We start from the raw sequence: 72089 nt of genomic DNA, 5'->3' as shown, positions 1-72089 counted from the left end.
TGCTGGCTCTCAGCCAGCAGCACTTGGGCTCAGTCCCCATATGGGATGAACTCAAACTCTTTTCTGTAACTACAAACTAAAGCCTGCCTTCAGGGAACCTTCTATGAACTGAATGTAAGTAAACTTCTTATCCTTACTTTTAAAGAATACTGTTGTGTCTATATTCTTTTTAAGAGGGAACAAAAGGGATTTACCAGGAACAAACCCAATCTCAACAAGCTAGATTGGATTGCTTAAGTAAAGAGATCCAAACGAATCTACCACCTAGCTTCCTGCTATATATTGAGAAATGTACTCTGCTACTGACTCACTAGCGTGAGTGAGGAAGGAAAATATTTAATCAATATATCTTCTCCTACGATCTACAACATTCCCACAATTGGTTCCACCAGGGCACCTGCATGCCCCTCACCTAATCACCATCACCCTGAACCATCCCATTCAGGCAAGCAGCTCCACAACTCTGACCCACCACTTGGGCACCTGCTGTGCAGAAGTAGACCTGGGTTCAGTGCCAGATTTATGTATAGGCTAAGTAGGCTGAAGCCTAGGGCCTCTAAATTTAGGGGCCTCACCAGCCTGCCCATTCCCCAGTACTGCAGTCTCCCCTCTCCCAAAATTGCAAACCCAAGACTTCATGCTACGGCAGGGCAACTCAGGCCCAGCAACTAATAGACTCAGGGCTAGCCAGTGGGGCCCAATTTGAAGCAGTGGGGCGCAACTTGAATATTTTTTTGTAGGGCCCCAGTTCACAGCCAAAGTCAGCAAAATTTTAGAGATATAAATAAAATCCATCTAGATTGCCCTGGTGCAGGGGCCCCCTTAGGAGCGGCAAGTGGGGGCCAATTTGGCAAAATTGCTCCAATTGCCTTAAGGTCAGCCCTGATGAGACTGTGCAGGGGTTGGACTGACAAGCCCTGCACCTTCTAGGTCCCTGGTGTCACTATTCAGAGTACAGACTCAAGGACTTGTTATGGAAACAAAGGGGGGGCACCTATTGGAAATCAGTTTTGTCACCTCCCCCCCCAAACCCTGATACAATGAGCCCAGCCACCTTTTATTCATAGTTGCATAAGCACTACACTACAGCATGGCCATAAACCTGCACGTTCAACCACTGAAATATGCACCCAATATGTAGCAACGGAGATTTATGTTACTGATTTATGAATGAACACTGTGTTTTATGAATGGACTCTGTATTTTGTGAATTACCTAAGAGCCACCAATAGGGAGCTCTAGAATCTCACAGCTAACCAATTGGATACTACCAAACAGCGACCCCTATTGCTGAAAGCAGGTAACCAGCAGGGAACGCTTTAGCTCAGCCTTTGCACTGCTGACTGAACACACCCTGCTGTGCAGATAATGGAGAAAGCTCATAAATTGTGTCCCTTCTGGCATCCTGGCCAACTCTATTACATTGGTGTAAACCCTGGTGCACCAGAAGCCCAGAATAGCAGCAAATAAAATCCGCTCATACGTCAGCGACTCATATGACTTGTCAACCAGTTCGTCTAAAGTTTTCCTAAATGATAAAGCTCCAAAATACAGGCCAAAAGAGAGCAGGTCTGGGAAGAGCGAGGCATACTCTTTGGGGAAATCCCAGCAGGTATACAAGAGGATGACCGCCTTCACCCTGGCCAGGCCTTTGCCTGACTATTCAGACTCATCCTCCTTTCCATCCTTTTGTCGGTAAATACCAGTAATTCCTTTTACTACTAAATGATGGACATGAGGAGAATATTTGGTCCCTGGAGAATAGCTCTTGATCATTCTTGGGCAGAAAATATTTCCATTGGATTGAAGGAGCTAAGGATTCCCTGTGATTGCTATGAAAGAGAACTGAAATGCTGGTTAAATCAATAGAGCAGCATTAAACTACCGGTAGATACTCCAACAAACCAAGTCCTGCTGATTTTATGGACAACTGATAAAGATTCTATTGATGACATTTCAGATCAGATTATCCCCTGTATAATCAACTGATGATTGCACTCCATAGGAGAAGGCCTTTGGAAGATCATCAGGACCAGCATATCAGGAGGTCTATTCCATGGGATGTAAGAATCTGGCCTTTCATGTGGTGGAACCTACCTTTTGGAAAGCCCTTCATATTAGACAGGAGCTATCACTATTATTTTTTTCAGCACCTATTGAAGACCTTCCTTTTTTCAATGTCTTTTATATGGATAACTATATCCCAGTCTGGGTCTATCTTGGACCGAAATTATTTTTATGTATGTTTTTACTTTTGATGCTTTCAAATTGCTTTGGCATGTTTAATTCACAAATTAAATGAATAACCCAGGTTTAATACATTATTAACAACTTTGATAGTTGCCTCGTTGACTCAGAACCACCTGGCACCCTTTCTTGGCCTGAGACATTACCTCTAAAACACAGATAATCTCTTGTAGGTTGCATACAGTAGACCCATTTCCACAGTATTCACTGTTCTGTAGCACTCAATAACTAGCATTATTAAAACAACTCTGGCTTACCAAAGTGGGAAGAGAATAGTGCTTAGCCATCAAAGCTAGAGGAAGCATTGTTATTTTTTAAAAAGTATGAAAGGAAATGGTTGAAAGAATTCTGGCTGGGCAACCAAAGTCCTTTAATGAAACAGAAGTCACAGCATAAACCGCCATGTACTCCCTGGTATTTTCAAGAAATCTGGTTGCTTAATTATTAATGTGAATAAGAGGCTAGCTATGAAAATGCATGATGAAATATTAAATACGTTAAAGTTCTGAGTGGAAGGGGAAAGAGTAAGAACTGGGAAAATATTGATGCATTGATGCCAAGCAGCTGCCAAGAGAGCCCTGGAACAGAATGTGCCCAGAAGGTGGGTAGGAGGAGCCTCCTAAAGGTATGGGACTTGTTGGCAGTGCTGCATTGGCATCTGTACAGCAAGGCTAGTGGTCTTCTGAACAGTGATTTCAATTAACAATTGGTGGCCATGTCTCCTCGCAGATAGGATTGCTTGGACCATCTGTCGGCAATCCATTAGCACCATCAGTGAAGGGACAGCAGCTCTTCAGAACCTTCCTGAATTTAGCCAAGTGAGCTGTGTCACATGCGGGCTGTGTATGCTTGGGAAAATTCCTATCTTGCCAATGGCAGTGGTTGAATCCTGCAACTGTCATAAAAAGGAAAGTATATTGCTTCGATCCACAGGTAATATTAAGTGGCCAGTGGAGATGTGTCTTCAGGCATATGCTGTGTTGGCAAGAAAATGGTGTTGATCAGTCAGCCACGTGATGTCATCTGCCATAAATACCAATCAGAGTTCAAATCATCAGTTCAGATGATCTCACCATGATGTGAATTACCTCGTTATATTATATATGTATATAATAGCATATTAAAATATATCATGAGATCAAGTAGGCCTGTCTGATTATCTAGAACATGAACTGGACATCAGTAAAAGCTTAAGCATCCTCATCTGCACTGCATGATGCCTGCCAGTGACTTCTGGTAGCCCAATCCTGGGTGCTGCGTTTTCTTATGATGCTACTCCATATGGGACCATTGAGGGCAGAGCTGGCATAGTTTTGCCATGGGAACCCTTAGAGCACCAAAATGAATCCTCACTGCAGGGTACACTTGGTGACTCCTTGGTTCCCAAAGGAGTCAGGAACCCCACTCATCATAGGGCTCCATTGTCTCTCTTCCTCTGATTCTGGCTTGTCACAGGGTGTTAGTACCCAGACCTTTCTGTATCTGGCAATCAACTCAATCAACTTCCTTTCCAAACAGACATGCACTCACCCACACACTCACTCTCGCTTACATGCTGTCATTTTTACTCTCTCCCAAGCTCTCTTTCTCTCCCAGTTTTGTTTTCCTCTATGTATTTCTCCTCTCCTGGGTCAACTTTTCATCAAAGGCTTGTTGCCAAGCTCTATTGTACCAAGTTGACAGGAGAGATGGTCTGTTCCTCTCCAGTTCCCGGCCCGGCAATTTCTATGCTTGATGTTTTATTGTGTTTTTTATATTTGTTGGAAGCCGCCCAGAGTGGCTACAGCCAGAAGGGTGGAGTATCATCATCATCATCATCATTAAACTTCATAACCAGCACTTGTCTTTGTTATAGTGCTCTTAGCCACCATAATAAGAACATAAGAAGATCCTGCTAGATCAGGCCAAAAGCCCATTTACTCCAGAATCCTGTCCTCACAGTGGCCAACCAGATGCCTGTGGGAAACCTGCAAGGAGGACATGAGCACAACATGATCCAAGATCTCTCACTCTAACCTCCTTCCCTTGCAGCGCTAGAGCCGCTACACCTGAAGGCTGCCTCTGGCACAGCTGTGGTGCATGCAGGGATGTTACCGATCTGCCATTCCTGCTGTGCTCCTCTTCCAGCTGGGTTTGCATCTGGTCAGGCTGAAAGGGAAATGCACAAGAGGCCAGCAACCACCTCCTTGATCTCCCCACAGATCTGTCTTACCTAATTGAAATCTGGTTTTATTTCACATTTTTAGGATGGCTGGGATTGTATATCCTGCAGGAAATGTGTCAGCTTTGTCATACTAACCACAAGGATGGAAATATATTTGCACTGGAAAATACCAGTTGGAGGTATATAATAAAAGGTTCTGGAAATTAGCTTTCATTGGTGAGCTCAGTGGGGGCGGGAGAGGAATCCTATATCCACTGGGCAAATGCATACCCAGCAACTCCATTGAGAAGTAGCATCCATTTGTAGCTTAGGCCAACCAACATTCAGCCTATCAACACGTTGTCAGCTAATGAGTTATTCTGGTTGCCTGTTCAATCCTTGTTTAATTACATGGTTGATCTGGTATAGTTCTATACCCCCCCCCCGCTTCCTGGGCCTTTATTTATTATATTGTTGTACTTGTTCGCTCACTTTTTGTTATTCTGTCATTCCCACTAGTGACCTGAGTGTCCAGGAAAGGCAGTTTTAATTCTGCCTCAACAGTTTTATATTTTCAGTCCCGAAAACCTCTCCCATAGTATTCATTTCGAGCTATATGACAGAAGGAGGTCCATGTTTGGACTGGGGGAAGGCAGTACATCTCTGTGTGCTGCCTATAGATGCTTTCTTCTTCCTCTCACACGGTGTATCTTTATCATGCTCAAAATCTTTTGTGGGCAGGGTAGGCCACTGTTGCCAAGGGATTGTTTCTGAGAACCGGCTGTATAAATGGAAGCAGAAATATTCAAGTTGAAATATTCAAGTATACTTACATTTGTCTTTCAGGAATTTATTGGAGACATATTTATGCCCACAGGGTCCATGCAGCTGTTTAAAGCATTCTTGATTAACCAGTAATTTTAATGATTATTTTGTACTTGTTTTTTAATGGTGTTGCCCTGGTGTTTTATGATATGGTGGAATATTATCATAGAAGGAAGTCACATTTTTATTTTTCCAATTCTTTAGTATCCATCTTTTTGCTGTGGTAAGGGCAGGGAGATTCCACTCAAATTGTCCTTTTGTAAGGTTCCATGTGCTGGGTGTAGACGGTAATTCAAAAGGGTGTTTTGCTCTGTAATTGTGAGATTGTTCTGCACAGTTCTGTTGATGGTTACAGTTACCTTCTGCCAAAAGTCTTTCAGTATAGGACAATGAAAAAAGATACATTTTAGAGAAGCATTATTCCTATTGCATCTCCAACAGTTAAAACAGAAAGAGGTCTGGCTTGCCATCATGCTAGACAGCTTCAGTATCAGCTGTGCTGATCCTCATACTGATCACTGTGAACGTACCAACAGAACTAACACAGTGGGAATACCAAGGCCATTAATAGTAACTTCACCATCTTAGTGATAGCCTTTATCCAACTACCGTATTTTTCGCTCTATAGGACTCACCCGACCATAGGACGCACCTAGTTTTAGAGCGGTAGAACATGGGGGGGAAAATTTCTCCCTCTCTGCGTATCACCCCTTCAGCAAAGCGGCAGGAGAAATGGAGCCCCTTCCATTTCTCCTCCCGCTTCGCTGAAGGGGTGCTGTGCAGAGAGGGAAAGCTGTGCAGTGCCTCTCCAGTGAAGCGAAGCCAGGAGAGCAAGAGGGATCGGTGTGCACCAATCCCTCTCACTCTCCTGGCTTCAGGTGGCTATCCCTGAAGCCAGGAGAGTCTTTGCGTTGCTTTCGCTGAAGCCATGGAGCCTGCATTCGCTCCATAAGACACACACACATTTCCCCTTAATTTTTGGAGGGGAAAAAGTGTGTCTTATAGAGTGAAAAATACAGTACTTCCTGGTCTGTGGCTGAGGGAAGAATCACTGGAACCATTCTTAAGAAGCAGCTCTAAGCTGAGACTATAGGGGTGGGAGGAATGAAAGCAGTGCCTGGTCAAGCAATATGTTTCTGTTGCTCCCTGCTGAGAGATTCTCAGCCATAATTAATCTTTAATCTTTAAACAAATCTTTAAAAATAAGGCAGGCAGGCAGGATGGGGAGCTAGACTAATAGAATTAGCAATGCTAATATACTGTATTCTGACTCTGGCTCTCTAATCTCCATTAATGGTTTCCAAGTGCTTTGTTCTTGCCTTGGAAAGGAATGAGCACCAGCAGTCTTAATTGGTCTGCTTGCATATTGTGTAGCAACTGCGAGAGATGCATTCCACATGGCAATCAGACTTGGACCTGCCTCTCCAAAGCCATGCAAATTGTGGGAAGATGATACATGTAATTGCGGAAACATCCCTGGCATTGGGATCATTTTCCTAATCCTGAGACTGGAAAGTAATGTGGTGTCTAGTGAAGCTTGACAATCAGTGGGGTAGCATTTGGTCTCTTTGTGCCTTTCTAAACCCTTGGATGCAGAGATCAGCATCATGGACCAATAAAGTTTCCCCACCTCCAGTCCCAAGTTGACAAGATGAGATCTATAAATTGAGGAAGAACATCAACGATGCTGGTAGTTTTCTCTGGGAAAATTCTCTGCCATTTTACACTAGATGGAGGCCTGACAGTCAATCTACTCACAACAGTATCCCAGTCATCTCAATCTAGCCGCCTCCATGTGCACAGAGCTCTGTCCTCTCCATCTGGAGAACTGGACTCTAAAAAGACATCTACCATACATCTGTAAGAAGAAAGGAAATTGTGAAAATGTGATCATTACATGGGAGGGAATATTAAATTCTCACTACCATCAATTCAATTGGCTGCTTGAAGGTGGCTAATAGAACAGCTTCACAGCATGAGGATCACTAAAAAAACAAACAAACAAAAAGCCTTTCAAGGACTCAGAAGATTGTTCCTGAACATTCTCTTTGGGGGCAGATACTCATGTGGATTGTGGACAGCCAATGACAGACATTATTGACAGACACTGAATATATGAATCCATTTCCATCAAGCTCCATTCTGGGCAAACATCTGAGGGCCACAGTTCTGAGTGGTGGCAAGAGCCAAAATGGGTGGACAAAGTTACAGAAGACTAGTTTCTAAACATATTAATATATATACCTCTTTCTCATCTACTATTCAGACAAGCTAGAGCAGGCATAGGCAAACTCAGCCCGCCAGATGTTTTGAGACTACAATTCCCATCATCCCTGACCACTAGTCCTGTTAGCTAGGGATGATTGGAGTTGTAGTCCCAAAACATATGGAGGGCTGAGTTTGGGGATGCCTGAGCTAGAGGCATCATCAGAGTTCAAGAACGCATTCCAGCCAGGTGAAAACACTCGGATACAAAGCAGTATGAGTGCCGGGCGTGGCCTGGAGTGAAGGGAAGTGGGCAGAGCAGGGACAGCCCATCTCATCTCACCAAGTGAGGCAAAATGGGAATTTCCATTTCCTGGCTCGCTGTGCTGTGCCCTTCTTCCACCACCACTGCTGTGCCTCAGCTCCTCTGAGTGTTACTGATTAATGGGGAGGAGGAACCAAGTGGCAGCCAGTGCTCAGGAACACCCAAGCTCTCACTGAACTCAGCTTCTCCACCCAGGCAGGGAAGATGAATGGCAAGGCCATGTGCAGAAATGCATGCCTCTCAGTAGTGGTGGTGAGGCTGATACCCATCTCTTGGTCCATTTCCCCCTCTCCCCTTAATTCAGCGGGTCACATACACACTAAAGTAATTTTCATATGTGACACTAAAACCACATAAAGCTGAATTCTAATTTCAAAGCAAATAAAAAAGCCCCAACAGAGGTTTGCTAGATGCAGCTCCCATCATCCCTGACCATTGGCCATGCTCACTCCAGGGCCGATGGGAGTTGGAGTTCAACAACACCTGGAGGGCCAAAGGTTAGCCATCTGTGGTGTAGAAGGCCCTTTTAAGTCTCCTCCCCCAACTTAGTAGTTATAACCAAAGATCTATGTCTGAAAATAGACATGACTGAACATTTGCCAAGACCTATCTCAGCCGGTCAAAATGGGGTCGATTTTGTGCAGTTCATTTGGTTGCGAGAACACACTGAACTGCAGTCAGGATCTGGTGTCTGGTACAACTCCTGATAACAGCTGCTGCCCTTGAAACTGTCCCGCGGCTCTATAAACAATCTGAACTTCTTGTTAGTTTTTGTCCATCCTCCCTGATAAGAAATTGATTTTCTATTGGGGGCCATCATTGTGCTGCTGACTTCTCAAACACAGATGTTACTGAGAAATGTATGAGTCCTTTTCTCTTAATAATGCCTAACTCTTAAACACCTTTCACTCATGGTTTTGATTCAGCGAATACACCTGGAAAGTTTCCAAAATGATTATAATATCATTATACAAGTAGTTATTCAGATAATACATTTTCCATTTTCCTCAAATTAGGATGGTAAAGCAAACCAGTCCTCACTTTATATTGAGGTCACATTCCAGTACAGAGTTCAACATAATCTATGCCTAATTGTTAGACATGTTGGGCTGCAGTTAGTGTTTTCATAGCTACATAAATCCAAATGCTGAACATTACATTTCATCACAAAAATACTATCAATTATTTCTTTTTTAATGACAATTACTTTTTGATCTCTTTTATGGCACAAAGCAGTCAGATTTGTGATTTGTTCGTTCATTTATTCATTCGTTTAGAAGTCCCACAGTTCAATAAGTTGAGTGCATTTTTTTGGCCTGCAAAAGTTCCCAGGTTCAATTCCTAGTATCTCCCAAGTAGGACTACAGGGGTACCTCGGGTTACATACGCTTCAGGTTACAGACTCCACTAACCCAGAAATATTACCTCGGGTTAAGAACTTTGCTTCAGAACGAGAACAGAAATCCTGCAGCAGCAGTGGCCCCATTAGCTAAAGTGGTACCTCAGGTTAAGGACAGTTTCAGCTTAAGAATAGACCTCCAGAATGAATTAAGTTCTTAACCCGAGGTACCATTGTACAACCTTGGAAAGCCACTGTTAGTCAGTGCAGACAATGCTGAATGAGATGGATTGATAGTCTGACTTGATAAAAGGCAGCTACCTAGGTTATACCATCTTTCCTTCTTTTGGAAAGGCACTACATGTTGGCTTTGGATTTTATGAAACTCCTAAACTTTACAGCAATAATGGAAAAACTATGAATTTGTCAACCTTGGAGAATATAGGGCCTCACTTTCTTGTCTGGAGATTATTAGGATGGTAAAGCAAACCAGTCCTCACTTTATATTGATGTTAATGTTGCTTGCTCAACATTGGATCGGACTGACCTCTGACCATTATCTCTGAGCAGCTCTGCCTATTGTGTGTCTCATCATTGACCTCCAACTAGGCGATCTATGCTGAGAATTAGAGGCAGCATCCTTCCAAAAGCGAGTTTAAATGCAACTGGAAGATCTGTTGGTGGGACCTTGCCCTGACATTTCATCAGGCCAATCAAACAAACAAAAACTAAACAGAATTAAAGGTTCGCTACTGGAAAGCCCAAAGGTCAGCATATGTCTTATATACGCTCTTGCAGTCATACTAATGGCATCACCATTCACTGGGGAATATTCAGCCTTGAGTGGAAATGGCCAACCCAAGAATACCTAATGCTTCCTCTTGTACCTACAAAGATTTCATATAAATGCACTGCCGTTTATCATCACACACACACACACACACACACACACTCACAGCCTGGCTATGCAATTTAAGCAAGTTTCCAGAATGCTTTCCAGCTTCTATTGTGTCCAAGGGGGTTAATTTTGATATACGTTTCCAGAACTTTAAACTATGCCATATATGTTTCACAGCAATGTGCAGTGCAGGAAATAGCTGATTTTCAACACCTAAAATTAAAAATCTTCCAGGGCAGTTTTTTTCTCCAGCAGTCTGAAGGAAAACATCCTTCTGTTTCTCTCCAAAAGGTTAGTTTCAGGTGAGAGAGTTTTGAAAACTAAGGAGGTCTATTATATGTAGCACAGCCTTCTCCAACTCAGCAAATGGACCACTTCAGTCTGGTCTTTAAAGGGGGCTTTCCCTTTATGCTGCACTTGCACTAGGGTGGGGGGTGGAGGTAATGGCCCTCCAGACATTGTTGGACTCCAACTCTCATCAGCCCCAGCCAGTGTGGCCAATGGCAAGGGATTGTGGGAGCTGTAGTCCATCAACATCTGGAGGTTGCCAACTCATGCTCTAGAGATTCACTGCCACCCACCGGCAGGAGAAACCAATGCAAATGACCTAACTGTGGATTGGGTGGGCTTTGCAGTAGTTGCAGCTCCTACTGAGTCCCTTCCATGCAAACACACTCACCTTCCCATCCCTGGAACAGTTTTGCAACCATTGTTTAATGCATTATAATTATTATGTCTTTAAATTAACAGAAGGATGAATGTGCAAGTGCACATGGGGCTCTTTTTAATCTAGTTATCCTGGATTAATTAGGTCAAGAATCATGAGTCTTTGGGTCTCAAATAGGGCTAAGTTTTTTTTCTATTTTATATAAATATGGGCAAAACCCAGAGCACAGCAGACTTGCAACAGCTGAATCATACATGTGTTTTCTGGTACAAACAGCTCGTGACACCTTAAGTCCTTTTGACTCATGCAAATCCTTTTGTTCCTTTCACACCTGGGTATGCTGCAAAATTTAAGTGTCTCTTCTCTGCAATGGCAACCAGGCAGGACAGGATGAAAAGAGACAGGTGTTTTGATTAAAAAGCAATGACCTAACTTGGGATTCTGTTTGGCCTGCCGGTATTAGCAGTCTGCCCAGGTGTTGTGCAAGCTCCAGCCTTGTTGCTGTCATGACATTCGCTTGAATAAGAAAAAACCACCACAACAAATAAGCAAGAGGGGAACATGCTGCATTTCACATCATGTGATTCTTACTTTCCTGATAAAGAGACGAAGTCTTCCCAATCCCACTGAGTAGGATGCTGTTCTGAATGTGTTTGACCCTTTTCCACGTCATCACACGAACTCCTCGGTACATTTTGCCAGCCACTTTGCATGCATACTTTTCATTCCAGCTGTGAGACTAAACAGGATTGGCAGATGCTAATAATATGGGCTGCAGCCTTGGAAACACTAATTTAATAAGATGTGTATGATGAATTTAGGAGTATGAATGAATGAAGACTACAACTCATTAAGACAGCTGCTGTGAGCTTTAGTCAGTGTTGACCTACTGCTTTCAAAGGAAACCTTCTGCATTACCTGCATCCAGATCGGAAAGGACTTGAGGAATGTATTCTAAAACAAACAAGATCAGGGGCTCCCACACTGTGGTTCAGAGAGCACTGGTGACCACTTCATTCAGGTGGTTCACAGTGTGTCTGTAAAAATACAATTAAAAACCATGCAGCATCTAGCACAATGACAGGCAGAAAAACCATTAAGGGGTCTACCAAGACCATCAGCAATTTTCACAGGATCCATGGGGGGGGGGGGGGGAGTTAGGAGACCACTGAACTAGCATCTCTTTTTGTGCCAGGTTACGAACTTCCTGTACTCCCAGGCATTTAATTGTTCTTGATGGCATCTGTCAGGTTTTCTACATTATTATTCTGTTGTACATTGTTGGCCAACTGCTATATAGTGATATTACATGTATTTCTGGAGTGAGATGCTTTTAATATTGCATTGTTCCTCTTACTCCATTTTAATTTGCTTATATTTTTTCTGTCTTAGTGTAAGGCATGGGTAGGCAAACTAAGGCCCGCGGGCCAGATCCGGCCCAATCACCTTCTAAATCCAGCCCACAGACGGTCTAGGAATCAGCGTGTTTTTACATGAGTAGAATGTGTCCTTTTATTTAAAATGCATCTCTGGGTTATTTGTGGGGCCTGCCTGGTGTTTTCACATGGGTAGAATGTGTGCTTTTATTTAAAATGCATCTCTGGGTTATTTGTGGGGCATAGGAATTCATTCATTATTATTTTTCAAAATATAGTCTGGCCCCCTACAAGGTCTGAGGGACAGTGAAAATGTTTGCTGACCCATGGTGTAAGGCATCCCCCCAAAAAAAGTTAATAATATTAACAACAACAACAATGTGAGAAGGCATTCCCGAGAAGTGAAATTGTTGTCCCTTTGCTAGATGATCTTGATCCATTGTGAATTCTGAAATGAATTAACCATGCACTTAAAAAAGAATTTGTTCATGAAATGGTCTTTAAAATGTAGGTATGCTACATACTACGAACTGGTGCTTCTCTGTTACTTTCAAAAGGATACTGAGACTTTTTAAAGCAATTTTAGATTTTGGTTAGGCTAGACTTAATATTATGCTTTAACGGGGTATTTCCCCTGTATCTGAATTTTGAGTAACAAAACAGTTATCAGCTTCTCCCATCTTCCCCCTAGTGGATGACGGGTTATTCTAAATTGAATCCATGCAGTCAAGTTAGTACTTCTAAAGAGGAAATGTCAGGTAGAAAGCTGGAATCAGCAATAAAAATATGATCTCCTTAGGAACTGACTGAACTCTGATGGCTGTTACCTGTTACCTATCAGCCTGGCTAAGATTTATATCATACTTATGAGTGTGGCATCTGAAATGGCAACTGAATACGGCAGCAATATGATCTAGTGTATATACAACTAGGGTATGTCTTTTCATTCAGTTATCCAAGAGGGAGCAGCAATACTCTTGACACTACCTGGATATTGTACAAATATAAAGTCTGCTGAATATGGTTTTCGTCCCCAGTGTTAAGGTGTGCTTAATAAATATATCTCCATGCATCCAACTGGGCATTGAATAATATTCCAAAACTCCTTAAAAAAAAAAAAAAGGCCAACAAATGACCTCTAAGAGTTGTTGCAGACATTGTACTTGGGGAAACTACTGAAAACGTACTTCAGCTGTCATGGATTTCAGGAGTGACTATAAAAGAATAATTTGCACAGAGATCCATGGCATGTCATTTGACTATTATCAAATGATTTTGTTGTGGGCCCTTGTGCAAAATACGCTTCGGAAGGCCCCCTCCCAATTTAGCTTGATTATATATACCAGTTTCCAATTACATACCTTCTGAACAGAGAAGAAACATTTTTAGGAGAAGAATGTGATTAAACATGAAGAACATAAAGCAGGAGTGCCAACTTGGCCTTGTGACTGTGGATACCTGGAGCCACGGGTGCCATGCAGTGTGCATGGCCCTGGCACCGAAATTTGTGACTTCCCGGCCCCTTCATGGGAAATTTTGTGGTTGCTTGGGCACCCAGGGTGCCAGGGAGTTGGCACCTATAATGTGAACCACATATCTTCCAAATGTATATAAAATTAGGGATGTATCTTTATACAAATCTGATGTGTCAAAGTTATTATCAGAGAGAAAGTGGAAAAAACCACAAGTTCATGTATGTCCACTATGTACAATAAAATTGTCACATATGGTGACCTCCGGGGATGTGTGCATTTATCAGACCAAAACCTATCTGGGCTTGGGTAGCTAATGCCACAGAAGATAGAATCAGAATTCAAAATTATGTTAACAAGATTGGAGAACGGGGCTCAAGCTAACAAAATGAATTTCAATAGGGACAAATGTAAGGTTCTGCACTTAGGCAGGAAGAACCAGATGCACAAATATAGGATGGGGGACACCTGGCTTACTAGCAGTACATGTGAAAAGGATCTAGGGGTCTTAGTAGAACAAAGCTTAACATGAGTCAATAGTGTGATACAGCAGCAAAAAAAAGCTAACGCTATTCTAAGCTGCATCAACAGAAGTATAGTGTCAAGGGATGTAATAGTACCACTCTATTCTGCCTTGGTCAGACCGCACCTGGAATACTGTGTCCAGTTCTGGGCACCACCATTTAAGAAGGATGTTGACAAGCTGGAATGTGTGCAGATGAGGGCAATTCAGATGATCAAGGGTCTGGAAACCGAGCCTTATGAGGAGCATTTGAAGGAGCTGGATATGTTTAGCCTGTAGAAGAGTAGATATGATAGTTATCTTCAAATAACTTAAGGGATGTCACATGGAAGAGGGAGCATGCTTGTTCTCTCTTGCTCTGGAGGGTAGGACTTGAACCCATGGCTTCAAGTTACAAGAAAGGAGATTCCAACTAAACATTCAGAAAAACTTTCTGTCAGTAAGAGCTGTTGGGCAGTGGAACAGACTCCCATGAGAGGTGATGGACTCTCCTTCCTTGTAGGTTTTTAAGCAGAGGTTGAATGGCCATCAGTCATGGATGCTTTAGCTGAGATTCATGCATTGCAGGGGGTTTGACTAGATGACCCTTGGGATCCCTTCCAACTCTATGATTCTATGATTTGATGATGAAATCTCACAGCTATCCTAAGACTGCAATATCTTCAACCAGAAATGGTCCTAGCAAAGCTGTTATCAGTGTTGAAGTAGACATCTGGGTTATATGCAGTGGTGTCCATGCACAAGCAGAAGAGATTTCCACATATGCAACAGGATTTCCCCTTCCTCTTCTCCCCCTCTGCAGCTCACAGCACACACCCAAATTCTTCCCTGGAGGGGTACAGGACCCTCTGGAGCAGAACTGGGAGGAGTGCAGGGGGGAGCACAAGTGAAGTCCTCTCTCACACTGTTACATTCAATCCTATGTCTTATTCTCTGACCGCTCCCTTATAACACGCAATGTCAACATGTTGTGTGTTTCCCTACATTACTGGCTACCATGGGACAGAGTGGCTGGGGGGGGGATGGTACAATGATGTCCACATCACACATATCTGCAATGAATCAGTCTTTTGGTGTGATTCCCATACCCTGGAATTCCCAGCCTATTAACACCATGCAAGAACACACAATGCATTGTTTTAGACTCCTCCTTAAAAACTTCAGTATACATGCAATTTTATAATGTATACTTGTTTTTAGATTTTACTGATTTAAATCTGTATTGCTTGCTTTCAATTGCATGGTCTATAAATGTGGTTAAACATACATAAACGAATAATTATTATTTTTTAAGTAACTACCAAGCCCTTTTATCCAGGCTGGGAGCTGAATTAATTTGATGGGAGTCCTTTCTTCCCACTGTACCCTCTGTCAATGTGCCATGATCTATAGTTATAGTTAGCAATAGAGCTATAGTTAGCAATGTTTGGTTCTGTGTGCAGCTGCCCCATGTGGTGAGCTGGCAGAACTGCAGCTTGGAATATCTTTCTGGCAAGGAAATCTTCTTCTTCAACTTTGGACAGGGCTGGCCCCACCCAGCCAAGTTGACCATTGGGCCTTTCAGGTCAGGAAACATTTATACAAGGCATCCTGTTTGAGCCGAAACTGCAAGGAAGCCTATCTTGGCCCTGGCTCAGTTCTTCCCCTCCGTCTTAACCTCTGACATATTATGGTTTGAGAAGCAGCCTCATGTTCTTGATGGAACTTAGTTCTGCCAATAGAGCATTCATCTTTACCCTTGTCAACTATGGAATGCTTTGTGTGCCTTGCCTTTGACCATTCCCATTGGGAACTTGATGCACATATGATTCTCTGGTCCAAAGCTAGTGTAAAGCACATCTACTTCTTTGAAGGGCTATATCTAACAACTTTGATGAAAAAGTGTATTTTCTAGAATTTTATAGAAGGTATGCTACTACAGCAGCAAGAATTCTCATCGCAAAGAACTGGAAGACACAAGATTTACCCACGCTGGAAGAATGGCAGACGCAGTTGATGGACTACATGGAATTAGCTGAAATGACCAGCAGAATCCGAGATTTGGAGGAAGAATCGGTTGAGGCGGACTGGAAAAAATTTAAAGACTACTTGCAAAAATATTATAAGTTGTATGAATCCTAAGATAGTGCATGTTATTGGAAATGTTATGCTTTAGCAAATATGATTAAAATGGCAAAATAAGTGATAAAAGAGAAAAGAAGACAAAGTGAATTAACCATATTATGTTTATTTTAAAGGTATCAAATTTGAGATATAATTTATTGAATAACGGTTACATAATAATTGAAAGTGGTAACAAGGTTTGAAATAAGGTAACAAATTGCTGATATTGTTATTACAAAGAATGCAGATCTGGAAGGTGTGGGGAAGTACAATGTTTTCTTTTGTAAAAAAAATCAAAAAATTGTTTCTTGTATTTGATTTATTCTGTATGGTTTGGAATGTATAAAATTATGAAAAGAAACGCAATAAAAAATATTATTAAAAAAAAATAGAATTTTATAGAAGGTACAGTAGGAAAAGTAATAATTATTTAGTCTACAATTTAATACACCTCTTAATTGTAAAAAACAAACAAACCCCAAAGTGCTTATGAAAAGAATATAGCAACCAAATCATCAGTAAAAAGCAGCTCAGCTATTTAAAACATTCAAAAAATGGTTAAAATCAATGATAAGCTAAAAACTTGATTAAGACACATATCGACATTCTACAATTCTGGATAGGATAGGCTAAACAAACAGGTTTGAGAGATGACTTCACCTCTGATCATACATTTTCTAAGCTATTAAAAATTGGATCAACTTCTCAGAAATGTCTCCTGATCTCTTATATGTCTTGGTATCCCACATGAAAACAGAGCAATTTAAATCTACTTATTTTGCTAATTGTCACACCTGTTCATGCCAAGCCCTTTCAGGGTTACATTTTTTAAAAAAAGCCATGTGATGAAAGGAGAGAAACTTAGATTGACCTAAATGCTTGAAGGAAAAAGTGACTAAAGAGACATGGGGAAGCTTTTTGAAGAAACAAGTAGAGTCTAGTTACTTTTCTATACAACAGGAGTAGACAAATATCTGTACACTGCAAAATACAACTGTGTTTGCAGGAATGAACGTAGAGCTCGCTTAAACACTGCAGCATAGACTGCAGCTGCTTGAATTCAATGATTGTAATTTTTCTGCAAGAGGAGTGCATGGTTCAAACCCCAAACATGACATTTGAACTGGAGCCTGCTGTGGAATGAAGTCCTAGGTGCAAAGTTCTGCTTTGAATCAGTGCTTTCCACAAATCAGAAACAGATTAGCAAAAGCAAATTGAATGGATCCAATAGTCCCTGAATACAGGAACTCTTCAGGCCATTAGAGTTAGCTTATGTAGAGTGGGGCGGGGGGAGAAGGTTTGGTGGCAAATTGAGGAACTGTTTAATTTTCCAAACTAAGTCAACCTATTGCACTGTCAAGCTAATATTAAACTTGTAGAAAGAGCTGCAAGGGAGAATTACATCCTTATTGTAGGTACTTAAACAGGGGGCTTTGGCAGGGAAAGGACACAAAATATTAGCAGAAACATGAGGGAGAAGGCAGTAATGGTTTAATAGACTGTGGAATGGCTATTTTGGAAGAGGAAAAAAGGTGGAAAAAGAAAAAGCAGATGGCAGCCCTTCCCAGGAGCCATAAAATTTCATGGTGTATTTTCTAAGCAAGCCTTGCTGTAATTCAAGCCCGGAGGCCAACTTTCTCTGATACTGGGGGACATGGCAGGCCAAAGTGGAGTCCGAACAAAAGACGGACACTTCACAGAAAGGCAGACACTGGGAGGAAGGGAAACCTGGCATGCTTTGGGAGATAAGCCTAGCATGCAGCCACAGCAAACTCTTGGAAGCAAAATAAGGTGAAATTGTAGAAATGGTTGCATTATAGCCTTTGCTAGAGTGTTTCAAGAAAATGAGAAGAAGAGTTCACCATAGAAAGATGTGGACTTAATTTATAAATGTGTGAGCAAACAGGAAGGCCTCACTGATATTCAATGGATCTACTCCTATAAGTACATCCTGCAGCCACAAAGTGCTGTCATGTCTATTGCCTCTCTCCAAATCATATGTTGAAAATTTGCAAGAACGGAACAGATAAGATTTCTCTCTTGTTTCCAGTGGATGCTTAAAAGTGATTGAACAGCATTGCAGACCCAGTTGAAATGGACAGAAGATGCAACCTTCCAGGCAGCTTATGAACAACAAGAAATCTCAAGTTGTACACTGGGAAAGATGAGCGCCGTGGCGTGTTGCTTCCATTCAGAGGAGAAAAACCAGGCTAGATGGACCAGTGGGTTACATTCAGCAGAAAACAGATTCATCCATTCATAACAAATGAATTCCATAATTGCTCCAGTACATATGTATTTTTAAATCACCATTTATTGACCATGTCCAGACTTGGTACTGGATAAGGAGAAGTATCAGGTCCACACAATCAGGCAAAAACTGCACATAGCAAACTCTCCCTCAAACACAGCATTGATAGCTTTAGCATTAGGAACATCATCAATATTACATTTTTTATGGTTACTGATTGACACTTGTGCTCAGGGACATATGACATTCAATGAGTTCTGCTTACAAAGAATTTGCTCATTACTACATTGTTACTCAACTGGAGAACTACATTGCAAAATTCAGAGAATTGCAAATTTCAATGGATGACAGTGTTCAGTTCCTGCACTGTTTCAGGAAATGTGAATTTGGTAGGTTCGCTTTTAAATGTGAACTGAATGATATTTCTACCCTATCCTTATAAGACAGTGATTCCTCTGAAGATTGCAACATTAGATCTTGATGGTGACAGCAAGGAACGACTGTGAGTATTCCTAATAGCTATCAACAAACATGCATGGATTATGAGAAATACATAGGTAAGCTTTTGCAAGGTCTGAGACTCATTTTAAGAGTGCGCATATAGAACCACCCCCTCCCCCTAAAATAGAAAGGAACGACAGAAGAAGCAACCGGAGAAGAAGAAATTAAGCAACAATAATCATTTTTGGTGTTTGAATGTAACTTCATTCAGCTGAACAGATCCCTGACCTGCAGCATTATCTGAAAGCAGCATGTATGGGACATCGTATCTTGTTGCCATGGAGGCTAGCTGGTTCTGCGGTCAAGGACTGAAAAGAATTCCTGGAAGATGAACTTCTGCTGGAGTGTTTCATCGTGCATGTATTTCTGCTTGTAGAATAGTAGGAGTCAAATAGCAGCTGCCTGAATGCTGCTGCAGCCCCATCACTATAAGTTGCTAAAAGACAGTCAGAAACAAAGGTGATGAGTAAAAGGAAACAGTTCTCTTCATTATAGGCAGTTCATTTGGTAGCGAGCCAGAAAGACAACATGGGCTGCTTTCGTTCCAGTCTCTGCCCTGTGTCTTCTGTAAAGTAGTGGAGAGAGGAAGATGTATGCTTGATCATATATATATTCACTGGCTTTTTGCTGTTAGGCTTCCTATGGTCACCCCATCTCACCCTGGCCCAGTGAAGGGAGGCGACCCAGTCTTGAAATTCTGGTGCTGAAGTTTGCAGATTGCTAGCATCAGTAACAAATGTACAAGCTCATTCTGATTCTCAGGGAGGGGAATTACTTAGTCTTACGTGAGGCTGTTTGGAATCCCCATGTTTACAGTGCTGTCTCCAAATTTTAGGCAGCCTGCAGCGGAGTTTTTCCACTAATGAGCATTTCCCAGGAAAGGTTAAAGGAGGGTCAAGGTTTTAATTAAGAACACGGGGCCCTTTGACAGTGCTGTTTTGACAAACAAATAATATTTGCTGAAAGTTCAGGCGGATAATGGAGGGAAATAATAGTCACAGTGTCTGTCTGAGACTGAAGCAAGGCCTTGTGGGCAAGAAAGGGTTGCTTCTGGGAAGGAGGGATCGCTAACCCTGGTTGGCGGGGAAGTGGCTGCTGGCAGCTGAGAAGACTTGAATTTAAAAGCAATGCCACCAAATTAAAAAAAAGTGGCTATATTAAATATTCAATACCCTGTGTTTGCTTATGAGCCCAAGTTGGAGAAGGCCAATCCTCAAACAGAGAAGGACATTCCTCAGCCTAACCTACCTGTTGTGAGGATGAAATGGTGAAGAAGAGAACAATGTACATCACCTTGAGATCCTTGGAAGATAAAGTTGGTATATAAATGCAATAAATAAAAATAAATTAAATTTATGTAGCAAAATGAGAGTTACCAGTGCCCAGCAATGTTTGCCTGAATCATGTGGGCCATCTAGTTGCTGTCTGGGCAAGGTAGAGAAACTCTACACCAGGGGTGGCCAACTCCTGAGAGACTGTGATCTACTTTCAAAATTAAAATCTACCCCTGTTTTTAAGGGGTTCAGGTCAAGGGAAGGGGAAATGCGGTTTGGCGGTCTGGGACTGGCTCTTCTGAGGGAGGGAGGGACATAAGCAGCCACTAACCTTACTGTCAGGGAACTGCCATCAGTGCCAGAGGGAGAGAGCAAAAGTCAGAGGGATTATAGAGAGCCTCCAGGGATCGGGAGAAGTAGCTCCTCTTCTGGGGAAGAGAATAAACGCAGCTCAAGTGGAGAGGGGGTGCAGGAGTCGGATGTGGCGAGGCGGTCCCACGACTCCTTGCCTGGGACAAGCGGGGAAGGAAGGGGTCCTCCGCTGCCCATGCCCTCTCTGCGCAGAAGGCTTTCCTGCAGAGAGGGAAGGCGGAGACTCGGCGTCAAGGCTTGCGCACGAGCAACCCCTTGGAAACCTAACACTTATGATCGCTGGCCAGATAACAGCCTCCGTTTCTAAACTCCAGCTTCTCTTCTGCAACAATAGAGGCCGGTGCAGGGAGAGGGGGCGGGGCTGGAAAGGCCAGCAATTGACTGTGATCTACCAAAACCTTGCAGGGATCAACCAGTAGATTGCAATCGACGTGTTGGACATCCCTTCTCTACATGATCCGTGCTGTAGGGGCAGGTATATTTTATATCATCTCCTTCCCATGGACGTAGAATTATAGAGCTGAAACTCTACAAAGCTACAAAATCCCCAACAGCTGGTTGGCTGTCTTATTTCTGCTGAAATACCTTCAATGAAGGAGAGCCCATCACCTCCCAAGGCAGCCTGCTCTACTGTCAAACAGTTATACCAGGATAGCTCAGTCGGTTATAGTTTGGTGCTGATAACACCAAGGTTGCAGGTTCGATCCCCATGTGAGACAGCTGCATTGCAGGGGATTGAACTAGATGATCCTCAGGGTCCCTTCCAACTCTACAATTCTATGATTCTATGATTGATATTAGTTAGTTAAAATATTTAAATCTGAATCAGATGTGATAAATATTCCCATTGCAATCAAATATATTGACAATGATGTACCCAACAGTCAGTACATGACAGGACTAACAGATGAAATCCATAAAAAAATTCCATAGACATTAAAAATTAAGGGGCACACATTGATCCTTGCAGCTATGTACACAAAACCACGTCTTGGTGAGTGCATTTATGCAATGGAAAGGCCAGTGCTGGGTCAGGGAATTGGGTTACCCAGCCCCTGATCTGCCCTTTCCTCTCTTCTCTTCCCTAGCTCTGTCCACTAGGACTGCAGTGTCCAACCAAGGTGCCATATTGGAGAGATAACATGGATCACTGATGTATGTGACCCCCTCTGAACATGAAGCCCAGTGAAACGTGGATGGAAAGATTTTGGCCAATGTTAGGATTTTCAAAGCTGGTATACTGGCCCATACTTATGAAGGCTTTCAGACTTCATATTTACACCACTAGCTTTGATGAGACAAGGATAAAATCTGTATATGATTATTCTGAAATTCAAGCAGTTGATTAGATACACATCTAGTACTCATACAGACTATGAGTTCATCTTTCTCTAGAAACAGATGAGTAATCTTCACATGTCCTATCAGATACATGAAGTCAGGGGGTTTTTTTGGTACCTCACTTTAAATCTCATGTGTTTTCTAAGATGTTCTTTTACAGCACATCCTGGCAACCTTATAAATGTGTTCTCCAGAGAAATAAGGCTATCTTCTCCATATTTGGGAAAAAGAACTCTTCAGCAAACAGGAACTAAGCAGGAAAAGTTGGCTTCCCAATGCCATTAATAAAACCAAGATATGTAACTTTAAAAAACCAGGCTATTGGGGGAGGGGACTATATCTTGCAAGTAATTAACTTTTGGAACTTCCTGCTAAGAAATATGCTCACAGAAGCAGTTTTTTATGCAGCAGCAAAAGAATTCCGGTATCTAGATGGAAGGGACGCAGGTGGCGCTGTGGGTAAAACCTCAGTGCCTAGGACTTGCCGATCGTATGGTCGGCGGTTTGAATCCCCGCGGTGGGGTGAGCTCCCGTCTTTCGGTTCCAGCTCCTGCCCACCTAGCAGTTCAAAAGCACCCTTAAGTGCAAGTAGATAAATAGGTACCGCTTTCTAGCGGGAAGGTAAACGGCGTTTCCGTGTGCGGCTCTGGCTCGCCAGAGCAGCGATGTCACACTGGCCACGTGACCCGGAAGTGTCTTCGGACAGCGCTGGCTCCCGGCCTCTTAAGTGAGATGAGCGCACAACCCTAGAGTCTGACAAGACTGGCCCGTACGGGCAGGGGTACCTTTACCTTTACCTTTATATAGATGGAAGAACAGTGGCACCTCAAGTTTCATTGACCAGGATTACAATTAAGAGGGTTGATGCAATCATACTTTATAGTTTTGCAGGATCCTAAACAGGATTTCAAAACAAAACTTCTCTACTACAATGTAAGGAAAGTTAGAGGACCCAGTGAAAGAAACGTCAGTTCTCATGTATCATACCAGGCTATAAAGAAAGACAACAGTTGGTCAGATACCCATCTAGGTTCTTTGTGTGCAGATAATAACACATTTCTCAAGATACAGGTGAGCAGCTTCTACCCATTGGTCCTATCGCAAGGCTGAGTTTGCCATGCCTTATTTTAAATTGCAGGTGTTTTCTGAATTGTTCTTTTGTAGCACACCCGCCACATGTTCAAGAGGGCAACAAACAATCAAGCTTTGTCCCTGCAGACTTCAGATGAACCCAATCCTTTCATGCTCAGGTGGGCATGCACTTCTTTCCCCCCCGAGCAGATGCCCCATCATCACCGCCCTTTGCTCTGCCACATAATTAAGCATCACCTCTTCCATGTAGTTCTGCAGCCTTACACAGTAACCCTCATGTTGTTGCAGGAGTTAAACATTAGGTTGTAATATTTAAGGACCTATTACCAACAAAACAGCGCCATTGTGACCGCAAAGTTACTGAATAACTGCATGCTTCCAATGAAGGAGGGCCAGGCAATATAAAACCATGCAATCATTTGATCTGATTTGTATTCAGGTCAGGATGCTGGGATGCTGATCTCTCTTCTCACTGTTTTCCCATCAGCCTTACTCCTTCTCCTGTTCATCAGACAAAGCTGAGGTTCAGCGGAGGATGTCCATTTCCAATCTCTATTGTCCCCTGTACAACTCTCAGTCTGCTCTGTGATAGAACTGACTCCTCTGCTGAGCATCTCATTACAACGGGATCACCAAGTCTTAGTTCATGTCCCTTTTTGTGAGAAATGGTTTCCTGATATCTGCATGCTGTTTTAACATTCAGGGCCCAAACTAGAGATGGCTGAGCTTAACAGAGGAACGGATGTTGTTCTCAGCTCTCCCTCAAACAAACATGATAATTTGTTAGCTAAGATGAAGCCCCCAAAAGATTAAAGGTTCCACCACATGTTGCCAGTTGACTGTGTGATGAAATCCTCATTTGATGGGAAGATTCAGATGACCAAGCTAACCTGGGATAAGAGACTTCCTCCTGAGTTTGTTTTATCATCTAGGGAAAAGAGGCAGGTGGACTGACTTTGATGTTCCCTTTCCTAATGTCCAAACATGCATTCACACACAGGTAACCTGTATACCTCGTTGATGATGTGTGGCAGTGTTCACCACAGAGAAAACCCATATCCACTTCTGCATGTGTTTCACACAAGTTCCAAAATTCCAATAATGCCTCTTGCATGAGAGGAAGGATAGATCTGTCAGTAACCACTGATTCCACCGAAGGAATCACTGGACTGATTTTAAAGATGCATCAGAAAACATCAATAACATTCACAAATCAGAGTGAATTGACTCAACATTTTGCAACGTATAATGTTTTTTTCACTGAAAGATTTGCAGTAACTAAGATTTATCCAGCAACTAAAAATGTTTATTTGGATAACATCTTCTAAGCAATCATTTCTTTTAGAAAAGTTAATGAGAAATATATTCAGCAGTATAACTAATTTGCAAGCAAACAGAATTTTAATGTACATCTAAAATTCATTTATGTAGCTCTGCTAATACACCTGGGGACAAAACTATTCTTTACATTCTGAAAGGGAATTAGGTTTTGTTGATTTAGAAACTGCGCAAGACGCTTGAGCATCACAGCGAGGAGCGTCGTCCCACTTTCAATCTGGGCAGTTCTCCCTGTTTACATTTGTAAGTTAATGTATCTGAGATGGTGGAGTACTGCTTAATCTGACATGGCCCCGGTCAGAATGGGCGTTTTGGTCAGTGGGGAGCAGGTAAAATTTTGACTTGGGAGGGCTGCAGTTTTTAACCTTGCTGGTTTCGCCACAATAGGACTTGTGCAGAACTTATTTAGGAAATTGTGCCATTACACATGTGCAGAGTGCCACTGGTAGCAGCCACAGTGCCAGCCTCCACTGCTTATGGTAATGTTTTAAAGTAAGGTAAAAAAAATAAAGCTAAAAAAGGTAAAGGACCCCTAGACGGTTAAGTACAGTCAAAGGTGACTATGGGGTTGTGGCACTCATCTTGCTTTCAGGCTGAGGAAGCCAGCATTTGTCCACAGACAGCTTTCTGGGTCATGTGGCCAGCAGGACTAAAGTGCTTCTGGCGCAACAGGACACCATGATGGAAACCGCACAGAAACGTCATTTACCTTCCTGCCGCAGTGGTGGCTATTTATCTACTGATGTGCTTTTGAATTGCTAGGTTGGCAGAACCTGGGACAGAGTAACGGGAGCTCACCCTGTCATGGGATTTGAACCGCCAACCTTCTGATCGGCAAGCCCAAGAGGCTCAGTGGTTTAGACCACAGCGCCACCTGCGTCCCCACATTTTGAAGTAGCCGTTTCCAACCTGGTACCACCCAGGTTTCGCTAGACTACGGCTCCAGTCACCCCTGAGCATTAGCCGCATTTTCCTGCACAAGAAGTTACTGTGACTTTTTGTATGGTGCTGCGCTTGGTTTAGGAGGAGAACAGCATGGAGATTCAGCCACAGATAGTCTCTAGAACAAATTAGTGAAACATTCCATTCTACAGCTCTGTAATCTCACACCTCTAAATATCAGCAAGAACTCCAAGGGCCTGATGGGGTGGAGGGGGTGGGGTGGGAGGGATGGTGTGAAGTCTCCTGGTGTTTAAAGAATTTCCCAATATGCATTAAATTAACTTTCCGTGTGCAGGAAAGAGTGGTAGAAAACAGCTCCATCCGAGACAGATGGAAGACTAAGTATCCAAGCAGCTGTTTTGCACATGAAATCAGATCAAGATTAACACCTACCTTTGGAATGATTGCACTAGCATTGGGTGAGGCTTTCCTCTTGAAAGGCAAGAACAATAGTCAAGGCCTCTCGTCCCCCGTCCCGCCCCCCATTCAAACTATATAGTTAGGGAATCAGGCAGCAAAACAGCCATGGAAACTCCCTGTTATTTTACAGAGAAGCCCAAGTTGTATTCAGATGTTTCCCTCAGCTTCTTTCAAGCAGAAAAAAATTCTCCAAAAGAGAGCTAATGGGGAATATCCACAAAATCTAAATGTAGGGTGACTATAGTGCATCGGTAGAGCAGGCGTTTTACATGCCCAGAAGTCCCCAGGTTCAATCTGTGCAGCATCCACCTACCAGCTGGAAGGGCCAGGTGATGAGAAAGACTCTTCCCTGCCGGAGACTCTGGAGAGCTGCTGCCAATTAGAGTGGATAATTCTGGGCTGGGATGTACAAATAACTCTGACCGGATGCAATACGGGTCCCCATGTTCCTATAATAGCTGTAATATAGTCAGAAAGAAAATGGAAGGAAGGGGATCTGCATGGGTGGAATCTACACCCATACAAAAACCATTCTGAAATACATTGAATTTTCCATAAGGCTCACCATCACCATCTCATGTCGCATTATATACTGCACTTAAAACACACTTAAAGCATTTTATTTGCAGCTGTATACCAGTGTACTGGAAGAAGCAAAGATCACCAGTGTTGAAGCAATGCTTCTTCAACATCAGTTTCGTTGGACTGGTCATGTTGTGGGGGTGCCTGATTATCGTCTTCCAAAACAACTACTCTATTCTGAACTTAAAAATGGAAAGCGTAATACTGGTGGTCAACAGAAGAGGTTTAAAGACTGTCTCAAGGCAAATTTTTAAAAATGTAGTATAAACACTAACAATTGGGAAACACTGGCCTGTGAGCACTCCAGTTGGAGAACAGCCTTTACCAAAGGTGTCATGGACTTTGAAAACACTCGAACTCAGAACGCAAGGGAGAAACGTGCTAAGAGGAAGGCACGCTTGGCAAATCCATGCTGTGATCAACTCCCACCCGGGAACCAATGTCCCCACTGTGGAAGGACGTGTGGATCCAGAATTGGCCTCCACAGTCACTAACGGACTCATTGTTAAAACTGTGTTGGAAGACAATCTTACTCGGCTACGAGTGATCGCCAAAGAAAGAAGAGCTGAGTCCATGGTTCTCCATACAGGTGAGTTCACAGCTGTGGCGGGGTGCTGATTGTTACCCTGTAGGCCTCCCTGTATTGACCTTGAGTCACACACACACAGCTCTGTTCTGCACCTTCCTTGAGTATTATTGCCTATGATTATTGTCACTTACTGGTCTGGATCAACAATGGAGAGTTGTGCGTTGGGCAGTGGTGGTGTAGAAACCTCTGGCTGGAACACAACTTTCTGGAGAAAGTTTGACAGTCCTATCCTTTGCCCCACCCACTTTGCCTTTGTTCCTATCTACTTCTGGGAAAGTCTCCAGAAAGTTGCCCACAAGGGAATGTAGACCTCAGGCTGAAAAGAAAGTTCCCCTCCACTGCTTGGATTTGTCATGCAAATGTATTTACCAGAAACGCAAACTTCATTTAGAGCATAGATGGGGAGATCTGTGGCCCTCCCCATGTTAGTGGACTCCCAACTTCCATCAGTACAGTTTGTAGCATCCTCTGACAACCTGACCCCCTCCAGATATTTTGGAATGGGGCTGACGGAGGTTGTGTGGCATCTGGTTTTTCTGGAGAAAGTTTGACAGTCCTATCCTTTGCCCCACCCACTTTGCCTTTGTTCCTATCTACTTCTGGGATAGATAGGGAGCAAAAAACAGAGGAATACAGAGAGAACTTCAGCAAGGTGGAATTTTTAAAAAACAAATGTAATAATAATTGGCTTTTTCATAGTAATCGGATTGCTTCACTGGTCATAATCCTTAAAACAACCCTGTAAGGTACAGCTGCCATAAGCCCGGAATTTCCTGGACATAGCCGGAATATGGCAGTCGGAAGCAGTGTCCTGGTGGAAATTGCTTAAATGTCTGGGAAAATCCAGACGTATGTCAACCCATATCTGAAGTCTAGTTTTTGGCAAATTTCCTTTAAAATATGGCAATGCTACTGTAATGAAAGTCATATTGCAGGTATGAAGACTGAGGCTGAGAGACAATGGCTTGCCCAAGGTCAGCTAGTGAGTGCATGACAGAAGTGAGCTTCAAACCCGAGATTCCCACATTTATAGTTTAGTCTCTTGGGGTTGAATCCAACTAAGTCCTACTTAGAGTAGACCCACTGAAATTAATGGCCGCAGGTTAGTCATGTCCATAAATTTTAATAGGTCTACTCTGAGTAGGGTGCAACAATAGTCCCTATGCTACAGCAGCTTTCACAATAAACCTGAGGATCTATCAACTTTTGCCAGTGCCAACAAACCCCTCCCTTTCCTAAAAATAACAGTTAAATGCGAGTGATCAGCAGACCTTTTGGAACCCCAGAACTGAGAGATACAGTGGTACCTCAGGTTAAGAACTTAATTCATTCTGAAGGTCCATTCTTAACCTGAAACTGTTCTTAACCTGAGGTACCACTTTAACTAATGGGGCCTCCCGCTGCCGCTGCGCCGCCGCCACACAATTTCTGTTCTCATCCTGAAGCAAAGTTCTTAACCTGAGGTAGTATTTCTGGGTTAGCAGAGTCTGTAACCTGAAGCGTCTGTAACCTGAAGTATCTGTAACCTGAAGCGTCTGTAACCTGAGGTTCCACTGTATTTTGTACAACTGGCATGCATATCAAGCTAGTTATGACCAGTGCGCACCATCCCGCTGCTGTTTGCCTGCTTCCACCCCCTGCCACCATCCAACCACTGCTGCCGCATTCCCACCTACCCACTCGCTCCTTCCCCCCTCACACCTTTGCCTGCTGCCACAGCCTCTGCCACTTCCCGTGGTGACAGGCACGGCCTCCCGGAGGCACTTTGGCACGATCCTTCTATGACTGGCAAGACGCCTTCCAGGAACTTGCCTGGCGATCGTAAAAGAGTCGCACCAAAGCACCTCTGCGCAGCCTTTTTACGATCACCAGGCACCTTCCTGGAAGGCGCTTTGGCAATCATAAAAGTGCCGTGTGAATTTGTAGTGCAGGGGAACAGCAGAGGTGGCAGTACAGTGGCATACCGCCTCAAAACACACACACACACACACACACACACACACACACAATTAGTTATGACTCAGGGACTAATCAAAGCTTTCCCCTGTAAAATACAAGCAGAAAGAAACTACGACATGCTCAGCCCCATTTTGAAGAGGGAAGTGGACACAATCTGTGTGCCGGTTTTATCTAATACAATGTGTGTGTGTTTTGTACTCAGGTAACTGTACTGGAGTCTTGTGAGAAGCAGCCCTCGATTGGCAGTTCCCAAAGCTCCAGAGCTCTCAAAGTTTCCGCTTTGCATAAGTAAGGGCTAATCAAACACTAACAATTTCAGGATTTGTTCCACTTTGCTGAATGCAAATCAAAATACAGAAGAACTAGCAGGCTGATGAATTCCTTCTCTGATGTGCTCCCTAAACAGAGTCAGCTCATTAAAGCAACTTGGAAGATAACACAAGTTTGTTTTCAGAAATGCAAGGCCATCTGTCCATAAGGATTTCTCACGCCCCGTCTGCAAGCTCTGGGCAGGGAATTGCAACATTAACTACACAGGAAGGGAATCGCTGAATGAATAAATGATAAAGGCCTTTAGGGTAACTATCTGGGGTATTATTTTACACGCCAGCATCAAGTAGGTTACAGGAACATGTTAGTCTGTCGCCTTCTTCTGTTATCTGTCCCAGAATGGATCAATGCCGGTAATACAGTAAGACCAAGATCACAAAGTGACGTCTAGACAAAGAGCCCCACTTTGTTATATATATATATATACACACACACACACACACACACACACACACTGTGTGTGTGTGTGTGTGTGCGTGCGTGCGCGTGCATAGATATATATATGCAGAATGACAAGCAAATGTCAGGTGAGTGGCAGGGCATTAGAAATAGGGCAGTGAGGCATGGCCTAAGCAGGCAAACACTCTTGTATCCTGCATTAATAAACACACAATCATTTTTGTTTTGTGACTCCATACTCACAGTCCAGGTCTGGCTCACCATTCTGTGCTAAAGCAAGAGTCCAAGCTCAAATCTTAACCACCACCACCACCCCCCGGATTCAGGTGATAAGTGTGTGCCTATGTATGCACAATCCTTCTCCCTAAAAAAAATTTTTTTTTAAATGCAGGTACCCTTTTCCATAGGGACGCGGGTGGTGCTGTGGGTTAAAGCCTCAGCGACTAGGACTTGCCGATCGAAAGGTCGGCGGTTTGAATCCCCGTGGCGGGGTGCGCTCCCGTCGCTCGGTCCCAGCGCCTGCCAACCTAGCAGTTCGAAAGCACCCCCGGGTGCAAGTAGATAAATAGCGGGAAGGTAAACGGCGTTCCGTGTGCTGCGCTGGCTCGCCAGATGCAGCTTTGTCACGCTGGCCACGTGACCCGGAAGTGTCTCCGGACAGTGCTGGCCCCCGGCCTCTTGAGTGAGATGGGCGCACAACCCCAGAGTCTGTCAAGACTGGCCCATACGGGCAGGGGTACCTTTACCTTTACCTACCCTTTTCCATATGTGGTGGTCTTGTAAGGTTGTTCAAGCATTCTGGGAAATGATATATAATGAGTTGAAGAAGTGTGTATGCACACGAAAGCTTATACCAAGAACAAACTTAATTGGTCTCTAAGGTGCTACTGGACAATTTTTTTATTATTATTATTAGTTTGAAGAAAAAAATGTTAAAGATAACTTTGATTAAGAGACCAGAAGCTTTTCTTTTAGGAATAATAGGAACAGAGGTACTAAAAGAACAGGAAAAAATATATATTTATGTATGTGACAATGGCTACTTGAATGATATACGCCCAGAGGTGGAAAGAAGAAGCAGTCCCAACCAAGGAAGATTAGCAGCAGATACTGATGGAGTATGCAGAAATGGCGTAAGTTACCCAAAGAAGAAGAAATCAAGAAGAGACTTTTTAACTTTGAATGGGGAAGATTTAAGGGCTATTTGAAGAACTGTTGTAAACAGCCTGAATTAAAAATGAGCAGTAAAATCATTTAAATTGAGTATAAAGGATAAATAATAAATAGATTTCAGATATGCAGTGATAAAAGATATGACATAAGCAACCACAGAAAGAGGAGAAGGGGGTTGATATTAATATTCAGTATCTTAAATTTGGTGTGTAAATTTGTATTGTTATAAGTTTGTAAAATGAGTAAATGAAAAATATTTTTTTAATAAAAAACCCCACCTGATCAATCAAAATTGTCCACCTGCAGATATAGATATGCTCATAGCTCACCCATGTCACATATGACCACATTTACAGGAGGTCATGCTTGGTGAGTGCATAGTGGACAGACTTCATTTTTATTTTGTGGAATTCACTCAGGTGACTTCTCTCATCTCTAGGACTTGGGAGGTCTACTTAGATTATCCATTTTGTGTGGACTCACAAAACAAATCTATTTCCTCCTCCTTGAGGAATAATCTCATGAATATTATCTTATTCTGACAACAACACACAAACACCAAGTTCTGCAGCGATTTATCCAAGATCTTACAGTGGCATTCAGGGCCTTTGAGAATCAAAGTAATTGAACTGTGCGCGGATGGCAACAAAAGGATAAAAAGGTCCTTCCCCGCTCCCCCCTTTTTATTCTTTTTAATATCATCAACAAAATGAAATAATTTTGACTCTGGGCTCTTAACAGCTGCTAGGCTCGTATCTGGGGGGGGGGGGGATTTCATTGCTTTAGAAGCGGAAAACTGAGCTAATAAAGACAGAAACATAAAAAGCAAAAGATCTCTGAATGAGAAAAAGACAACCAATATGTTGGTTGTTCTGGAGTGTCCCTTGTTTCTCACTGGGCATTTCTCTGCTAATTATGGTACCTTTGCTCAGGTGTAAATCCACTTCCTCTACCTTGCCAGGGCTTAGACAAGCAAAGTAAATAGACATGGTGCATACAGCAGGTATTCCCAGGAATTGATAACATGAAGCGCCCCCAACCCCACACTTTCTGAGAGGGCTGTGCTGGGCTGCATTTGCATTTCAATAGAGCAGAAAGCATCATTTCTCAATTGTGTTTCTCCAGACTCTCCAGAGCACCCTAAAGGCCTATTCTTGCCATTTGATTAATCACTTCATGCTTAATGCCTTTTAAAATACTACTACTTTTCACAAACAAAGATAAATGCACTGCACTTCTGAGCAAGCCGGGGTCCTAAAGGAAAATCTCCTCCCACCCTTCCTCTCCCCCCCCCCCCCACGTCTTCTACTGGCCTTAAACATGATTGAAGTAGTTAAATGTGAAGAGATTTTTTTTCCACTGGCATTTTCTGGCTGTAAAATAAGGTGTCAGGGAGCCAGGACTCCATGAGATGATAAAACGCTACAGGTACCCCCCCAGATTTGCTCTAACCAATATAAAAGCATCCCTGAGAATAGCCACCATTTTCCCAAATGGGCTAAATGCCAGTGTATTCCAAATGGCTAAGCCACTAGGCAATCAATTGTATAGCTGCCCTCCAGTTTTGCAGGATATTTCTATTGGTGCAACTGACAATGCAGCAAGTAAAGTCCTTAAAGGAGCTTCAGTGACTTGCTTACAAGCACACATGTGCATATCCTTCTTCTTTGGCGATCACTCGTAGCCGAGTAAGATTGTCTTCCATAAACATGGTTTTAACAATAAGTGCGTAAGTGACTGTGGGGGCCAATTCTGGACCCACACGTCCTTCCACAGTGGGGATATTGGTTTCCAGGCGGGAGTTGATCATGGTGTGGATTTGCCAAGCGTGCCTTCCTTTTAGCACGTTTCTCCCTTGCGTTCTGAGTTCGAGTGTCTTCAAAGTCCACGACACCTTTGGTAAAGGCTGTTCTCCAACTGGAGCGCTCGCAGGCCAGTGTTTCCCAGTTGTCAGTATTTACACTACATTTTTAAAGATTTGCCTTGAACAGTCTTTAAACCTCTTTTGTTGACCACCAGCATTACACTTTCCATTTTTAAGTTTGGAAGACGATAATCAGGCATCCGTACAACATGACCAGTCCAATGAAGTGGATGTTGAAGAATCATTGCTTCAACACTGGTGATCTTTGCTTCATCCAGTACACATATATTAGTTTGCCTGTCTTCCAAGTGATGCGTAAGATTTTTCAGAGACACCGTTGATTGAATGGATGCACATAAGTACAGATGTTTGCATATCTACACATATAAACACACCCCAGCAGAACTCCCTGAATGCTGAATTTTCGTGGAAGGGCTGTGGCTCGGTGGTAGAACACATGTAAAAGGTCCCAGGTTCAGTCTTCCAGGTATGGTTGAGAGATACTCCCTGTCTGCATTCCTAGAAAACTGGTGCCAGTCAGTGCAGACAAGGCTGGGCTAAATGTACAATTGTCTGACTCAACATACAGCGACTTTTCTATTTTCCATGTGCAGAGGCTTTAGGCTTTCAGCCTGCCCTGAAAACTAACAGGCCCTTTGTGAAACAAAGGGAAGTATGGAAATTCAGAGCAAAATTACAAATATTTCTGATGTTAGTTCATCTAGATATCATTGGTGCTTTCAAATTAAAAATAATAATGCTGTCTTGTTTTCTTAGACAGAAAAAAAACCCATCTCCCAAGCTTGTCACACACAGAGAGACAAGACAGAAGGGATGAAATCAAGGCATGTCACCTGGAATATATATTCTGCCAAGTCCTCAAAGAGTCATCCAGTACTGTGAGAATGAGAAAAAATAACTTCAGGATTTCATACTTTCCAGAAAGAGAAAGTTTTAAAGGACTTGAGTGAAACTTTTCTTAAATTTACATGAGACAGTCAGGTATGGTTCAAGTTTCATTACACACACACACACACACAGCTGTTCCCTAGTTCTCAGTGAAACACATACACCAACAACATGGTTTACTTTTGGAAGAGTGGCAGATAAAATTGATGAAGTATGCCGAGATAGCAAAACTTACAGGAAGAATTAGAAACCAAGAAGGGGCTGATTTTATTAAAGAATGGGACAAGTATATAATCTATTTGAATAACTACTGCAAACAATAACATTCATTCGTAGGACTGACAGAAAACTTGTAGTCAAAATGTGAACTATGGATTGATAAAGGACTTATAAGAACAGAGTTACAGAAGAGATGCAGAGGGAAAATCATTATATGAGGATCCACAAGGGGGGGAGAGAAGTCAAAGGAGATTTTATTTTTCTATCTGCCTGTGTATCTTCTTTTTTCATTTATTCTATGTGAAATTGAAAATGTAAAATTGAAAATGCAAAAATAATTTTAAAAAAATATATATAGAGAGAGATTTTTGTCTAGGTATCTATATATCTTTTAAAGATTCGAATGACACACTCTGGTGTAATTCTATTGACTGAAGTTAAACTACATACAAAAAAAATCATATGGATTATAGTGTTTTATGGCCAGGAAATCTCAAAATGTTCATCTGTAGAATCTGAACCTTAGTCCATCTACACTAGTGCGGAACTGGTTAAGAAATTAGTAATGGGAAAAATCAGTTTTGCGCAGAGCATATAACTGATATGAAGCTCATAGCAAAACTCTTCCTTTTTTATATTTTTCATATCAATTTGAATATTTCAGCCCTATAATCTAAATTGTGCTCATATTTTTCACAGCAATCTGCTTTCCTGATTTGCATCAACAATTGTCCTAACAATCACATCCACATTTCATAAAATTAAATGCCACAACTGTGGTCTAAAATTTGTGCTTATGTTCATGTCCTGTAAGTTTATTCTTCCCTCCAAAATTCTTTTTTTAAAAAAATCAAATCAAATCAAAACAGAATAAAGTAGTTTGGAAACTGGGTGCAATAGTTTTTTAGAGGGAGAATGCTGCCAGTAACATATGCATTTTTTTCATGGTTTCTCCTTTGAAAAGCTCTTAGGAGGATCTTCAAGAGAAAAGAGAGCCTTCTGGAAGCCATCTTCTGAAAAATAACTTCTTGGGGAAATGAAGTCCATGCATAAAATGTGCAGGCGTGTGCATTCCCTGTGGAATCTTAACCAACATCTTCCATTTGCATGCCTAATGGCCAGCTCACATGTCTACCAGACTCATGGCAATCATTCTTTTCTTCACTTTGCCTTGGCACTCTCTCCACCTGTGGAGAACGTGAGGAAGAGAAGAAAGCCAGTTACATGGAAAAGTAGGTAGCCCTCTCTCTCTTTTTGTGCAGAGACAAAAATATGATCCTTATGGGCTCCTGAGGATTTCCTTGTTTACTGCTATAATTCAACAGTAGGCATCTGAATGCTAGTTGCTGGGGAGAAACCATGGAAGAAGACTCTTGTGCTCAGGTCCTGCTTGTGGTCTTCCCATAGGCAATATGCTGGGACAAAATGCTGGACTAGATGGAGGCCTTTCTTCTGATCCAGCAAGGGCTCTTAGGTTAACTAATATTATGTACTGTGTTGAATAGGATCCAAAATGCAGCAGTCTGATTGGTCCTAGAACAATAGGATCCAAAATGCAGCAGTCTGATTGGTCCTAGAACAATAGGATTCAGAATGCAGCAGTCTGATTGGTCCTAGAACAATGCAGCAGTATGATTGGTCCGCAGGAGCAACCCAATCCAGCTCCAGGTGGAAGTGAATCCACAACCTGATTGGCCTACAGGAGAATCCCGGAATTAGCCAATCACATGGGGCCCATTGTGTAAATAATGTATATAAAGCAGATATTGTGGGGGAACTTCCATTCCTCCTCACCACTATGAGCTGAATAAAGAGCATGAAATCCACTCTCGACTCCGAGTATATTTCAACTAATAAATAAATGACGCCACTCGAGAGTTAGCTAATTTTGAAAACTTAGTGTGTACCAAATCCTGGAAAAGAGTGGTCTTTTATTTTGTTCTCTATTTTTTGCCTCAAATGTGCACAATTCTAATGACTACAGAAGCAAGTGCTGCAAAATATTAGTAATTATGAGAGAGGGATTTAGAACTGTTCCAAACAAGAGGAATGCTAAGAGTTATATATGCAAGTTTGCTCCTAACTATAATATGCAATTGAAAGAAGATTTCTATAATATTTTTTTAAACCCACCAGCTTCAGAAAAAATGTATGCTTACTGCTGTGGGGATTGCTGGAGATGTCAGCCTGCAGATGTCAACTTTTTCACATATGGTGGAGTTGTACAGGGGTAAAGACACTGTGGCAAATCATCTTAGTAATTATTAAAGATATAATTGGATATAAATTTCCATGCAATCTGTTAGAATTTGTTTTTCTTAGGCTATTGATAAAGTAAAGTGAGAAATAAACAAATAAATTGACAACTCTATTCCAGTCACACACACAAGGAGACTAAATTTCAGGTGCAGAAACGATACTTTAATCCAGAAGTGTCCTATTCCTTTGCTGAGTATCAGTCTGCCAACCTTAGCAACTGTTTTCATGGGACTCCAGCAGCTATTTTGATCATGTCTGTGAACAGCGAGTCAGCAGAACAACCTGCACTTCCTAATAGCCAAGCACTGGAGAACAAACAGACTCTACTGTTTGAGGCATATCTCATTACTGAGGCGCATTGTTCATAAAGCATCAAAGCAACAGAGTTGCTGGGTGAGATGGAGCCAGGAAGAATGGCTCGTTGCTTATCTGAGTACTCTCCTTTGACTAAAGAAAGTTCCATAGTTAGCAGTGAAACTTTGAAAAAGTATAATAGTGATTCTCCAGAGTAGTACATTGTTCTGGAAGGGACTATAGCTCAGTGGAAGAGGGCATGTAGAGGACAAGGCCCCAGGTTTGCAGGTCTCAGGTCGAGTGCCTGGAATCTCCAGTTTAAAGGGTCTTGTAGTAGGTTATATAGAAGACCCATGTCTGGAGATCCACTGCTTTCAGAGTGAAAGCAGCCTTCTCAACCCTGATGTGCCGGATTTAGGTTTGATGAGGCCCTAAGCTACTGAAGGTAATGGGGCCCTTTATATGTCCAGCTGTCCTTTGTGGTGTTGCTGCTGCTGCTGCTAGAGTGGAGGAGGGTAGCAGTGAGGGCAGAGGAGCATGAGGTTGGCAGTGGGCGCAGATGCATGTGCCACCACCAAAAACCCAGCGCTTTCCCCTATCCACCCCTTCCTTGGTTAGCAGCAGCACCGCTGTGATTGAACAGAGAGTGTGGAAGTTGACATGTGGAAGAATGTTTTCAGGTTATTTCGCTGGTACCAAGTGGGATTCCTTCCTCTTACGCTGTGGGTTAAACCACAGAGCCTAGGACTTGCCGATCAGAAGGTCGGCGGTTCGAATCCCCACAATGGGGTGAGCTCCCATTGCTCGGTCCCTGCTCCTGCCAACCTAGCAGTTTGAAAGCACGTCAAAGTGCAAGTAGATAAATAGGTACCACTCCGGTGGGAAGTTAAACAGTGTTTTCATGCACTGCTCTGGTTCGCCAGAAGCAGCTTAGTCATGCAGGCCACATGACTTTGCACCAGCTCCCTCGGCCAATAAAGCGAGATGAGTCGGTCACGACTGGACGTAATAGTCAGGGGCCCCTTTACCTTTTTACCCCACAACAAGTCAGGACTGGAAATATGAAAAAGCACTCAGCATATGATGTGCTGGAAAGATGCAGAGTCTACAAGGCTGGGGTTGGCCCACGGAGGAGAAAAGGGCTGTGAGGCCTCACTCCTTGTTATGTTCTGCAGAGTAACTTCTCACCAGGCCATTTGCCAATCAGAAAGAGAGAAGTGAGTATGAAGGAGATGCAATGATTAAATTTTGTTGTCCTTGTTAAGCCCTCTCAAGCTCCCATTGTGCCTCCCATTGTCCTGGCTTGCTGATGATCCACTATTCACAGAAGAGGCTAGTGATGGATGTTGCCCTGACCTAGCGGCACTGAGGCCTTCAGGCCTTGACCTATGCAGGTTGCAATTAGCCAGAATTAGTCATCTGTGTCTGTGGCTTGTCTTCCTCTAAACACCTAACAGTGTGAAAACTGCAGCCCCTTTCTCCCAGGCTCCTCTTTCCTAGTGCTTTGTGCCTGAACACACACATACACACACACCCTCTCCCAAGGAGCCTGCTCTGGTTTTGTTTCTAGCTCTTTTAGAGCCTGTAGCAATCATTAAAAGAAATTTAGCAGCCCCATTATCACCCTGGGCAATTCTTAACTCATTAGCCTTTAAAGCTTCGGGTCTGAAAGGGGGGAAAGGTGAGAGAATCTTAAGCATCCTGTGTGTGGTTTTTTGTGCTGTATGTTTTAATTGTAAATACGGCTTTGACAGTCATCGAAGATTGTGCTCATCATTCCAAGAGCCTGTTTCAGGGTGGATAAAATGAACTAGGAATTTTCCAGGTAAGGATAAACTGGATAAAGAATGATCTATGTGAATCAGCTGATAATGACCTGATGTGCTCTGGGGATCATCGTTGTGCATATTTTCTGTTTAGCAAGAGGAATTAATCGAAAATGGAGAAGTTTAACATGGAGCCAGCTAGCTTTGGAGGTGCAGCTGACTTCCCCTGACTGTGAACTCTCAAGGAGGGGACTGTTTATACTGACAAGATGCAACATCCTGTCTTGGAGATGTACACTTTAGCATTTTTGGCAAGCAGCATGCCTGAGTTCATGCTAAACTACAGCATTAACAATTCGCTATCTGATCCAATCTCTCAACATGAACTTCAAGCAAAGCTGCCCCCAATCCCTTTTTTTGCTTTGTCTCATAAAATGGTTTCAAAACAGAGAGGGGGCTGCCCTTGGGAGGAAGGGAAACTTAACTCAGAAGGTCAAAACGTGTGTGTGTAAACTAGCTTTTTGCAGTATTAGTCATTCTTCTTTTTTCCCCATTTGATTGAAACTTTATTCCTTGTTATGTCGGATGGGAGATAAAGTCTTTATCTTAGGAAAAGGTAGCTGAAGTTAGGTGGGGTTTAACTCAGACACTGAGGCATCTCTTTTCTGCAAGCTACAGCTTACTTCAAAAGCTCAGACTTGGACATGTGCCTCTCACAGGGTCTGCAAACAAGTCTCTATGTGCTTAAGGAGGGAGGGAGAGAAAGATGCTCACACATCCAGCAAATATATGTAACTACTAAGTGCTATTGCTTCCAGTTGGACTGATGGCTCAGAAACCATATCCAAGGGATGTCAGAAAACAGGGTTGTCATGTATCCTCTTTTTCCAGGACATGTCCTCTTTTTCAGGGGTAAAAATTCTCTCCATGGATTTTTTAAATTTGCGAAAATGTCTCTGGCTATACTTTCTGGGTGAGACATAGACATAACTGGTGGTTGAAGATTTGCTTTCCTTTTCTCTTCTCCTGCCCTCCTCAGCAATATATCATAGCTTTTATAGTCTACACATAGTAGGGGTATTTAAAATGAGAGTTGCCATAGCGTCCTCTTTTTTGCTCTTCAAAATAGGACAACCCTAGCAGGGACAATTTGCCCTATACCTACCAGGGGAATCAATTAGACTGGCAGGCACACTGGAGATGACTTCTCAGCAGTGGACCCTATGCTTGTGGAAGTATATTCTAGTCGAAGGTTGGATAGCCCCATCATTACAAGCCTTTATATAAGTCTTCAATTTGCTTCAAGTCATTTTTCTTAAAAGTTTGTTAAACTGCTACTGTATGATATAGTGCTAAGCTGCTTTATTTGTTTTGGTCATATTGGCTGTGAACACCTGCTCCCTGCCTTGCAGGCCTTTTCCCACCTGGCCTGGGAGGGCAGAGCCCTGACTGACTCCAGCTACAAAAGCTGAGGCTGCTGAACAAACTCTTGTGATGGGGCTTTGTTTAGAGGGGTCTGTTGTTTAAAGGGTGCAGGTGTTGATGTTATTCATATTAAGTTTTTGTATGTGGGAAATTTTCAATTTGGTTGTGTACTTGTTAATGTTTTATTTGTTTGACTACTTTTGCTATGTTTATAATTATGTAATTTTTGTGTGTTGTAAGCCACCTTGAACATGGTGTTAACTTTGGAAAGGTGACATACAAATAAAATGATTGATTGATCATGTTAACCTGGGTAGGATGGTATTTAGTGTTATTTTATTACTATTTTGTTACATGTTGTAACAATGTACATTTATGATTGTCATTTTACATGCTATGTTTAGCTAAGTTCAGGGCTTGGCCATAAAAGATGGCTTAAAAATACCTTCAGTAAGGAGTTAATTAATAAAGCACACTGCAGCCAATGGCCCTTCCGGATTCCCACTCCCTCCTTGGTACTTTCCTAACCACCTGTTGCACCCCACCTCTCAGGAATCACCTTTACATTCCCCTTCCCACAGCTCTGCTTTCCAGTGCAGGTACACTTGATATTGCAGATTATGTAAAAAGTTGGTTTGGGGTTTGGTTTGTGTGGTTTTTTTTGCAATGCAGAGATGCAAAAATTCCTGAGAAAGGAAAACAGGTGCACATCTAAAAGAACAGAGTTACTTTGCAGATAGGCTGTGAGAACAAAATGAATCTATGAAAACAGTAAAGTAAATCATAGCACCAAGGAACAGATTTTTAAAGGCTGGTTCTCCTTATGCTGAATCTAACTTATTAACTGGTTCAACAATGCAGCCCCACCTCCTGCTTCTCAAGCATGATGCGGGATTCCATCTTCCATTTCTCACCTCCATGCCTATTAGATTTTCCCATAATGAACATAGGCTGTTTCCACCAAGCCCATATTTCATTCCTGGGGAGGGTTGAACATAGTCAGTTGTGTTCTTTCCCCTCATGCATCCCACCAAACAGGGCTAGTAATAAACGCTTCCCTGACTGGAATGCTCACAAAGACAGTTCTCAAAATGTTATGATAACAGCCTCCAGGCGAGGAGTTGGGGTTGACTGACTAGCATCCTTCTCTCATATAACCTGCACCTGTTCCCTTTCAGAGTCAGGTTCCTCAGACCTGGGACCAAATCCCAAGGGCTGTTTTGGTTGGTTTTTGTTTTTGTTTTGCATTTTATCATCAGAGAAAAGCAAACATAACTACTCCTAGATCTGTAAAGGGGGAGCATTTGCCAAGTCAAACATACGCTTGAATCCAGAGCAACAGGAAGTCCATGCTACACTATTCAGAGTCAGCATGCCATCTCCTTTTACACTGAGAACAGACTGAGGGGTGGAAGGCATCTATGAAGCAACAAACAAAGCCAGAGTCGATCCAACCAAAGTCGAAAGCCAGTATCCTGCTCCTAATCACATCAGAGAGCTGGTTGCTATCAGTCTGTGCACAATCATGCATTAAATATTCCAGAAATGAGATGCAAATATTCACAAAGAGCAGACTTTTTTGTAAAAAAAAAAAGCCCCTATTTTCAGCTTGTGAAACGAACAGTAAATTCAGTATTGGAACTGCACATGCAGAAAACGCACCTCTCTGCAAACCACAGCTTTGTTTGCCATCTGATAACCTTTGCATATCACATCTTCCCAGCTTTGGCTTTGACCGTTGTAACTTGGGCACTTTGAACATATTTGATAACAATCGTGTGACTGGTGACTTGAGATCACATTCTCAGTTTATTAACTGGCCGGATGCTTGGTTAGTTACAGGGCTCTTTTCTATATGGAAAGCTTGCAAATCTTAAGAAAAAGGTTGTAGTCCCAGAAAGCCAGAGTCTTAGTTTCTACAAAGTTTCTACACACTTAGTTTCTACAAAGGGTAGTCAGGAACCTTTTCAATTTATTTTTATGGCAAAGTAGGTAGTATATGGTCCACAGGGTCACATGTTTTTATTTTATTTATCCAACTTGAGTAGAGAGATAGATAATTTATTAAGGTCAAAGACCAGCTCATATAACATAACACAATAAAAACAGCGTTCATAAAGATAAAATATACAATCGGAGCAGATTGCAGCAATAGCTCATGAGTTAAAAGCTGAGTATTTATATACTGTTTTTCATATTTTTTTAAAAAAATGATTGCAATAAAGTTTTGTGAAAACCCGCCCTGGACTAGATAGTAATATACTTAGTTTCCTTGAGGTCTTAACAGAAGATATCTGAGCATGAGGGCTGTTAGCATTTGCACGGACTCCAAAAGATTCTTTTCTTATGGCAACTGAGAGTGAGTGATATCATTCCACTCTACATTTTAGCAGCATGTTTCTGCCTATCAAACCACTTCCAAAGGTGCAGGAGCAGCCAATTCTACCCACCAACCTTTCCAATGTTGCACTTTTCTGCACCGGGCTCCTCTACTCATAATTGCAGCAATGTGTTTGCTGGGCCACTGCGTAACATACTGTTGGTGTCATTTGCAGGATCTGATATATAAGGCAATGTAAGGTGGGCAAGGTAAAACAGGGGCAGCAGTAAACTGAGCCCATTAATTGCTTAGACCAAAGAACCAGGTCTGACTTGGAAGTTGTTATAGAGAGCAGGTCATGTCCCCTGTCTCATAGCCAGTCCTTCCTTAATAAGTCCCAAGCCACTGTAGTACAGTGGTACCTCGGTTTACAAACTTAATCCATTCCTGAAGTCCGTTCTTGAACCGAATCCGTTCTTAAACTGAGGCGTGCTTTCCCTAATGAGGCCTCCCTCCGCCAGTGCCCTTCCACCATTTGGTTTCTGTTTGTAGACTGAGGTAAAGTTCGCAAACCGGAACACTACTTCTGGTTTTGTGGAGTTTGTAAACTGAATCATTCGTAAACAGGACTGTTCTTAAACCGAGGTACCACTGTAATGTTAAACTGAATATCTACTTCCCATTGCATCCCACATGATCACGAATGGAGCAGCAAGACTTTTGGCCAAAAGGGAGAATGTGCCCCACTCAAGAACACAATTCAAGATGGCTGCTGCATGTCTCCAATGGTTTTCTGCTTCTTCCATCCTTTGACCAGAACTTACACACAGTATGTATTGTGTCTGACATTTCCTAGGAATGGATCTTTCTGCCTGCTAGATTTCTAACGGTGTCCAGCTTCTGTCAAGAGCTGGAATTTGTGCTTTAATTGTAGGGGGATGGAGAAAGGTGTAGGGCAGGGCTTCTTAATGACATGGGCAAGCCACATATCCTGACTCTCCCTAGAACTAGCCAAATCATGTTGCCTGTACCTTTCTAAAAACAGTGACTGGAGGGGCTCCCATATCCAGCCTGTAACCTGTCCTTGCACTTTAGTTCTGTCAATAGTCAATACCAGGAAATTCAGGAACAGAGTAATCCTGCTGGGCAATGGGAATATTGTGATATTTTCAAATTTGTAGTATTTGGTTGGGCTTGATCTGCAGCTCTCTTTGTTTTCATCGAGCTCCAGTTTGCAAAACCCTAATTAAGAATCCATTGTGGTGGTGTTTTCCTCCTTAGCACCTTCTACTGGCATTTCTGCCGTGACCATCACATAAATACAATTCCATTAATGATTAATTTTATGTGTGTCCATGAATGGGAAAAGCAGAGGGGTGGGGGGGAGAGAGAGCCCATACCATAAGTTAATCATCCCTGAAGTAGTTAAAACAAAGACCTAAATGTGAACTATAATAAATTCTCACTTAGGAAGTCTTTTCTTCCTAATTCACCAACTGAAATTTGTAATTTGCTAATGATTTAGTTCATTAACCTCGGTCATTGCTGGACCTGTAGTATCTGCATTGGTGCTTATGAGGCCTGACACACAGTGTTGCAGATGAGAAAACACTTACCAATGTATTCCTAATGGGCCATCATCATATTGCCTTTTCCTCTTGTAGCTCACCTATTACTTTGATTTCCCAGGACAACTGTTTTCACAGTCATTTCACAGATTGTAAATAACAACAACATATGGGGGGGGTTGTTTTTATCTATCTATCTATCATCTATCTATCTATCTATATACACTGCACCATGCTTTGACCTGTATGTTCTCCTAGAAAAAAGTCAATCTATTAATTCAAGCCATTTCAATGATGATGATGATGATGCATCAAAGCTGCCATGTCCCAAAAACTTGAGGAACTATACTTTTCTATGGGTTCCAAGTGAGTTTCAGTCTGCTTCAGGACCTTGTACAAAGGGAGGCAGTGGAGCAGAGGGGGAACAAAGGTAGAAGGACTTGAATGCCCAACATTTCCCAAGAAAACATCACTAACAGAACTAGCAAAGTGCACAGGACAGACAAAGACAAGGTGATACATTACTTCAGTGCCCCTTCCCCCCAATGCTGTGGTTGTAGAGCTCTGGTAAAATCATTCTTTGTGATTAAAAGCTAGACCTGACCATCACAAAAGAGCTATCCATCCCATAATCACCACCCTAGTGTTTTCCTTATATAGCAAGCTTTTTCCAGTTTTTGCAGTCATACTATCTGCAACATATTTAAAAAAGCAAAATATCCAAAGCATTTCAGATGATCCCATTTCAATTTGGGGTGCTTTGGAGAGATTCCACTTCAGCTTGAGAAAGCTCTGAATCTGTCTGAAGCTGCCCCACCACAAAATATGTAGGGGTTGCTTATTTTTGTTCCATTATTGCACAGTCTTTTGTTTGATCAATAAAAATATGTGCATGATAATAAAAAATGAAATGATCTAATATGTCAGAAAGAAGCAGCAATAAAATGCCTTCCAGTGAGGATATGAATCATGGCCACTAAACTTTTTTAAAAAGCAATAATAAGCACCAATAACATCGGGGGAAATGTTCTACCCCAAGCTACTGCAGCCATGCATTTTGACAGCCATGGAGCTTGGATTGAAAAATGCAGGTGAACCAAGATTTCTTCATCTGTGGTTAATCTGAAAAAATACTGCAATGGCCGTTAGCTGCCACTACAGTGGCATGTGGGACATGTGGAGGGCATGAGGGAATGGAAGGTTAGTGACGGGCTGAATAGCAACTTTGAACATTAGCTCCAAATCAAGTTCATTTGAGAAAATCAAGAGAAAAGTGAAAGTTGTGGAGCTCTCACCTACATGTACTGATATACTCCATATAGTCACAGGAGTGCAGAGCATCCAGTGTCTGCCTGTTATTCCACCTTCTCATGCATGCTGTTAACATGCTTTTCATAATTTAAATGAGTCTCCTTGTGCTTTTTGTGCTTTTCAAACAGGCAATACATTATCTTTGGGTTGCAGGTGCACCTAGGATGAGATGTCTTCCAAGAGGCCTCCAAATTCCACATGATACAAGAGGCCTGCTCTTTCATTCTTGTTGCAGCTCTGTGGATGATTCCTCTAGATGGATGCTTGCAAAGCTCGCTCCAATAATTCGTAGAACTCTAAAACGATCCAAAGGTTAGCATTTTCTTTTGCCTGCAATCCAACACCAGCAATTCCAGGTCTACAGAATATATCGAGACAACTGCAGTCCATTTACTACATATTGTCAAATTCTGGACAATGCTTCTCATAGGCAAGCAGTTAAAGCACCTTTCACCACCCCTTAGCCACAGAACATAATAATTGGTTTTGGTCCTGTCCAGGCAGTAGACATGGCTCTGTATTTCTTAGTTAACCAAAGGAAGAACCAGAGAGGAATTGATTCATTAGGCAGTTGCCCTAAAGTCCAATGAGAAGCTCACTATGGTTGTGATCTTCAACCATGGGGTGTTTGGGCTGCAGCCCAATGCACACTTACCTCAAAGTAAACCCCACAGGACTCAGTAGGGCTTCTTATTTCTGAGTAAACAGTGTATAGAACTTCCATCTTTTGTTTGGGCTCCTTTTTTCAAACACAAGTCACATGCTTCATAGCAAACTTTAATCAGTCTCTTTTTTTCGTTCACACAGTCAAGGTGACTGTATGGACTTTACTCACTCCATCAAAGCATATGAGTGAAACCTGATCTCCATAATTTATGGGAAGAGCATTCTAGGTTAATTAATAAGAATAAAAGACATAGATCAGCACTGGCGTCAGATTGCAGTTATATAAGCACTCTGGCTCTGGCTCCCAAGCAACAGGAGCAGCCACTGAAAGCCACTGAAGGATAATTATTTCACCAATGATACTTCAATGTTAAACAATATTTAGATGTCCCATGAAGAGCTAGTATGGGTTGTAAGCATCCCAGAGGAGCCAGTGATAAAGGGGTTGTGTGATTCAAAGTAACTACTGCTGCCCTCCTGAACATAAATATTGGGATAGAAACGTTGTCTCCAAAAGCAATGTCACTTGCTGTAAAGAAGCATGACTTACAAGCTTCTCTGCAAGGGAGCATAGATTTGCCACCACACTGAAACACACTGTGCATTATTGGTTAATCAGCAAGAAACACAGGAGCTGAAATATTATTAAGGTGAAGTAATAGGCAAATGTTACTAAAATGAAGTAATTAATTATGAAGCCATCATGAGTGCCCCAGTGTCCTTCAGACTGCTTTGAAAGAATAGGATCTACCCTTTCATTGCAGGCTAAATGGAATTAACCGTCAAGTCATCCACCTGAACTTTTCTTAACTTTTCTCCACTGATTAAAAATAGTGGTTCTGAGTCTAATGATTTTTTTAAAATGGAAACCGGAACCAATGGATAGTCTTTTACAGTCATAGGCGCCAACTCCTAGGAGCAGAAGTCCCCCCAAAACAAAACAAATAAGGGGGCTGGGCTACCCCAAAGTTGATGGGCATTGCCATTCAAATGGTGTGCATGTGCCATGTCCTGTGATTGATTATGTGGGGTAGGGCTTACCCGCCCACCCACCCCCAAATATTTTATTGAAGTTGGCACCCCTGTTTACAGTTTAAATATACTTTGGGGGCAGGAACAGCTGGCTTGGAATAGCACTGTGGTGCCAGCCTCTTACCCGTGACATCATTGCAGTTTACTGAGATGAGGTGGTGAAGGCACACCAGAAAAGCCAATTCAACCACCTATAACACAACTCAAGGCGTGAAGATGTCTCGTGACTGGGATGGAAACCTTGCTGAAAAGATCCCATAAGCAAAGCTGCTCTGGTTGACAGTTTGGCCTACTTCCTCACACAGCAAATAGTTTAACTGTGGAACTTGCTCATACAGGAGGCAGTGATGGCCACCAACTTGGATGGCTTTAATAGAGGACTGGGCAGATTCACACAGGACAAGGCTATCCATAGCTACTTCCCATGAAGGCCATTCAACCTCCACTGTCAGAGGCTTTAAGTCCCTGAATACCAGTTGCTGAGACTTGCAGGTGGGCGCTCAGGCCCTGCTTGCCTGCTTCCCAGACGCCTATGGCTGGCCACTGTGAGAACTGTAGGCTGGGCTAGATGGGCCATTGGCCTGATTCAGCAGGCTCTCCTCATGTTCTTATGAGAACTCTAGCCCTCCGAGCCTCTAATCTGGAGCACTGGGGTATTTGAAATCTCAATTATTTATGTGTTCATGCTGAGGGTTAATGCTGACTGACACTAAAACACAGCCTAGATTTAGCTTCATAAAATTTTTATCCCCGCTATGAACGGCGAGTCTTTCTCTAGTTTCGATGGAAGGAAATTGCCTGTTGGAGGGGGGGGGAAGGCTGCCCGAGCCCACCCTACTGCTACTAGGCCAAATCTGGGGGCTCTGTTACCATGGCAACTGGCCATAATTTTTAATTCCTTTCCTGGTTACATCTGCACAGGGAAAAATAAATTTTCCTGCTTTCATAAATGTCCCATCTACCCGAAGCTGAGGGTTAGGTTCACAGTAATTCCTTCCCTCGCGATGGTACAAGGTGAGTGGGCATGTTGATCCATTCTGTAAATGTAATGCTCTGGAAAACGCAGCTAAAAATTTGACATGCTCTATCAAGCACCCATTAAAAGTCTTATATAGCTGTAGACAGAGCCCTACACTGGATCTGGACATGATGGGGAGCTGTGTGGATTTATTATTTTCATTATTAGTAGTAGTATATATTTATTTATACCTTGCCTTGTCCCCTGATGGAACTCAAGGCAGCTTACATATAAAATTGAGAACCACCGAAAACATAGAAAAAACCCTTTTTAAAAACGTTGATAAAAGTAAAACTATATTCATATATAAAATCTATTAAAACCATACAAATAATTACAATAAAACAGCTGCCATCTAGTTACGGACAATACTGAGGTAGATAGATCAATGGTCCAACATGGTACAAGGCAGTTTCCTATGTTCCTAATGCAACAAAAGGGTCTAGAGAGCTTAAGCAAGCTTGGGGTCAATTGATCTCGCTCTCTGTCTCTTGTTTGCTCTGTAACCTACAGTAGTAATCCTGAAAAAGCTTCCCAGATAAGGCTTACTGATAAACTACTTTCTATCTCTAAATCAGCATTATGTATGTATGTATGTATGTATGTATGTATGTATGTATGTATGTATTAATTTGGAAAGTTGACATTTCATGGGGAAGCATCACAATTCTCAGGGTTTTGGAAATAAAATTGAATGGCAACAGGTAAGACGTGCATGCTTGCAGACCCCTTTGCTCTACAACTGCATACTTTATTTCTTTAAAACAACATAAAATTTGTTGTATTTTCAGTGTTTATGTAAGTGTTTCCTGGGAAAGGACTGTTTTGAGTAGAAGCGACTATATTCATGATTTGGATAAGAGAGATTGGGGATGAAGAAGCATACGCCCTACCAAAGTTCTGCTACCTCTGCATTGCTTATCCCTAAAATGGGATTTTTAAAAATCATGTAGTGTAAACTCATTGCTCGGTCCATGTTCAACCTCGATGACTTTTATCTCAAAAGTCTCATCTGGTGCACATTGCTATGGTAATATAACCCACCCTTCACTGATCCTTCTACATGCAAAGCAGATGCTCTACCACTGGGCAGGGGTGGAAGAAAGGGGGCGGTGGGGGTGGTCTGCCCCGGGTGTCATCACTGAGGGGGGTGACATTTGGCGTGCTGCCCACCCATGACTCCCAAGCCTACCCTGAGCCATTGGGGGAAGAGGTGGGGCTGTGCTGCCTTGCCGGTGGCCTTCCCCCTTCATTTTGGCAGCTCGGGGGAAGCTTGGGAGTTGCAGGCGAATGGCAACGCTATTGCCCCCCTGCTCCCGGGCTGCTTCCCAAGCTGTCAAAAGGAAGAGGGAAGGGAGGAAGGCTACTGGCAAAGCAGCATGGCTCCCTCCCCCACCTGCCCAGGAAGCAGCCCATTATGGGTGGCTCGCTTCGCCCCCATGGCCCCGTCCCCGGGTACACAGCATGTGTGCCGCTCTGGGTACCGGAGGAGCTAGCTCCACCTCTGGCTCTGATTGGACAAGATGGAAAGGAGTAGCAATCACCACCATGGCTTGTAGCAACCATCAGCACTTGCAGTTCCACTTGACTAAATGGGTCAGTGGGTTGACAGCACCAAGCAGCCGCTTTGGAGAAGATGAGCAGTCACTGTCACCAGTATAGGTGGATACACAATGCAGCATGAGAAATGGGGTTGTACCAGGCCCAATACAAAGGCAGTGCATGGTGCAAGTGGATTCCACCAGTTCTCTCTGTCCAGCAACAAGCAGTCTTTGCCACAGTCCCGGGGGTAGGGGCACCATTTGCCATATTCTTCTATGTGGAGGAGGAAGAATCACCATTGCTGCTACAGGTGACAGAAGAGTGCAGCAACAAAAACTAGGAAATATGAAGACATCCCAGCTCCTGAAGATGGACCCAGTCATCCTGGCACCAAGGTACAGCTGCCACCTGTTTGGGAAATTATCACCATCAGTCATCTTCTTCCTATGTGTGGGGTTGCCCTCTTCACTACCACCAGTCAGCTGCATCATGGTGGATCAGGAGTCAGCCAGGGTGGTGGGCTCTTGGGATGCTTAGGCTTAAGCAGCTGCCTGGCAATGCCAACCCCTGATGTGGCCAGAAATGTAGGCCCACAAAGGCCGTAACACAGTGGTGTATATGGCAGCTGAGCTTTCATCTACATTTGCCCTGCAACAGTTCTGTGCCGTGGTCCTAAATCATGTCAAGTTCCTACCTCTAAGGTCCTTTGAAGACCTAGAAGTTGGAAGACAGTCCATGCCACAGAAAATGCCTCCTACTGGCGGAGGCAGAGGTTTTCAGATAGAACCACTGCACATGCACAGAGATTTCCCCCTCACCCAGGCCAACTCATTCAGACCAACAATAATCAGAACCAGGGTCCCCACCCTTTCCCTGCCTGAACATGTGATTTGTGGATGATTGGCGTTGTGATTCTATCACCCACAAATTGGAACGTTTAGAAGCACCCTCAAATTCTGTTGCAGTGCCCAATGAAAAGCACAGAGATTTTTATGCTAAGAACATTTCTGTAGCATGTTGGGTGTTTTTGGCAATGGAAAGGCAACGTTAATCAGGCCATTCAATTCTCTGAAAGACTCTAAAGGACTTGTAATATCATACTCATATTTGAGGGAAGGAAACTCTGACTTGAACTCTGTTATTTATCGTGCATTTACGCTATAATCTCTTTATGCAGTCAACAGTGGAATGCTTTAGTAGGGTACAGTGGAAACCCTTTCATCCACTTCCACCTAGCGGCATAACCTCCTCTGAGTTGCCATATTGTGAATACTAAAGACCAAAGCATAATGGCCCTGGAAGAATATCTTTTCCAATTAGGTCATTTGGTTACCGGCGCGGGGTGTACTAAATTAGTAACATTTGGTAGTAAATTTATTTGAAGTTCTCATTAATCTTGCCCTTGGATTTGAACTTTTCTTGGCCATGTTTCACATCGAATCTGGATTTTAGCTATGTCAAAACAACTGATTAGCTCTCGTCAGCTTGGAGGAGGAGGAGAAAGAAACAGGGGGAGAAGAGGGTAGCGGGGGGGGGGCAGTGTTGGATTTCATGAAAGGCCTATTTACCTAGTCGTTTAGCATGACCAAATGGGAGTGCAGCCAACAAGGGCAATGCACTGGAAAGATTCCAGGGTTCCTGTCTCATTAGGGATCACCATAGCAAATGGCAAGGCTGCCGTCATACTAATATCCAGTGTAGCAATTTGGTTGCCACTAGAGCTAGGATGATATCCCACTTGCCACTGTGACAAATAGCTTCAAATAACCACGGCTCCGTTTTATAGTATGGAAGCCTCACTTCGGATACACATACCCGCGTACCAAAAGAAATTAAACTACAGTGGTACCTCGGGTTACATACGCTTCAGGTTTCAGACGCTTCAGGTTACAGACTCCGCTAACCCAGAAATAGTACCTTGGGTTAAGAACTTTGCTTCAGGATGAGAACAGAAATTGTGTGGTGGCAGCACGGCGGCAGCAGGAGGCCTCATTAGCTAAAATGGTGCTTCAGGTTAAGAACAGTTTCAGGTTAAGAACGGGCCTCCGGAAAGAATTAAGTACTTAACCCGAGGTACCACTGTACACTAAACTAAAAGAGAATCGCTTCCCACACTTCTCCATCAACTCAAAATAGCGATGAGCAATGACATTTGCAGGTCTTCTAGCCAGACTTCTCACAGCCTTGTGAGCTCTGGCTCTGACTAGCCCAAAGGTTTGACTGAGTAGAATGTTCCTGGTCTGAATCTTTTCGTGATACTCATCACGCTACTGCTGCTGGATGAAGACCAGAGCAAGTTGGACACTAAGCTATATCTGTATCTATGTCTGTCTGTCTGTCTGTCTGTCTCTCTCTCTCTCTCTCTCTCTCTCTCACACACACACACACACACACACACACATTTGTGTGCCTCAGGTTTTTCTTTTTTAATCATTTGGAAAGCCTTTCAAACCAGCATGTCTTGGAATAAAGTATTTCCCCTAGTTCCAAGTGAAACAAGAAATCATTTGGAGGCTTGCGGTGTTGTGTCTGGCCCCTTGGCAAAACCTCTATTTTAGTACAATTTACAGCCATTGGGGGTGGAGGCAGTGCAGTTATTTAGTAACTTCCCAGTTCAACCATTTGCAAGGTCAGATCTCTTTGTTCACTGCCAAAGCTGGGCATGCTATAAACTATGGAAAGGAGAGGAGGTATGTAGATACAGAAATCTTCCTCTGCACCTGGAATGTGCAGATAGAGCTCTACAGATAGAGCCTTATATAGTCTCTGCCAAAGGAGGGGGAAAGCAAAAGAAAAACTGAACCACATTCTCAGCCCCGATGTGTTAGGAAAATTGGGCCAATCGGCACAGTGCATAGATATCCTTGCTGCTGAAATTGGAACCACAATGTAGAATACACTGTCTATTCATTTCAGAAGTTGCTTGTTGCTGGCCTGGGCTGTCTGTCTGTGCTGCCTACCTACTTTCTCCCAGCATGTTCCTGAACAATGCCTGTGAGAAAGGCCTCTGACTGCGTGAGAAGGCAGAGAGGCAGCCAGCCCAGGCCATGTGCTCCAGCAGGCAGCATCTCATACGTACACATGACACATGCTGGCACCTGAATTTCCTTCAGTTGCGTTGGCAGTAAGGGAGTGCTGGGCAGAGTGCTGAGTGAGTGGCAGTGAAATACTGGAGGATGCAGCTGTGTGTGCCATTTGACCTGTACAATAATCCCTAAGGAGTCGTGGGTGGCGCTGTGGTCTAAACCACAGAGCCTAGGACTTGCCGATCGGAAGGTCAGCAGTTCGAATCCCTGCGATGGGGTGAGCTCCCGTTGTTTGGTCCCTGCTCCTGCCCACCTAGCAGTTCAAAAGCACACTAGTGCAAGTAGATAAATAGGTACCGCTCCGGTGGGAAGGTAAACGGCGTTTCCATGCGCTGCTCTGGTTTGCCAGAAGCGGCTTAGTCATGCTGGCCACATGACCCAGAAGATGTCTGTGGACAAACGCTGGCTCCCTTGGCCTACAGAGTGAGATGAGCACGTAACCCCAGAGTCATCCGCGACTGGACCTAATGGTCAGGGGTACCTTTACCTTTTTTCATAATCCCTAAGTTAGCCTGCTGTGCTGGTGGAGTTCTGGTGGAGGAGGATGCTGATATACAATGCCATTGACATCAGCTCCTATATGTGGAATTGTGGAGGGAGAGACATACTAATGCCCTTTGTCTCAGACATCAAAATGTATTGCAAAATGGTGTGGTGGGTTTTTCTTGCAAATCACCACCATTCCAGGCTCACTTAACATAGATCATGATGGGGAGCTTCATATCAGTTACTGGATATTCTCAAGGAGAGAGATAAGGAAACACAAAAAAGCTGTCTTAGGAGACAAGAGTAATGCTGGATAGACCTAAGCTACAGCAGCCTTCCCTGGTTTTGTGCATACGGAGAAGGAGTAAAACTGGTGGCTAAGTCCACCTTCAATTCACTAGTATGTTTATTTGTCATTTCAGTTGCAAAGACAGGCTCATCCTGTGACCAAGAGACATCTTCCGAGTTGTTCAGTTCACACTAAATGTTCCTTGCACAAGAATTGGGGCGGGATAAGGTGGAGAAAATTGTCCAGATCATTCCTACCAAGAGCCTTTCAGAGCACAGCGGATCTGTCTTCTCCATGGCCTGCCTTTTGGAGAATGCACCATTGAATGTCTTCCTCTCCCTCTTGGCTAGGACTGAAGAAAGTAAGTGCATAGATATTACTATGATGTCTTGCACAAGTAAACCATGATCTTCTGTTAATTTAGGAGAAATTGGATATAATCAGAACCACAGCCAGGGGAGCTTTTGACAGAGCTGCTCTTTGTTTTCTGTTACTAGAAATGGAAAGATTCTCGCCTAGAGCTTGTGAGAACAAGGCTCCTAGTATTTTCAAAGAAAAAAAACATTGGAAGCAACTGTAGTCCTGTTCAGACTGATGCAGGATTCACCACTCAGCCCTGAGTGCTTTCAAACAGATTATTGTCTCTGTATTCCCAAGCAGAGATACATCTTCCCATCTGCCACTTGGCTCTTGGTCTTTTTTCTGGTTTGGGGGATGACCAGAGTGCTTACCCATCTCTCCAGCACAGCCTGGGCCATCATGAGGTGTACAATTAGCTGGCATGGCCCTGATCCCAAAACTGAGTATGCTAACTATGAGGTGCTAGAATCAGAAGAGAGAGAGAGCACTGGAGGTGGGATTTAAACCCCATAAAAACAGAGGTGTCGTGTCTGGGTGTTGACCTGATGGAACAGCAGCTGGATTTGGCTGCAACGTGATTCTGCCCATCTGAAGAAAACCTTCCCAGTTCCACTGCCAGTGACTATGCAGTCAAAAGGAAAAGGAACAGTCACAGCGAACAAGAAACTTTGCATCTTTCTTGCCTCTGCATGGCTCGATTAGGCTGGCAATCAAGATGTTATTATGCAGCTCCTGTGTTCTAGTACAATTGAAACAGGACCTCGGTAATGGTGTGTGAACTTCAAGGTCACCCCGTGGAGAGTTGTCTTTAGCTCTGCAGCAGCTTACCATTTAGGAATAAAAATGACAATTTTCCTCAAGTAAATTACATCGTGGGAGCACAATAAAATCCTGCAAGGGCAATTGGAATGATCTGATGGTGGATTTTAACTCAGAATACATTACAGGGCTTCCTTGTGGTTACTGGCTAACATGGACCTTGGTGATCTGAAGGCATTCCAGACTGCTAATGGTGCTGCTTTTATCTCTAGGTGTAATTAGAATTGGAGGGTGAGGGGAGAACAGTATTCTCTGACCACATTGTATAAAGATGAACTGTCTGTTGTATGCTTTCCCAGATAGTCTCTAAAAAGAAAAATGAATTCAGTGCTCCTCAAGAAACCAAGGCAACAAACAGAAGAAATTTTTGCACCTCATCTATGTGCATAACGAAAGAAGGTCTTCTAACAGTGTGCTTCAGTTGGTCTCCTTTTATACTCCTCTTGCAAAGGAAATGACAGTGATGCAACCTTGAATTCCCTGTTTCCAACTGAAAGCTGTACTGCCATTTTTAGAGTAGAACTATACTGCAGATAAGGGATATGTCAGAGATGTCTTGCACTGCTTCACTAGCATTGGGACCTAGTCCTTGGCAGTGTTCTACCTGTGTCTAGCCTACAGTACTGAAGCCCCAAGGATATGCCTTACTCCCATAGGCAATCAATACATGATATATATCCCATCAAAATCCATGCACAGTCCAAGATCCTGGGGCCTGTTAGTTCTGATCTACTTCAGAATGTATTGTGTAACTGCCATGTTATTCAGGAAGGATCATAGGCTAAGAAGATAGACCACTAGAGTATCTTCAGTGGCCTGAAGACTATAGTTCTTAAAGGACCAGTCCCATGGCCTGAAGATGAGCACATCTTCAACTTCCCTTGGCTTTCCACCTGATGGGCAAATGCAATAGTGCAGGAAGCATTTGATGCCCGGTGAGTCAGGTTTGAGGGACTTTATCTGTGATGGCAGTGCAGTCTCAGGTTCCAGAGCCTCTGAATCATCAGCCTCCAGCACTGTAAGCCCAAACCCACCAGTTTCAATTCAACCTAGTCCAATTCAGTAGCCAGTGGTACAGCATTCTGGGTTTGGCAGGCTCAAACACCTTTGACTGTGAGCTTAAAGACAAGGCCATTACACATTACAGATCACCAGGGTCCAACAAGATAAAATCATATGGTTGTCCTGCTCATACCAACTAGAATATAATCATTGTATGTATTTTCTGGATATTTTCAGGAAATTACTCTGATCAGTGATGATTGCAGTGCTCCATGTGGACAAGACTTCCAAAGACAAGATACTAAACACAGACAAAGAAAATTAACATGCTACAGTCTGCCTGATGAAAAAGCCACATGCAATCCATAAGCTAGAAAGCAATCAGAAAAGCCATGTGTTTGCAATGAGAAGGGAGAACTTGATATCCTTAGTTTCTCATCATGGTGGCCACAAAGACTGAAATTAAGTCTGCCAGTATGCCAGCATCTTTTAATCATCGTCGTCATAAATAGAGCATCATCTCTTTGCCAGGCACATTTCTGGCAGGTCCCTTTTCAAATTAGGCTTATAGGAAAATCAGTGTACATGTGCTCTCCTTCAAAACATTTTTGCCTAATTCCATTTTGTCATATAAACCTACAAGCTATGCTACATATGCAAATGCCCATGGGGAATACAGAGGAATATACACTGAGGAGGGTTAGGCAGCTGAGAAATTATAAAATAGTTTTTGTTGGCCTGGAACTAGGGTGATGGGTTTCTTACTGAGTAACCTCTCCTGGAAGGTGGGATCCACATTCTCATTCCCAATGAACCATAAGATGAAACTGAGCAAATGAAGAAAGATCCCAAGTCTTGATGAATAAGGGTGGATTCAAACGGGTTATTCATGCTCTGTGATGAAAACAATAATGCTATACTAAATGGATTACAGAATAATAGATCTTACCATGAGGCAATTGTAGCCCTCTGAATTCTTGGTCATAGTAGTTTGGGGGAATGAAGATCTCAGGGAAATATATATGGTGTGATTTGGGAGCAAAGATATGAAGGCAAATTATTATTAGTCAATGTTTTATTTCTCCCACCACCACCATCCTACCACTGCCGCTTGCCCGCCCCCCTGCTCAGTCCCTCTCCCCCCACAAACACACCTTTACCTGCTCCACTTCCTCCACTGCAGCCGCTACTTCCTGTGGATGCAGGCACGGCCTACCAAAGGCTCTTTGGCATGACCTTTTACAACCATCAGGCATCTTCCTGGAAGGTGCTTTGGCAATCATGCAAGAGTTGCACCAAAGTGCCTCTGGGAGGCCACGCCTGTCACCATGGAAAGCGGAGAAGGAGGAGGAGGAGGAAGCAGGAGAGAAAAGAGCAAGGGGTGAGGGATCAAGTGGGCGGGTGGGCAAGGTTTGGGATGGTGGCAAGGGGGGAAATAGGTAGCAGTGCTTCCAAAAAGTACTGCTTCCAAAAAGCACTGCTATTAGTACCTTACAGCAGGTCAACTAGTTTAACACTAGATTAAAAAATGAATCCTATGCACCAAAGAATTGTATGCAGAACTGGGTTGGCTAGGGCCGATGCTACAGGGAAGAGGAATATTGCTTTTCTACATAGGATCATTAGCAACTGATGGAAAATGGGAATGACCCTATGCCTGCCCAGAGGCCCAGCGAAGATTTTAGGCTCTGATACTGTTTGAAAAATTAGCATTTAATAGGACAAGGGATGCTTGCCCAACCTACTAGACTACTTTTTCAATTCTGTAAATAATGTAAGTAAATTAGCAAGGGATAGAGACTGCGATGAATAAAACATAAGTACCTTTCCATTTACTCTGAGGCCCAGAGGAATAAAAAATCACTAGCTTTAGCTCATTGGTAAAAATGAGAGAAAATATTCAAAGTAACATTAGGGAACTAAACACCAAAGGGTTGATTTGCAGCGGACAATTTAATACACAGTCAGGGCAATGAAGGACGCTTAATCACATGGTGCTGTTCCACAAGCTCTGACCTGGAAAATCAATCAAGTATGTTGCAAGAGGCCCATCTCTGAGTAGGGTCTCATGTGGAACACAGGTAGGAAGTGGCAGCAGCCCCACTCAATTATTACTCCACTGCAAGAAGCCATGACAGGTGCTTATTTCTGCCTGCTGCATCTCTCAGAGGCATGAAGAACTGCAAACTTCTTGAATAATGTCGCTTTCCACCAAAGCAGAAGTGGGAAAAGGCCAGTTTTTAGAAACCGAATCAGGCAGCAGGAGGTGTGAAAGGCCTCCAAGAGCTGCTGCCTGTCAGAATAGCCAGAACTGACCTAACTGGGCAAACACCCTTAGATCAGCTTCCTAGATTTCCCTCTGTTTACTTTTGTCAACAAATCTGGTATCTTATGTAACATCAGATATCCTACAACATGGATGAGGAACCCGCATGGCCCACAAACTCCCAGCAGCCCCGGCCAGCATGGCCAATGGTCAAGGATGATGGAAGGTGAAGTTCAACAACAACTGGGTGGCCATAGGTTGTCCGCCACTGCCCTAAAGCATAGTCTGAAGGGACAACGTGTGATGAGGCCACCTTGCAGGTCAGGATCTGTTCAATGCATAGATGAGAGACTACCTGAGCATCCTATGTAAAAACGGTGGAAGATAATTACAATAAATCTGTCCAGTGTTACAACATAGGGTGTTGCCTTATACCGAATCAGAGCATTGGCCCAACTGGTAGTAGGTCTCCAGGTTTTCAGGGAGGTTTCTCTCTTAGCCCTGCTTGGAGATGCCTGAGGTTGAACATGTAAAATGGAAGCTCTGGCAATAAGCTATGACTCTTCCCCTACAGAACAGGTATCAGGGGGGCTTCCCTATTAGGAACTTGTTCATCGAGCTCAGTCTAGCTTATCACATCTAGCAGAGATGTGGCAAGGCACAGTTAGGGTTTCGGGGTCTAGGGTCCAGGATTCTGGTAGGTCTTCCTAAACAACCATTGAAACGTTGGCCTTTTGAGGAACACTCTGGAGGTCATACATGAGAATAATGCTCTGGCATGCAGGTTGATGTGGTGCTTTAGATCTTTCTGCATGTGCAATGCCTGGGTGGATTGAATTTAAGATCCAGAGGATCTCAGGCTATCACATTCATCGCAAGCGCTGACATAAGAGCCACGAGGCTTCCGCAGGGATGGCAGCTCAATCTCTCACACCTACCCCAGCCTGCAGTGGACTCGCCACAAATCATGTTTCTCATTGACCACCTCTACAACCTTAGCACTTGGGGCTTTGGGAAGAGAGGCACAGCACAGTCATTAAACTACTCCCATCAGTGTCTGAAGCTAGAAAATGCAGAAGGGGGGGAGTTTTACTCCACTGCCATTACTGTCAGGGCTGCCTGGATGTGTGCAGCCTACCTCCCAGCACAAATGCTCCACATAAATCATTGTATTAAGCAGCACAGAGGGCCTGTCAGGCTTTCATTCCAATGAGAATCTTGTCAGGGACAACTGGAAATAAAACTTTGCAGCCCCCTCATTCTGCGAGCAATAAGATGGGCTGCCTCTGATTCAAACACTTCCACACACACAAAACAAATGGCATGGGGTGAGCTTGCCTTGCCACCTAATGTCCACCTAATGTCCATATAATCCTGGACATCAGGTCCTTCATCACACATAAGGCCCACTGAGCAGTGAGCAAGAAGTGCAGGCAAAGATCTGGAGGGCCATGATTTATGCTGTAATCTTGCACAAAGACAATCAGGGTACATCTTAGGCCAAAGTTAGTAGTCAAGACACTGAGAAGAGAGGAATGGAGTTTGTCTGCCAAGTTATTCTCAGAGAATGAGGGCGTATTTACAGATTAAGCATTTGAGCAAGGACTGGTTCAAACTTTGAAAGAATTTGGGAACAGTGTGGGGAGGGGGGAAGAGGAGGAATCACTGCCCCATTCTGAGGGGCAATCTGGGGGGGAAATGGTGGCCAACACACACACAAGAATGGTGGTTGTCAGTAGAGGCAGGCAGGGCTTTTTCTCAGCCAGAACTCACAGGAACTCAGTTCCAGCACCTCTCTGGTGGGCACCATTGCCATTCTCAGAGAATGAGAGGAGGGGAGTTCTGGCACCTCTTTTTCTAGAAAAATAAGCACTGGAAGCAGCTATTTCTTAAATGAAGTGACTCTTGCAATGCAGCATTCTAGAAAAATAACTTGGCAGCCACCAGCCAATTGGAGCCACTGTTTCCCTCCTAATCACTGAGACTCCCTTCCCCTGAAAAAAAGCACATAACCTGTGAATGGGGAAGGTTGGTTAGCCGCTTTGAGACTCCTTAAAGGGAGTGAAAGGCGGGATTATCAAATCCAAACTCTTCTTCTTCTTCTTGGTCCCCTTCATCACCTGTTGCCAAACCCTCCAGCAAGACCCAGTGACATTCAGCAACTATTGCAACTGCCTCATCGCACTCAATGTAACCTAAATATATTGTGTGACTTCATTATGCTATAATGGAGGACACTTTATCAAGCATGACAACACACGACAGCTAATGCACAGCTAAACATTCTTCTATGGTACAATAGGAATGAACTGCCTGTATTCTTCTGAATTCTTCTCATGAGCTTCCAACAGCACTAGACAAACAAAACACCATACAAAGGCAGTTACGATGCTGTCCAAACATGAGGGTGTAACCTACAAGTCCTAAGACATCTTTGTGAGGCCTGCCCGATTCTGTTACGCCAATGAGAAGCTCATCTTTCATTTCTTTTGCTAGAACAATACGTTTCCAGTCTTTTGTAACTGAAAGCTCAACCTGACAACTTTGTGTCATAAAGGCTCAGGAATCAGATGGCACTGTGATACGGATCATGGCTTGCAACCAATGCTGCAGGAGTGGTGTTCCGTTCATGCAACAGGACTTCCCTTCTTCTCCTCAACCCATGTGCCCCTAAATCTCCTCCAAATTGTTCTCTAGCCCTCTGGAGCAAATTTTGAGGGTATGGGGGCTGCAAAAGAGAGGAGGGGGATATTGCACAAGCCTAAGTCAAATCTCATATTTTGGACCCATTTTGTGGTTTTGTTTGGTGCACACAGAGCACACTGCCATTATCAAGAACTGGATGGTTGAGTTGGAAGGAAGATTTCACTAACATAAAGAGGCTTGTGTGTCCATCCACAGTTTGGAATCCACCCAGTTCACATACATTGCTATTCATTTTCTGCAAAAATGGCAAGTATCCAGACTTTTGGCTCCTAATGACTTTCCAATATTACTGAAGTGTTGCTTGCTCTAACTTAGGGCATTCCTTGAGGGGAGTCTGAAGATACCTGTTTTAGGGACACCGATGGGAATTCAAAGCAACATGTTTATTTGTTTGCTTATTTAAGGTGCTTGTACATCAAGCAAGGTAGCACAGCAGTGTCCCAACCACTAGAAGAAGCAGAGATTTCTGCTGTACTGGAGGCGGAACAAGCCAATCGGGCACCTGGGGCGGTGCACATGCACTGCACCCAGGGGCAGGGGCAGCCGCCTGCGGGGTGGGGCAAGCCGGAGCAGGACACTCCATGGGGTGGAGCTGAGGGGGAGGCAGAGGGCAGACCGTTTGGGGCAGCATGGAGCCTGCGAGTGCCCAAGCCACCGTGTCACTCCCAGGAGAGACACATGGCTGGGGCTCGCTGCAGGCCCCACAGTGAGTGCCGCCCACCATTTTGTCACACACACACACACAGTGGGGACACCCAGGGCAGGCTGCACCTGCTGCACCCCCATTTCTACGCCACTGTCCAAACCAAACATGTAAACTGTCCACACATTTGTCCTGTCCTTGCTTCTGACACAGTGCAAGGCAACCAGCCACAAGGCTTGGTCTTGGAAACATGTTATTATTTCCAGCCTAAATGTGACAAAGAAACTGTGGTTATCCTACTTGTAACCTGCCATTAGTCTTGTCATAGGGTCCACAGTGTTGGCCTCCTGTACACAACAACACGTGCTGCTCTCTTGAAAGGGTCTCTCTAGTAGCTAAATGTTTGTTCATTGCTTATGCATTTTTCTTTCTTTCTTTACATATCTAAGGTGCAGAAATATTGCTAGCTCATAACTACCATAAGTATCCCAAAAGCTTGCATTTCAGCAGTCTACATCTATGGGTTTAAATGTATCCAACATCAAGAATTTTATTGTTGTATTTTTCACTCTATAAGACGCACCAGACCATAAGATGTGCCTCGTTTTTGGAGGAGGAAAACAAGAAAAAAAATATTCTGAATCCCAGAAGCCAGAACAGCAAGAGGGAGCACTGTGCAGACATCCCTCTCGCTGTTCTGGCTTCTGGGATAGCTGCACAGCCTACATTCGCTCCATAAGAAGCACACACATTTCCCCTTACTTTTTGGGAGGGAAAAAGTGTGTCTTATAGAGCGAAAAACACGGTATTTGAACAAGATACAGGTATTAGGCATGATGAAATTGTTTCCAATGTTTCTGCCTATAATTCCAATGTTTCTGTCTATAATACTACACTAGAGGGGAGGGAAGAGGAAGGGCACCAGGCTGCCACCGTGGAGCAATGTTTTCTGTTACATGAAGCTTTAGAAATAGGTGTTGGCACTGGATTACATTTTATTTTTGTTTCTCTTAAACCCACAAGCTCTCCATTTTATTTTTTATTTTCTTACTCTCCATGCTTCCCATTGAGGAGGGCAGGAATTCCCCTCACAGCCTAGGATTAGGACATTTTATGAGACTGTCTTTCCCTGCTATTACCCCTGGAGGACTTTATTTACGCCATTTACAGCTCTAGCAATAACTAAGCCACACTGTTCTTTTCGGAAAGAGGCTGAGGAAGAGCCATTAGTCTAGCGTTCAGAGCGCAGCCTAATTTTGACTGGCTACTTGCTGGCAAAGTCCAGAGGAGCAGTGCACACCCTGCCTCCTGGCAGCAAAATCCAATTAAATTAGAGATCCCACTTCACCAAAAGGCCTCCGTCTAATTTGTGTAAAGTTTCCATTAAACAATGCTGCCTGCAGAAAACATACAGTATAGCTCCCTGCTGGCAATTTAATGGGAAGAGAATTCCAACAGGAACGTTATTAGATTTCCCATTAATGCCGTGCATTACATTCACACTGTCTTAACCGACATGAAAGATACTAGTGTGTCCGCAAACGCCGTCCTGTTAAAAGCTGTGCATTACTCATGGAAGCCTGATTCAGGTCTAGCTTTTTCTGAAAAGAAGAAATTTAGAATAAAAAAAATAGGTCTGGGGGGTTATAGCACTGTAACTTTAGCAATGATGCTAAAAGATTGACAGAATGTCAAATAATTTGATTATAAAATTTCCCAGGAAATCTTTCACAGTTCTTTTATTTGTGGGTGGGGAGGTCCCTGTGTATTTGTTTAAAACAGCAACAGCAGCATGACTCTGCAAGAAGGGACACCTGAACACTGAGGGTTAATGTTGTGGAACAGCCATACAGTATTAGATGAAATTTAAGAGCTATAATCCAGTGGTTGTTTCAGTGCATTCACGTAGAGAAATCCAAGGACAGACCCATTATTTTCTATTGGGGAGGAATATTCTGCAGACACAGTGGAGCATTAACATTGATCCGATGAGCGCAGCACCTGATTAATAGCACAATCCCATGCATGCCTAATCAGAAGTAACTTGCTTTATTGACCTAAATGGAACTTACTCCCTGGTAAGCATGACTGTAACCTAGTGCTGAATTGTTAAACTGGAAGTGGCAGTAGGAAGAAATGTCTCTTAGCCCAGGGTCTTTTCACAAAAAGACTGTCACCACATCTGACCGCTACATCCTGTCCTGAAGAATGGTTCAGTGGGTGGTACTGTATGGGAATGTTCTTCAGTGGGTGGTTCTTTGAATGTTCTAAATCTAGACAAGTGATGGGAGAGGAGACACAAGGCAGTTGGGTGCCTTCTTTACATGCTTGGTTAGAAGCATGGGGAGACCTCTGGGCCAGAGATGGAAAGAAGGTAAAGTCCCAGCCAGAGAAGAATGGCAGATTCAGTTGATGGATTATGCTAAAATGGCAATGACCGCTCTCAACATCAAATGGGGGGCGCCTTTTGCATGGTCATGAACAGCCCCCCGGATCCCAGTGCGGCTCCTGGTAGTTTGGGCTGGCTTCATCCTTCCCAGGCTGGATACCTGGAGGTCTCCACCTACCTCAGCCAGTCACCCAATCGCGCCTGGGGAGGCATTGCCAGGGGATCGGCCAGGTAGGGGGAGGGACTGCCATGCCCACACATCAGAAGGTCAATCTTACCTGTGAAGTGTCAGTTGGCTCCAGAGCTTCTCCCACCCTCAGCTAAGCCTTCTTTTGCAGGTTAACCTCTTCTCCACAGGTACGCGGGCACAGCTACGTCATGGTCGCTGTTGAAGGGCCGGATAGGAATTTTCCTGCATTGGCAGGTTTTGCCTTCCCCATAGCAAAACGTCACAACTTTGGTGGCTTCTAGCCTTGGGCGGAATCCTTTAGTCTATCTTCCTAAATGCGGGGGGGCATGAAGCGGTGACCCATGCCCCCCTTGCGACGGTGATCCCAGGGTTCCCTGTTAAAGGGGTCTTGAGGGGAGGCACAGAGAGGTTGTCATTGCTCTCCCCTGCGACTGCGGCAAAATGGGGGGCGGGTTCTCTGCTTGAACATATGTTCTCCAGAGCCAGCCCAATCCCCACACATTCTAGATAACCCTGAAGTCTCCCAGATCCCCGACTAGGGACTGGGAAGGATAAACACCCAATATCTGAGCCAAGGTCTCCCTACATCTGAAACTTAATAAAGTTGTGGCCAATTTTAATCCCAAAGCACGTTGTCTTGAGTCATTATTCTGCTCAGGGGTCGCCTGGGGTTGGGGGGGACTCCGCCTGTCCAAGCAAAAATAACCGGAAGGATCAGAAATCAGGAAGACCAAAATTTTAATAAGGAATAGGGAAAGTTTATAATTTATCTTAAAAATCATTGTAAACAGTTAAAATCATCAATAGGGTTGGAATAACACTTGTGGTTTAATTGTGAATTTTTGATATAATGGAGATGTAAAAGATTTGGATTATTATAAAAGATGCAGGAGGAAATGACTAACAATAGGACCCACAAAGGGGAGGAAGGAAGACCAGGAGATCCTTTGGGATCTTGTTTTTATGATGCATGTTGGATATGTGATTGTAAAACTTTAATTTGAAAAACCAAATAAATAAATTTATAAAAACAAAGAAGAAGCATGGGAAGACCTGGTCCCATCTTCTTATCAAGTCATGCTTGTGTTGGATTTATCAGGGCTGATTCCAGGGTGGTATCTCTGTTGCATGGAAGTAGTTTGGCAACTAGGCCAAAAAATTGCGGGAGGATGGCATCTTCATACACATTACTGGGTCCTAGAAAGATACAGATGTTGCCAATTGATTCCCAAATCCTTAGCATGTTTCCATCTCTCTTGAAAGTAATGACATGCATTAATCTTTTGCATTAATCCTTCCCACATGGCATTGACACTGGTTCCATGTAAGGAGTGTTCCTGTGACATAAATACCATAATGTGGCCCACCAAGATAACATGTGAAATGCTTTGATGCCGCTTAATTGAGCAACACACTAAACGCATGTCATATCAGGCCTATTACATCCCTGTGTGTGCACCTGCTGATGTTTTCGGCATGCATTACAGTCCTCAAAGAGTTAATTAGCAGTACTGTACATTAAATTAAGTAGCTGTCTGGTGGCTCAGTCTTCGCCAGGCAGTAGCTTTAATCCTTTTAGCATTCTAAACTCCAAATGCAGTTTGCAGTTTAAATATATCCCTAAATCTTATCCTAATCCTTCCCCTTCGTCTAAGCCAAAGTTTATTCCACCAGATGTGATGGATTCTTAATTAAGATGTTTACAAGAAACGATTATGTACCAATGCTCATATTTGCAAACCAAGTCAACAACAGTAGCACAGATCACAGGCATAAGTAGCTCAAATAATGGATGCCTTTATAAAAATCATGACTTCTTTTTAACAAAAAGCAGGATTCCTATTACATTGGGCTCCATTAGAGACCTCCTAGTGTCAAATAATAGTAACAGTCTTGATTAAAGTGGAGGAAAAAATCCCCCCACTTCTTTTACTATTAGCCACAATTATGCTACAGAAACTTGCTTACCTTATAAACAGATAATAATATTTACTTGTGCGGTTTTCATTCATTCTGCTGGAGTGTGCAGAGAAGAACCTCCCACTGGAGGGTGTCCATAGACTTCACTTGTGCTAGCAGAGTTTTCAGCATGTAGAAATGAAAGTGTGATCTGAACATTAAGCATTTGACCCTAGGTAAACCAAACGACAAGATATTCTGAATGTGAATGTGAAGTATTTTTATATTGCCAATTCATATAAAATATCAAGGCTGTGTGTGTGTGTAAAACAATGTCATCATTCAAATGACTGACTAATCAAGAAAATATAATTAGCAGCATAAAAAATTTTGCTGGCGTCAAAAGGTCAATGGGAAGGGTGTCTACCATATCTCTGATGGAACAATGCTGCATAGCATGGGGCAGGCAACACTAAATGCTTGACTTCTAGTTGAGGCCAGTTGAGCCTCTGTAACATGGGAGACAACTAACAGTGCTCCTCCTCTGGGTGACCTTATAGTTGGAACATCTGAAACAGGGTCTGTCCCACATAGAGCAGATTGCAATAATCCACTCTTGAGATTACCAAATGCAGAAGGAGTTCTACCCCATCCAGAACAAGCAAGTGGACACAGGAACCCCTATCTCAGAGCCTTCAATTTCCCAGTATTCAAGCTCTGTTTATTGACCCTCATCCAGTCCACCACTGCATTCAGGCTTGCACAGCCACTACTGATTCAGATGTTATGGAGAAATAGACTTGCATGTCATCAGCATACATGCTGCAAAACCCCTGCTGAACCCTACTGACTACTCCTAATGGCTTCATATAGATGTTGAAGAGCATTGGAAACGAGATGGTGCCTTGTGGAACCCAATATCACAGTCAGGTCATGTGTCAACCGTAGTGACCAAAGGAAGAATAACCACTGGAAAGAGAGCAGAGAGAAGAAATGCCATTGTGCATCTGCAGCACCACAACTGGATGCCTTCATCTGCCCCAGCTACGACAAAACAAGTCTCTTCCGTACCTGTCTCTACAGCCACGGGAGACACTGTAACTCCAACAGTTTGACTTCACCCGCAAAGGCGCACTCCTCCATTGCCTCCCAAAACAGACGGATGCCAACAGCCAAGGGTCAAAGATCACTTCCCCGATGCCACTCTCTGGACTTGACCATGAAGGTTGGAATGGGAATATTGTAAGACGGTGCTTCCACTGTCCATCTCATACAATCATTCCAGGAGGATATTATGCTTGAAGGAACCAAAGGTGAGTGCGAGTATCAGGGTCTCCTTCTGCCTGATCTGAAACCAGTCTGAACCCAGATTGAAGTGGATCCAAATAATCAGTATCGTCCAGAAACACATGACACTACTCCTGGGATTGCACCCTTCTCTCCAAATAAAGGTAAAGGGACCCCTGACCATTAGGTTCAGTCGCGGACGACTCTGGGGTTGCGGCACTCATCTCACTTTGCTGGCCAAGGGAGCCAGCGTACAGCTTCCGGGTCATGTGGCCAGCATGACTAAGCCACTTCTGGCGAACCAGAGCAGCGCACAGAAACCCCATTTACCTTCCCGTCAGAGTGGTACCTATATACCTACTTGCACTGCATGCTTATGAACTGCAAGGTTGGCAGGAGCTGGGACAGAGCGACAGGAACTCACCCCGTCACAGTGATTCGAACCGCCGACCTTCTGATCTGCAAGCCCTAGGCTCTGTGGTTTAACCCACAGTGCCACCCGCGGTTTAAACAATGCAATCTTATACTTCCAGGGGAAGTACACTCTTCTCTCTGTTGTCAGTTAGGTGACAAAAGGTCACTGGTAAGTTGCACCCCCTGCTTTCTAGAAACAATATAATAGCAATGGGGAGACCAGCCTGGCTCCATCCATCAGCCACAGAAGAAGCAGCCACAGGGAGCTATCTCCCTCTTCCCCACCAGAAAGTCCTGTTGCTGGTTGCCCTGGGGCTGCAGAGCTGAAATGAAGCATACTCTGGACTCAGCCAACAGTCAGGGGACTAAGAACTGCTGGGCTGGGGGCAGGAGTAATAAGTGTGATGGGCTGCTGCTGCAGAGGAATCACCATCCCAACACTGGTGTCGCTGATGCTTATTGGTGGGCAGTGGCAAACTGGCTGCATTGGCAGAGCCAATCCAGTGCCCCCACCTTCGCCCTGCCCCCAAACTGTGTCTCCATAAATGGCAATGATGGTAGCTGTCAAGAGGTCGGCTCCACAATACTGTGCCCGTCACTCCTGGTTGAGTGAGTTTGTGTGTTTGTGATTATAATCCCTTGAGGATCCTTGAGGATCATTTGATATAAAGTCAGGATATAAACACAGAAAATAAACAGATCCAGAAAGTGTGTATAGGATTGCAGCCACAGTTAAGGCTTTTTAAGCAGCTGCCAAGTCATCTGCTCTGACCCCGGAGGAACCAAGGAGAGAAAGAAAGATCGGTTGGAGGTCGATTTAGCGAGAGAGGCAAGGGAAACATCCTTCACTGAAGGAAAGTCATCTGTCTCCCTCACCAGCGATGGCAGGCACTTTGAGAAGAGGAAGCCCCTTGTTAACAACCTGAGTTTTGCATTCTGGCCTGCACATAGTTCAAACCTTTGGTGACCCCAAGGTCAAAGGTTCCACCCCCCATTCATCAGCCCCTTTCAGGTTAGGCGCAGTCACTGGACACAAATGGCTACTTCCCCCTCCTCACAGAGGACAGATGGTGCGAGATCCTGTTTGTGTGGAAACTAGATCTTGTCTCTGTTAACTTTCTGCCTAGGAGACAAAACCTAGAAGCGTCCATTAGTTGCCTGGCTCCTAAGGCAATCTCCACATTGTCAGTTTGGGCTCAGGTACTACTTAAGACCAAGTGGACCTTTAAGGACTGGGCTGAATGGGTCTTGCTTTCCTAACAGTTCTGCTCCTTTCCCTTAACCATTTTGCAAATCTGGGTATTTAAAATCATCCAGTTGCATGCATCAACATGCGCACAGTTTTGAGCAAGCGAAAATGTCAGCTCTTTAGGAGTCTGCATGCTCTTGACACATGGCCATATCTTGGTCTATAATGTGAATTATAAGGCCTGCCTTGAATAGATTGCACCTTTGGACTATCTTCCACATGATACTCCAGAGGATAGGATGAGAATGAATGAGTGGAAATTGCCAAGATTTTGGCTAAACTTCCTGATGATTCAAACTATGTAATGAAAAAGACAACAGACTCCCTTTCACTGAAGGTATTTAAGCAGAGGTTAGTGAGCCATCTGTCAAGGATAGATGTTTCCAGAGAACTGAGACCCTCTTGCAATAGTGGCATCCCAGAGGGAGAAGAGGCTCCCTCTCCCTGTTTTTTTTTCATCCCATGCCAGGTTAGGAGGAGCGACTGCTCTCCTACTACCCCAGGGCCGCCCTGGGATGCAGAAATACTGATTTTCACCAGTACTGCACTAGTAAAGCAGCAGCATTTTTCTCCCTTCCCTGCAGTGCCCTGGGGAACAAAAATGCCATGGTTTCCTTCCCAGGACAGTGCAGGTGCAAAAGGAGATTGTGCTATACCAGCGCTGCCTTGGGAAGTAAAAGCACTCCTGGATGCTGCATAAGGCTGTGTTGCGTTTCCTAACACCTCCTTCATATTCCAGGGATTGAAATGGACCATCAGCACTGTGAAAAAGAGCATACTAAGAATAAAGACTCTGTTGGTTTGCTTGACAAAGCGTTCTGTGCAGTGCGGAAGATGTAATACAATCTTTATATATCAACAGGCATTGGTCCAATAAAAAGGCAATATGTTACCAGTATTGTGCCTCTTACCATTTGCACACACACACACCTGCAACAATCTACCTAAAAGGACACCTGCAAGATCATCTCATGTCTTACATGCCCCATTGGCCACTTCAAGAGGGGGCCTCCGGCAGATACCATCCCATCAGAGAGCCCATTGCATACAATGTAGGACTTAAGTCTTTAGCATAGTGGCAGCTACACTTTGGAACACCCTCCCACTACATATCAGACAAGAGCTGTCTTTTTCAGGGCTCATTGAAGACCTTCCTTTCTCAGCAACCCTTAAAAAAACACACCAATCCCAGTCTGTATCTCTATTGTATTTTACATGTTATACATGAAATTATTTTATGTATGTTTTTATTGTTAAAACACACAGGAAGCAATTAGTACATAGAATCAATCAAATAAAAAATGTGGTTGATATTAGGCCCCATTTTCACTTGGCTTTTGTGAAATGGAGCAGGCAAGGCATGAGAGGTAGGAAACCTGACATGAGATGGATGCACTCTTGTGGCCCCTATACAGGACTAACCCACACTGCCAGGGGCTGCAATGAATCTTTCGGTCACAAATCCTTTCAGCCGCCCACTGCTGTCCTTGCTCCCATCTTCCTTCCAATGATTGCTGCTAACGAAGAGCAGACAGGTGATTCTAAGTAACAAGTTCACAGGTGGGTGGCCAGGATAAGGTGTGCACAGCACTCCAATGGACTGCTTATCCCAAGCTATGCTCTGACCCTACTTATTGACTGCATCCGGACATTACACTAAACTGCAGTGAGGTTTTGCATAAATGAGTTCTGGACTTGTACCCTCTCCTCTTCCCTCTTTTCTTTTCCTTCAGCAAAGGTATGGGTGGAAGGTTGGGAGATTGAAAGGATTTGCTTCTACTTTCAACTACCCACAATTTGGTGTTTCATGCAAGCCAGGACAAAGTGTGATTAGGTTTACCTATGGTTTGTCCGAACAAGACTCCAAGGATAAACTCTAGTTATACCAAAGTTTCTAGTTGGTATAAAGTGATAAGTCTCTTAGGATAAACCAAAGTTAAAATCAACCACAGTACCCAGTTTGTATAAAATGGCAAACCGCAGTCCCATTCAGATGCTCTTTTAACCATGTTGAAATAACACGTTGAGGGGCCACACTAGAAGAGAATCAGGGAAGATGAAGTATGATTTTGCATGCAATGCTATACTACCTTCTAAAAAACACACACCAGTATATGTAGTCCAGTTCATCCATTTCTCTGTGTGCAGCGCACATCATGTAATATTTTGGAGGAGCCAAGATTCCAAGTTTAAAGGCACAACCTGGGTGGGTTCAGGCACCATGAGTGAAGTTTTGATGTTCAATATCTGAAATGCATAAATATGTTATCAATAGTAATGTGAGTGTGTTAAAACAAAATCCCAGCACTTGGAACTGCAACAAACATGCACATGTCTTTAAGGTTAAATTTCCATGTCTAGAAAGTAGAATGCATACAGTTCTATGCATAGCTACTCAGAAGCAGGTCTATTTTCCCAAGCAAGTGTGTATAGGGTTGCAGCCTAAAGTTATTTTCATCACCATGCCCAACACACACTGACTCATGTGCAAAGTCTGTTATCTCTAGTCTACTCTCCTCACTGCCCTTGACATTTTCTTATCAGGAGCTAAAGAATCCTCTCAGCTGTGTATATTTTTAAAGTTTGCTTGTGTTGCAGGGCGATAGAATAGGGGACATCTGTTTGTTTGGGGATCATTGGGTTTCCCTTTCTGGTTTGGTTTGCATTTCACTTTCCCAACTTCACAATGCACTCACAATGAGCTCCAATTTGTCACCTTCTAAGTACATTGCAAATATGTAATTTGTATTTGCCAGAATGTTATCTGGACAGATTTGATTGCGTGTTAAGATCCACAGAGCCTAGGACTTGCCGATCAGAAGGTCGGCGGTTCGAATCCCCATGACGGGGTGAGCTCCCGTTCCTCGGTCCCTGCTCCTGCCAACATAGCAGTTCAAAAGCATGTCAAAGTGCAAGTAGATAAATAGGTACCGCTCCGGCAGGAAGGTAAACAGCATTTCCGTGCGCTGCTCTGGTTCGCCAGAAGTGGCTTAGTCATGCTGGCCACATGACCCGGAAGCTGTACGCCAGCTCCCTCAGCCAATAAAGCGAGATGAGCGCCACAACCCCAGAGTTGTCCCGCCTGGACCTAATGGTCAGGGGTCCCTTTACCCTTTACCTTTAAGATCCCAAGACCTCCCCCAATAAATAAAGACACAATTGACACAAAATTTAGTTCAAGGTTATTGGCATAATTTTGGCCACAACTTTATTGATTACAGATCGTGAGTGGTTTGTTTAGGCATTGGTTCCCAACTAGCTGCACCTGACTTTAGCAGGGCAGCACTGACGACTGGACTCCGGCAGAGGTCAGTAAGGGTAAACATCCTGGGGGAGAATTGCACCGGTCTCCGACTCAAGCTCACCCCAAATGCTCCCAGGGGTTCTGGTGTGGCCCTATCCCTGGAAGAGGATCGGACAAAAGCAAGGCGAGCCCCTGGATTCTTTTAACGAAATACCCTTTGCACATTGGAGGGTCAGGTGTGACAACCTCCCCTCCACTCCACATTGAACCAATGCCTAACCGCCAAACCTTAAAAAGTTGTGATGATTTGCTACGCGGCAGGCAAAACCCAAGTGGCACCAGCCAATTAGCCAAATGGGAAAATTCCTACCGGGCCCCTGTCCCAACAGCAGATGACCCATGATGGCATAGCAAGGTCATAATGAGCCCTAAATATAGGGAGGGTGGGCGGGTGATCCAGTGCACGAGGCGAAAAGAGGAAGCTCTATGCAATGTGCAGCAGTATATATAGATCCCTCGGTTAATGCATGGAATGATCCCATTGGCCAGAATTACCCCAGCCACCGAGGGACCAGCAATTGGGTTGCTGTGGCTATCCAATCGCTCCCACCCACAACAGCGGTGAGGTCAGTCTTGATTATCTCACCGCAACACTTGCTCTCTGGGAGGAGGCCACGATTTCCCAGTTATTTATATGTTTATCTGCAGCTTCTAGTACAGGGGGTCGCCAGCCTTTGGGGGCCCCACACACACATTTGCAAACTGAAAAAAACTGTTGTGGGCACCACACACACGTGCCACAACCAAGCACACACTGCAACCTGTGCTGTTGGCATCAACAGAATGCTTCTCTCAAACCTAATTTCAGTAGGGTGTGGAGA

The 72089-nt window shown here is 43.5% G+C and overlaps 1 long non-coding RNA gene across 1 annotated transcript; it reads left to right on the top strand.

Annotated features, from left to right (window-relative positions):
* Nucleotides 1–37928: 37928 nt before the first annotated feature.
* LOC144326716 (uncharacterized) lies at nucleotides 37929–56212 on the top strand. The gene is made up of 3 exons (XR_013391694.1): nucleotides 37929–38056; nucleotides 52874–53101; nucleotides 55159–56212. It is a non-coding gene; the product is annotated as an uncharacterized LOC144326716 (long non-coding RNA).
* The last annotated feature ends 15877 nt before the right edge of the window (nucleotides 56213–72089 follow it).

Source organism: Podarcis muralis, chromosome 2 (assembly GCF_964188315.1).
Source record: "Podarcis muralis chromosome 2, rPodMur119.hap1.1, whole genome shotgun sequence".
NCBI lineage: Eukaryota > Metazoa > Chordata > Lepidosauria > Squamata > Lacertidae > Podarcis > Podarcis muralis.
This window is presented reverse-complemented; position numbering and strand designations above follow the sequence as displayed.